The 72,089-nt window shown below is 42.9% G+C and overlaps 1 pseudogene; it reads left to right on the forward strand.

Moving 5' to 3' along the window:
- Nucleotides 1-18,566: 18,566 nt before the first annotated feature.
- LOC145537729 (MYND-type zinc finger-containing chromatin reader ZMYND8-like) lies at nucleotides 18,567-45,157 on the forward strand (annotated as a pseudogene).
- The last annotated feature ends 26,932 nt before the right edge of the window (nucleotides 45,158-72,089 follow it).

Consider the following 72,089-nt stretch of genomic DNA (forward strand, 5'->3'; position numbering starts at 1 on the left):
ATCTGACACAGCTTTCCCATTTCCCCTTTCTATTTGCCATGAAGTGATGGAAACGGATATTGTGATCTGCGTTTTTATACTGAGTTTTATGCCTGATTTTGCACTGTCCTCCTTCACCCTCATCAAAAGATTCTTTAGTCCCTCTTCATTTTCTATCATTAGAGTGGTATGCATATGCATATCGTAGATGGTTGACGTTTCTCCCAGCAATCATGATTCCAGGTGTAACTCATCCAGCCTGGCATTTCTCATGATGTGCTATGTGCTTAAGTTAAATAAACAAGGTGACAATCACCAGCTTTGTCATCCTTTCTCAATCCTGAACCAGTCATTTTTTCCATACGTGGTTCTAATGCTTGGTTCTTGACCTGCCCACAGGTCTCTCAGGATCCAGGTAAAAGATGGTCCTGTATTCCCATCTCTTTAAGGGTTTCTCACAATTTGTTATGATCCACACAATCAAAGACTGTGTAGAGTCGTCAGTGAAAAAGAAGTAGAGGTTTTTCTGGAATTAACTTGCTATTTCTCTCATCCAGCAAATGGTGACAACTTGAGCTCTGGCTCCTCTGCTGTTTCTAAAGCTACCTGAAGATCTGGAATTTCTCACTTCACGTAATGCTGAAGCCTAGCATGAAGGATCTTGAGCATAAATTTTTAGCATGAGAGGCAAGCACAATTATATGGTGGTTTGAACGTTCTTTAGTCCTACTCTTCTTGGGAATTGGGAAAAGGATTTACTTTTTCCAGACCTATGGCCATTGTTAGGTTTCTGAGATTTGCTGACATCTTGAGTGCAGCACTGGTCATAGCAAAAACCCTCCTCCAACAACACAAGAGAAGACTGTACACATGGAGATCACCAGATGGTCAACACCGACATCAGATTGATTATATTCTTTGCAGCCAAAGATGGAGGAGCTCTATACATTCAGCAAAACAAAGAAACAAACAAAATAATGGGAGCAGACTGTGGCTCAGATCATGAACTCCTTATTGACAAATTTAGACTTAAATTGAAGAAAGTAGGGAAAACCACTAGACCATTCATATATGACTTAAATCAAATCCCTTATAATTATACAGTGGAAGTGACAAATAGATTAAGGGACTAGATTTGATAGACAGAGTGCCTGATGAACTATGGACAGAGGTACGTGACGCTGTACAGGAGACAGGGATCAAGACCATCCCCACTGAAAAGAAGTGCACAAAAGCAAAATAGCTTTCTGAGGAGGCCTGAAAAATATCTGGGGAAAGAAGAGAAGCAAAATGCAAAGGAGAAAAAGAAAGATTCCCATCTGAATGCAGAGTTCCAAACAAGAGCAAGGTGATATAAGAAAGCCTTCCTCAGTGATCAATGCAAAGACACAGAGGAAAACATCAGAATGGGAAAGATTAGCAATCTGTTCAAGAAAATTAGAGATACCAAGGGAACTTTTCATGCAAAGATGGGCTCGATAAAGGACAAAAATGGTATGAACCTGACAGAAGCAGAAGATATTAAGTAAAGGTGGCAAGAATACACAGAAAAACTGTACAAGAAAGATCTTCACGCCCCAGATGATCACAATGGTGCAATCACTCACTACAACCAAACATCCTGGAATGTGAAGTCAAGTGGGCCTTAAAAGCCTCACTACGTATAAAGCTAGTGGAGGTGATAGAATTCCAGTTGAGCTATTGCAAATCCTCAGAGATGATGCTGTGAAAGTGCTGCACTTGTTATGCTAGCAAATCTGAAAAATTTAGCAGTGGCTACAGGATTGGGAATGGTCAGTTTTCATTCCCATGTCACAGAAATGCAATGCTAAAGAATGCTTAAAAACCATATAATTGCACCCATTTCACGCACTAGTAAAGTAATGCTCAAAATTCTCCAAGCCAGGCTTCAGCAATACGTGAACTGTGAACTTCCAGAGGTTCATGCTGGTTTTAGAAAAGGCGGAGGAACCAGAGATCAAATTGCCAACATCCGCTGGATCATCGAAAATGCAAGAGAGTTCCAGAAAAACATCTATCTGCTCTATTGACTATGTCAAAGCTTTTGACTGTGTGGATCAAAATAAACTGTGGACATTTCTGAAAGAGATGGGAATGCAAGACCATCTGAAGTTTCTCTTGAGAAACCTGTATGCAAGTCAGGAAGCAAGAGTTAGAACTGGACATGGAACAACTGACTGCTTCCAAAAAGGAAAAGGAGAACATCAAGGCTGTATATTGTCACCCTGCTTATCTAACTTATATGCAGAGTACATCATGAGAAATGTTGGGCTGGAAGAAACTCAAACTGGAATCAAGATTGCCATGAGAAATAGTGATAATCTCAGATACACAGACCACACCACACTTGGCAGAAAGTGAAAAAGAACTCAAGAGCCTCTTGATGAAAGTGAAAGAGGAGAGTGAAAAAGCTGGGTTAAAGCTCAACGTTCAGACAACTAAGATCATACAACTGCTCCCATCTCTTCATGGGAAATAGATGGGGAAACAGTGGAAACAGTGAAAGACTTTAATTTTGGGGGCTCCAAAATCACTGCTGATGGTGATTTCAGCCATGACATTAAAAGGCACTTGTTCTTTGGAAGGAAGGTTATGATCAACTTAGATAGCATATTTAGAAGCAGAGACATTACTTTGCCAACAAAGGCCCATCTCGTCAAGGTTATGGTTTTTCCAGTGGTCATATATGGATGTGAGAGTTGAATGGTGAAGAAAGCTGAGCACTGAGGAATTGATACTTTTGAACTGTGGTGTTGGAGAAGACTCTTGAGAGTCCCTTGGACTGCAAGGAGATCTAACCTGTCCATCCTAAAGGAGATCAGTCCCGGGTGTTCATTGGAAGAACTGATGTTCAAGCTGAAACTCCAGTACTTAGGCCACCTCATGTGAAGAGTTGATTCATTGGAAAATACCCCAATGCTGGGAAGGATTGGGGGCAGGAGGAGAAGGGGATGACAGAGGCTGAGGTGGTTGGATGGCATCACCGACTCAATCAACATAGGTTTGGGTGAACCTCGGCAGTTGGTGATGGACAGGGAGGCCTGGCGTGCTGCGATTCATGGGGCTGCAAAGAGTCGGACATGACTGAGCGACTGAACTCAACTGAATTGATCTGAGTGCAGCACCTTGATAGCATCGTCTTTTAGGACTCTAAGTAGCTCTGCTGGAACTCCATCACCTCACTTGATTTCACCTTCCTGAATGGCGGGCTCTAGGTGAATGGTCACACCATCGTGCTTATCTGAGTCGTTTAGGCCTGTTTTTCTACACTTCTGTAGATTCTTTCCATCTCATCTTGACCTCTTCTACTTATTTTCGGTCTTTGCTGTTGCTGTCCTTTATCATGCCCATCTTTGGATGAAATGTTCTTTTGATATCTCCAATTTTCTTGAAGAGATCTCTAGTCTTTCCTTTCTATTGTTTTCTTCTATTTCTTTGCATTGTTTATTGAAGAAGCCCTGTTTGTCTCTCTTTGTTATTTTCTGGAACTCTGCACTCAGTTGGGATACCTTTGCCTTTTCCACATGTTTTTTGCTTCTCTCCTTTCCACAGCAACTTGTAAACCCTCCTCAGACAGTCACTGTGCCTTCATGCTTTTATTTTTCGTCAGGATGGTTTGCTCACTGTACAATATTTTGGACCTCCTACCACAGTACTTGAGACACTCGGTTTACTAGATATAAACACTTGAAACTATTTGTTACCTCCACTGCATATTCAGAGGGGATTTGATTCAAGTTGTACCTGGCTGGCCTAGTCGTTCTGCCCTCTGCACCCCACCCCAACTCCTCCCCATTTAGTTTAAGCCTGCATTTTGCCATGAGAAGATGATGATCTGATGACGATCCACAGGTCTTGTTTTTGCTGACGGTATGCAGCTTCTCCCACTTGATTGCTACCAAGAAGATAATCAATCTGATATCGGCAGAGACCATTTGATGACATCCTTCTGTAAGGTCGTCTCTTCTGTTGTTGTAAAAGGATGATTGCTATGACCAGTGCATCTCATGACAGAATTTGATTAGTCCATGTCTTGCTTCATTTTTCACTCCAAGGTCAAACTTGCCTGTCACTCCAGGTACCTCTTGACTTCCTACTTTTGAAATCCAACCCCCTATAATGATAAGGATATCTTTCATTTGATGTTAGCTCTACAAGATCTTGTAAGTCTTCATAAGAACTGATTATTTCAGCTTCTTCAGCATCTGCATTTGTGGGATAGACTTTTATATTTCACGTAAAAAAAACAATCTTGGCAGAGACCTAATCCATAAGATAATGAACTTTTTGTATTTCATTTAGGAAAATCTGGGTCACAATTTTCCTACATGAGATATGCAGTTCTCTATATTTCATGAATGAAAATCTAGGCACTGATTTTCCTACATGAAATATGGATTTCTCTACTTTCGCATTTGAAACTCAAGGCACAGAGCACTTTCCCCTGAAATATGAAATTCTTGTATTTCACATGGAATTGGCAATAAATAAGGTCACATTTTGTAACATGAAATATGGAACTTTTCATATTTCTCATCTGAAAACCTGTGTACTGACTTTACTTCATGAACTACAGAATACTGTATATTTAACAATTGAAACACTTGGCATCGATTTTCCTAAAGAAATATAGAAATTTCTGTTTCATTCATAAAGTGATTTTCATGCTTGAGGTGTGAAACTCTCTGTATTTCACCCAAGAAAACTTGCATGAAGCTCTTCAGTATGAAATATGGAATTCTGTATATTTTGCATTTGCAAATCTGGGGACAGATTTTCTCATGTGAGATACAAAATGTCAGTTATTCACATGTGAATATTTGTGTCAGATTTTGACATACAAAATATGGGATTTTCCGTGATTCGGAAATTAACATCTGGGCCAGACAGTCAAATATAGAATGAGCTATATTTCATATATGAAAATCTGGTCACAGATTTCCCTATTGAAGTTTGGAATTCTCTGGATTTCATTTCTGAAAATCTGGGTGAAGGCTGCCGTGCATGATATATGGAATAATCCATATTTCACACATGAAAATCTGGGTGCCAATATTTCTACATGAATTGCATAAATCTCTGAAGTAACAGTTGTATTTCTAGGTTTTGATTTTCCCATATGAAAAGTGTGCATCTGTATATGTCACATATGAGACTGTGAGAGCAATTTTTTGGGGGCATGATATATGAAATACTCTATTTTATTTATGAACATCTATATTAAATATGAATTTCTCAAATTTTCCAACATCTACATCACAGCACAGTTTTCATTACATAAAATATGGACTTATTTATATTTCACATCTGAAAATCAGGGTGCAGATTTTCCTGCATGAATGATGGCATTATCTCTGTTTCTCATGTGAAAATCTGGACACCAATTTCCTTTTTGCTGTTTGTTTGGTTGGTTTTTGCTAACAATAAATATTTTAATAGAAACAGATATATTGTTTCAATCAATAAAAATGTGAAAGATTATGTCTAAGTAGATGTAAAGACTGGAAGGAAATCTACTCCATCTTTTTCAGTAGTCAAAAAACAAACAAACAAACAAACACACAAAAAAACCTGATGACTAGCCCAGACTGAAGGGACAGAATGGGACGAACGAAGTTCAGTTCACAGGACTTGTTAGCTCTAGAGCATTCTTTTTTTTTTTTCTTTTTTACGAAAATGTAATTAGTTTATTTTCAGATAACTTTTATTTTGTATTATAAATTTATTTATTTTAATTGGGCGCTAATTACTTTACAATATCTAAGTGGTTTTTCCACATATTGACATGAATCCACCACAGGTGTACATATGTTCCACATCCTGAAGTCCCTTCACACCTCCCTCCCCATCCCATCCATCTGGGTCCTCCCAGTGCACCAGCCCCGAACACCCTGTCTCATGCATCGAATCTGGTCTGTCATATGATACGATATGGCATATGATCTTGTTTGACATATGATAATATACATGTTTCAATGTCATTCTCCCAAATCATTCCACCCCTGCAATCTCCCACAGAGTCCAAAAGACTGTTCTATACATCTGTGTTTATTTTGCTGTCCCGCATATAGGGTTATCGTTAGCATCTTTCTAAGTTCCATATATATTTGTTAGTATACTGTATTGGTGTTTTGCTTTCTGACTTACTTCACTCTGTATAATAGGCACCAGTTTAATCCACCTCGTTAGAAGGGATTCAAATGCATTTATTTTAATAGCTGAGTAATGTTCCATTGTGTATATGTATCACAGCTTTCTTATCCATTCGTCTGCTGATGGCCATTTAGGTTGCTTCCGTGCCCTGGCTATTATAAACAGGCCTTCAATGAATATTGGGGTACACGTGTCTCTTTCAGTTCTGGCTTCCTCGGTGTATATGCGCAGCAGTGGGTTTGCTGGGTTGTATGGCAGAACCTCCACACTGTTCTCCATAGTGCCTGTACTAGTTTGCATTCCCACCGAGAGTGTAAGAGGGTTCCTTTTCCTCCGTACCCTCTCGAGCATTTATTATTTGTAGATTATTGGATGGCAGGCATTCTGACCAGTGTGAGATGGTACCTCGTTGTGGTTTTGATTTGCATTTCTCTGCTAATGAGTGATGTTGAGCATCTTTTCATGTGTTGGTTAGCCATCTGTATGTCTTCTTTGGAGAAATGTCTGTTTAGTTCTTTGGCCCAATTTTTGATTGGTTCACTTATTTTTCTGGACTTGAGCTGCAGGTGTTGCTTGTATACTTTTGAGATTAACTCTTTGTCAGTTGCTTCATTTGCTATTAGTTTCTCCCATTCTGAAGGTAGGCTTTTCCCCTTGCTTCTAGTCTCCGTTGTTGTACAAAAGCTTTTAAGTTTCATTAGGTCCCATTTGTTTATTTTTGCTTTTATTTTCATTACTCTGGGAGGTGGGTCATAGAGCATTCTGCTGTGATTTGTGTCAGATAGTGTTTTGTCTATGTTTTCCTCTAGGGCTTTTATAGTTTGTGGTCTTATGTTCAGATCTTCAATCCATTTTGAGTTTATTTTTGTGTACGGTGTTAGAAAGTGTTCTAGTTTCATTCTTTTACAAGTGGTTGACCAGTTTTCCCAGCTCTACGTGTTAAAGAAATTGTCTTTTCTCCATTTTATATTCTTGCCTCCTTTGCCAAAGATAAGGTGTCCATAGGTGCATGAATTTACCTCTGGGCTTGCTATTGTGTTCCATTGATCTATGTTTCTGTCTACACGCCAGTACCATGCTGTCTTGATGACTGTTGCTTTGTAGTATAAGCCTGAAGTCAGGCAGGTTGATTACTCCTATTCCATTCTTCTTTCTCAAGATTTCTTTGGCTATTTGAGGTTTTATATATTTCCATACAAATTGTGAAATTATTTTTTCCAGCTCTGAAAAATACCGCTGGTAGCTTGATAGGGATTGCATTAAATCTATAGATTGCTTTGGGTAGTATACTCGTTTTCACTATATTGATTCTTCTGATCCATAAACAAGGTATATTTCTCCATCTATTTGTGTCTTGTTTGATTTCTTTCATCAGTGTTTTATAGTTTTCTATATGTAGCTCCTTTGTCTCTTTAGGTAGATTGAGGTTTTTAAAGGCATAAGCCACACTTCTTGCATGTCTCTGCAATAAAAGATACTCTGCTTTAAACTCTAATATTTTGATATTGGTTGGCCCAAGGTTGCTGGGTACAGGGGTATTTAGTTACAGTAACACCTTATCTCTCAAGTCTGTGGAGGTCAACAGAATCTCTTGAGAGAATGTCTCATTTCAAAACCACATACACTCATAAAAGGATGAGCAGTTTTTTATTGTGTGTGAAGCAAGTTAACAGACACTGAGAGCTCTCCTAGTTACCAGGTGAATTTAGGACAAAGTGTGACAAAGGTTTTCATCAGGTCTTACTTGAGGACTACTCATTATTTTGGAAACTTTGTCATGAACTGATTTGCTAGGATATATAGAGAGAGTATATATCTTTTATCTTTTCTATCATTTAGTAGTTTGCTTCTCATGTGTGCCACATTATGTTTTAATATGTGCATACATTTTCATACTGTAAAATATAGGGAATTTCATTCTCAATTTGGAAAGTTTGTGGTGAGATATTCACAGGTGAAATGCAGAGAATTCTGTATTTCATTCAGGAAATCTACATGCATGTATTCAGATGTGAAATACCAAGTTCCATGCTTCACGTAGAACACTTTTGCCCTCATGTCAACATGTGATACAGACATGGAATTCTCTCTGTTGAGAGAAATTTATACAGAGATGCTAAGGATAGTGCCCCACCAAGGGCCACGGCTCTCCATTATCAGAGGAATTGAAGTCTGCCCATTTATTGTACAGAGGCCTTTTCACAGTGGTTCTGTTCTCACCCAGCCTCCAGGTGAGAACACAGCCCAGCCTACCCCATCAGCCTAGGCCTGTAGGACTAGGAGGGGTAAGAGGATCAACCCAAGACACCCTTTTAAGGAGTGATGTTTCAAACTGACAAACTCTGCATGTAGCAGGTGCTTGTGCTACAGTGCTACCAGTCTCCCAAACCTTACAGAAAAGGGCAAGCTGTGCTCAGATGCCTGATCATGTCGAGGATAGAATGGTCCTGCACTTGAGAAGGACAGAAAACCTTTTGTAGCTGGGTGTCCTAGGGGCTGTGCATAGCCCCTCTTCTGTGCCTGGGAATCTGATCCACTTCATTTTTCTGCTCCTTTGTATCCTCCCTGACTGTGCCCAGGTGCTTTGTTCCTGCCTCTCCTTTCTGATCAGGCATCCATGTTTACATTTACATGCTTGTTTACACTTCCAGCTTGCTCTGTCGGTGAGACCCCTGGGCTTTTTTCCGTGGTGTCAGTGCTTCTGCTGCTCTATGATCTTTCTACCTTACACAAGCTCTTTCACGTTTTCAGTGTCCATTCTTCCATTCCCCAGCCAGACCAGCTCAGACAGCTCACACACACATTTGTGTCAGCACATGTGTGTGCATGCTCTCCCACCCACCTACGCCCCCACACACAAACAATCCTGAAAAGAAACTTGCACAGATGTGCAGCTAATTGTTTACTTGTCCAGTATAATGGAATTTGGTAAGCACCCCTCTTTTTTTGGCCCGGTTATTAGTAATTTTTTCACTCACTAGTTGATCAAATCAGCGTCCTCTTCTACTTCTATGATACATCCTGGAAGGTGAATGGGATTTGCTCATGAGGGGGCTGACTTACAAAGAGGTTGGCAGGGTTGGAAGTCCTCACTGTGGATGGTTGAGTGACGTGTGCCTGTGTTCTCTACTCCCATCACAACAGACTGGTTCACAGTGCCAATCACAGTGGCATGATTCCATTCCCTTTGCTTTCCTTCCAGAAAAAGCACAGAAATAGCAAGGGGCTTTGAACTTGAAATTGATCATGCACCCCCTTTGCCCAGGCTATTGAAGGTCACTGAGGACAAGAATTCTTTAACAAATTCCTATTCACAGAAAGGCAAGTCCCAACTCTTACTGCCTGAGTGATGCTTCACTTAAAATCATGAAGAAATTCTGCATGGGTAATGTCAGGTTAATGATTACTGCAAGAAGTGGTAATAGTCAATGTCCTTCTTTCCTGCAGCAGTGTTTATAGAACACTTAACAAGTCAACCCCGAATCTCTCCTGATAGATCAAAAATTTTCTGACAGATGCATTTCTCCAACATCTTTGCCCTTTGTGATACTAATTAATATTCTCATTTCAACGAGTGATATTCTTGCTCCACGGGCATTTCTGTAAGTGTGTGGGTATTGCTGTTTCCAAACGGGGGTCACTGTTAACTATTCCTGCGATAAAGCATTTCTTGCTGTTCACAAATATCGTGTATCTCTTAAAAAAAAAGTCACTTTTGGATAGCAGCCATTCTGACTGGTGTGAAATGATACCTCATTGTGGTTTTGATTTGCATTTCTCTAATAATGAGTGATGTTGAGCATCTTTTCATGTGTTTGTTAGCCATCTGTATGTCTTCTTTGGAGAAATGTCTGTTTAGTTCTTTGGCCCATTTTTTGATTGGGTCGTTTATTTTTCGGGAATTCAGCTGCAGAAGTTGCTTGTATATTTTTGAGATTAATTGTTTGTCTGTTGCTTCATTTGCTATTATTTTCTCCCATTCTGAAGGCTGTCTTTTCACCTTGTTTATAGTTTCCTTTGTTGTGCAAAAGCTTTTAATTTTAATTAGGTCCCATTTGTTTATTTTTGCTTTTATTTCCAATATTCTGGGAGGTCGGTCATGGAGGATCCTGCTGTGATTTATGTCGGAGAGTGTTTTGCCTATGTTTTCCTCTAGGAGTTTTATAGTTTCTGGTCTTACGTTTAGATCTTTAATCCATTTTGAGTTTATTTTTGTGTACGGTGTTAGGACGTGTTCTAGTTTCATTCTTTTACAAGTGGTTGACCAGTTTTCCCAGCACCACTTGTTAAAGAGATTGTCTTTTCTCCATTGTATATTCTTGCCTCCTTTGTCGAAGATAAGGTGTCCATATGTGCGTGGGTTTATCTCTGGGCTTTCTCTTTTGTTCCATTGATCTATATTTCTATCTTTGTGCCAGTACCATACTGTCTTGATGACTGTGGCTTTGTAGTAGAGCCTGAAGTCAGGCAGGTTGATTCCTCCAGTTCCATTCTTCTTCCTCAAGATTGCTTTGGCTATTCGAGGTTTCTTATATTTCCATACAAATTGTGAGATGATTTGTTCTAGTTCTGTGAAAAATACCATTGGTAGCTTGATAGGGATTGCATTGAATCTATAGATTGCTTTGGGTAGTATACTCATTTTCACTATATTAATTCTTCCAATCCATGAACACGGTATATTTCTCCATCTGTTGGAGAGGGTGTGGAGAAAAGGGAACCCTCTTACACTGTTGGTGGGAATGCAAACTAGTACAGCCACTATGGAGAACAGTGTGGAGATTCCTTAAAAAACTGGGAATAGAACTGCCATATGACCCAGCAATCCCACTGCTGGGCATATGCACCGAGGAAACCAGAATTGAAAGAGACGCGTGTACCCCAATGTTCATCGCAGCACTGTTTACAATAGCCAGGACATGGAAGCAACCTAGATGTCCATCAGCAGACGAATGGATAAGGAAGCTGTGGTACATATACACAATGGAATATTACTCAGCCATTAAAAAAAATACATTTGAATCGGTTCTACTGAGATGGATGAAACTGGAGCCCATTATACAGAGTGAAGTAAGCCAGAAAGAAAAACAATACAGTATACTAATGCATATATATGGAATTTGAAAGATGGTAACGATAACCCTATATGCGAGACAGAATAAGAGACACAGATGCATGGAACAATTTTATGGACTCTGAGGGAGAAGGTGAGGGTGGGACGTTCTGGGAGAATAGCATTGAAACATGTATATTATCATATGTGAAACAGAACACCATTCCATGTTCGATGCATGTGACAAGGGCTCAGGGCCGGGGCAATGGGAGGATCCAGACGGATGGGATGGGGAGGGAGGTGGGTGGGGAGTCCAGGAAGGGGAACACAGGTAAACCCATGGCTGATTCATGTCAATGTATGGCAAAAACTATTACAATATTGTAAAGTAATTAGCCCCCAACTAAAATAAATAAATTTATAAAAAAAAAAAAAGTCACAAGTCAAGATGTTGGAAACATTTGATCCAGGAATGAAAGAAATCATCCAATTCACACACAGTCTGACAAAGACACACAAACTTAAAAAACAAAAGTGAATACAAGCAACACAATTCATGTATGTTGAATAGGGCTGTGCAAGAACTGACACAGTTATTGCAGCAGAGCTGTGTATAATGGCACAGGCATGGGTGTCATATCAAAGAAGACAGGAGGCATAGGCAGACCCACAGGAAGAAACATCAACTGACATTCATGGGCAGGCACAACAGAGACACCCAATCTTCATTCTAAACAGAGGAAAACATGAACACATCCAGGGAACAGAAAACAAATGCAGCTTAGGGTGATTGAGCCAGAATGCTCAAGAAATCATCAGTAACCCGGCAAGTCTCACACAGATTGATATTCTGTGGAAGAAAACCTTACACAACATGTCCAAGTGTGCAGTCAAATCTAATAGCGCCTAGACCTTAGGGCCCAAGTGAAAGCCCGAAAGACACTGGGACACATGTCATGGCAAGTTTCCAGAGAATGACCATCAAGTCAACGACGCACAGTTCAGTTTTACTAACCGATCCATGACTATCTCGGCACTCTTCACTTCAGGACAGGTTAGAGCTAAAGCCACTCCTGGTACTGAAGCACTGGTACTGAAGACAGGCAATATTAGGCATTGGGGCACCCTGTCCTTAACTCTTTTTGTCTTTAAGTTCTTTGCAGTGCCTTACTAAAACTTCTGAATGTGGATAACTAGAATGAGCCCAGTCTAAGGTCCCCCAAAACATGCACCAATATGCCATCCCACACCCACAGCAGAGTTATTACACATTAGTTTCTGCTTTGCATTGTTTTGTTTTGAACTGGTACTGAGAAAGACAGGTACCAGCCTGCCGGAGCCCCAAGGATTCTTTGAAGATTACAGATTAAGAAAGTAAGAAGACATGTTTCCATTGTTTGCTGGGCTGCTTGTACAGAAAGCACCCAGAGAAGGCCAAGCCTTGCCTTCTAGAACTGTAGGTGCTCCTCTGCAGAAGGGGCATAGTAGGGTGCAGATAGTCAAATGCAAAAGTTGGCCCTGAGCAGGAGATCTTATTCAGTGCACCTTGAAGGGGGCATCCATGAACCCATGAACTTTGACGTTCATTCTTTACCCTTTGCCCTCAAAAGAGATGCTGCTGTTGGGAGACAATTTTTGGAGTGAGAACTCCATGTGAGACAGAAATATCACCCTCAGGCAAGCCCACGTTGGAGCCATTGTATCTGGGGCGAGTGGACAAACGTTGAACTCTCCCTACTCCCTTTGTGCCAGTCTGTCCTTTGCCCAATCCAGAGGTGGACGTGATTCTGAAAAGCAGCCATCTACTTGGAAAGGGCCACCCTAAGTTCTGACCAGTCCCTCAGTGAGCTCTGTATTCTCCAGGTGTTCCCATTGGCCCTTGGCCCGCAGAGTAGCGACAAAGCCCCAGAAGAATGTCCCTTGTGGTTTTATACAGTCTGTGCTGAGCCATTCAGCAAGGAAGAGACACTCACCAGAGGGTTCGTGAGAAAAATTTTATTTCTACACCTAGTCCTGACAGAGGGCCTTGGGCACAGAGCTTAAGCCTTCCTGGAAAAAAGGATATTAACTGCTGAGCCATCATGGGACACAGAGTGCACGGCTGGGTAGGCTGGACCTTGCCTGTTTAACATCCCCATTCCCCTGACTTCTGCCCCTGCAGACTTTGTACCTAAACTGAGTTCCTGGAAAAAAGAACAGAGTTCACATGAGCTCAAACATATATGATGGGATCTGGTTTTGTTTGTCTGTCTGTTTCCTGGCGATTTATCTTTTCCCCTGGTCACTTTTGCCAGAAACTAATATCCTGACTGCCTTCCCACCCCCTCACTTTCGTCCTGGACCACAGCCCCTCCATATACTTTATGCCCCCATCCCCTAAGATGTTACCTGGAACCCTAGCTCTGGGAAGCTGACTCTCAGCAAAGCTGAACCGTGCAGTCATATACACAAGGAGGCTATGTGGTTCATAGTGAGTTGAATGTTAAGGCTTTTTCCTTGTCCTGTACTCTTAAAATGCCTGATGATATCCAACAGTGATGATACCTGGGATACCACCTTCCAATAAAGTTGTGTTCCATTATTTCAATCTCTGGCCCTTGTCCACCAGACCCTTTCCATGAACATCCACATTTCCCTTGTGAAGTTGCCAGACCCACAGTTAATGGCTCCTCCTCTTCCTTCTCCTTCCTCCCCAACCCCGCCCCACAGGAAGAACTGTGTCCCCTGACACAACCCCAACATATGACTTAACCCCGTCTACAACTCTCCATGGTCTGGTAATTCCCACACATTAAACTGAGAACCCTACATGGAGTTGAAGTATTTTCCCTGAGGAGCTGGCCAAACAATACACAGACACATACGGTTGATGCTTTCTATTTATCCTTTGGAATTATTTCATGTTTACTTGTTTTTCCCTCTCGATCTGTTTCACCACCAGACCACTCTTCATTACTTTCCTGTCCTAGAGGACTAGCTGGCCATTGATCTTCATGTGAAGCACCTTCTTAGATTTTCTATTTTAGGTAAAGGGGGACACTCCATCATAAGCTTCACAAAATCGGGGTTTTCCTTTCAAAACAGACAGAGACACAGACACAGATATGTCAACCTATCCTCTCTGAACAACACTAAAGACAGCTTTAATCTTTCAAGTCAGTTCCCAGGAGAGAGAGTCTGTGAACTTTTACATTCCCTCTCTCAGTTCAGTTCAGTTGCACAGTCGTGTCTGACTATTTGCGACCCCATGAATTGCAGCACACCAGGCCTCTCTGTCCACCACCAACTCCAGGAGTCTACTCAAACCAATGTCCATCAAGTCAGCGATGCCATCCAACCACCTCATCCTCGGTTGTCCCCTTCTCCTCCTGCCGCCAATCCTACCCAGCATTAGGGTCTTTTCCAATGAGTCAACTCTTCACATGAAGTGGCCAAAGTATTGGAGTTTCAGCTTCAACATCAATCCTTCCAACGAACACCCAGGACTGATTTCCTGTAGGATGGATTGATTGGATCTCCTTGCAGTCCAAGGGACTCTCAAGAGTCTTCTCCAACAACACACTTCAAAAGCATCAACTCTTCGGCGCTCAGCTTTCTTCACCGTCCAACTCTCATATCCATACATGACCATTGAAAAAACCATAGCCTTGACTAGATGGACTTTTGTTGGCAAAGTAATGTCTCTGCTTTTAAATATGCTATCTAGGTTGGCCATAACCTTCCTTCCAAGGAGTAAGTGTCTTTTAATTTCATGGCTGCAGTCATCATCAGCAGAGATTTTGGACCCCCCAAAAATAAAGTCTGACACTGTTTCCACTGTTTCCCCATCTATTTCCCATGAAGTGATGGGGCCAGATGCCATGATCTTAGTTTTCTGAACGTTGAGCTTTTTTTTTTTTTAATAAATTCATTTATTTTAGTTGGGGCTAATTACTTTACAATATTGTAATAGTTTTTGCCATATATTGACATGAATCAGCCATGGGTTTACATGTGTTCCCCTTCCTGGATCCCCCACCCACTTCCCTCCCCATCCCATCCCTCTGGTCATCCCATTGCCCCGGCCCTGAGCCCTTGTCTCATGCTGAACGTTGAGCTTTAAGTCAACTTTTTCACTCTCCCCTTTCACTTTCATCAAGAGGCTCTTTAGTTCTTCTTCACTTTCTGCCATAAGGGTGGTGTCATCTGCATATCTGAGGTTATTGATATTTCCTGCGGCAATCTTGCTTCCAGCTTGTGTTTCTTCCAGCCCAGCGTTTCTCATGATGTACTCTGTGTATAGAGTTAAATAGGCAGGGTGACAACATACAGCCTTGACGTACTCCTTTTCCTATTTGGAACCAGTCTGTTGTTCCATGTCCAGTTCGAACTGTTGCTTCCTGATCTGCATACAGGTTTTTAAGCCACGTACCCCAATCTTCACCGTACAACTATTTACAAGAACTAGGACATGCAAGCAACCTATATGTCCATCGGCAGATGAAGGATTAAGGGAGTTGGGGTACATATACACAATGGTATGTTACTCAGCTCTTAAAAGAAATGCATTGAACTCAGTCCTAATGAGTTGGAATGAATATGGAGCCTATTAAACAGAGTGAAGTAAGTCAGAAAGAAAAAACAAATACTGCATGTTAACACAAATATATGGAGTTTAGGACCACGTAGATCGTACTGGACATCCAACATGCAGGACAGCAAATAATACACAGACATATAAGAACAGACTTTGGACTCTGTGGTGGAACGTGAGGCTGGGTTAATTTGAGAAAATAGCCCTGAAACATTTATATTACCTTATGCAAAATAGATGACCAGGGCAAATTTGATGTGTGAAGCAAGGCAACCAAGGTCATGTTGTGGGACAACCCAGAAAGACATGTAGGGGAGGGCAGTGGGTGGTGGGTTCAGCATTTGGGGGGACACGTGTATATCTATGGGTGATTCGTGTTGGCCAATGTATGGCAAAAACCGTCATGGTTTTATAAAGTAATCATCCTCCAGGTAAAATAAATAAGTTAAAAGACTATTTTCCATAATCCTGCACAGTGGTCAGTATTCTCAGAATGAGAGTGGCAGGTGAAAAAGATGTGAAAGAAAACAAAAACAGAAACATGTGTGATGATCAAAACGGAATCAAATGATGGTCAGTGGGGAAGAGCCTAGCAGAAAGGAGGCTCACAGACCTTTGTAGAAAGGGGACTTCAATAGTAGGTGGGCCCCAATTTAAGAGGAGCCTGAGGGTAGCCTTGTTGGCCATGGAATGCCAGTTCAGAGATGTGCAGCTGAGTCAGATATAAATTAGGGTGACATTGCCCTGACCAGGACACTTCATCTACCTCAAGCTTCTCTACTTAGAACCTGTTTTTCACTACAGTTGTCTACTCCTGCTGTCTCTTGCCGATTCCCTCGTTCCTTGGTGTTACACTGCAGTCCACCGACTCTCACTTACTCCACAAGTGAAATAAATGACCCAAGTTTCTGGAAAACACTTATGCCAGTGCCCGATCCCTGGGCTCCTCACCTCTCGTCCTCCCAGTACCTCTCGTGGCAGAGCCTTCCTCCTCATATAGTACCGCACGGGATTGGGCCACAGATCCTTTATGACGATCTGTCAGGGCAATGAGGGAGGTCAGCACAGGGCTGGCCAGACCCTGAGCCCTTCCATGCACCTCCAAGTACCCCAACATACATCACCAGTTCTGGCCCAGTGGCCGCGTGGGGCCCTATCTCAGCAATCCGGTCAGATCCTGTGAAATCGTGGTTAAAAAACCAGTTGAAAAAGTTAACGCTGCTGTCGTGGTGCCTGCGGCTGTATGCCTTACGTTCAAATCCCTGGTTCCAGTGAATTAGGGTGGAATGAGATGCTCGATATCCTGCAGGAAAAGGAGTATGGGAGAAAGACCTAAACCACTTTCCAATTCAACCTACACTTTTCTGCCCCCACTCCCCAAATCCAAGGAGCTGCCTCTTACCAGTGACATTAATGAGATAGTCCTTAACAATCACTTCATTCTGGAAATACCTATTCTTCCAGAAGGACAATGTGATGTTGCAGTGATGAGTGGGATTCCTGAGTTCTTCCACCTGCCAGGACAAAGTGTGGGGAGTGGTGTAGGGCTGGGTGGGTATGACACATCTTTACAGAAGAGCTGTCCTTTCCTGTTTCCAGGGGTAAATCATGTCCTCTCCCCTCCCCAGTCACCTTCCCTCCACAATTATCAGTGTCTCCTGCATGACCTTCAAGTTGGTGATGAAGTGAAGCATGTCTTCATCTTGGTCAGCCATCATAGCTGACATTTGGGGGTGGTTCATAAACTGCTTTAGGTCAAGGAGCCTCTAGATGCTAGAGGAAAAAAGTGCTGGAAGGACAAATCTAGCCTAAAGAGTAAAATGGCACTATCTGACTTCAACTTGCGACGAGTTAACTCCTCACATTTCTGTTAATGTAGACTGTATGAAGGCATGACAAGCCCCAAGGCTGTACCTATGAGTGCACTACGAGAGGAGGTTCTGTTCCTAACAGGAAAGGCCCTAAGCTCCATCTCAGCCTCCTAAAACTTAGCTTACTTCTGGAAAACAGGCACTCCTACGTACAGGCACTCCTATGTACATGAGCATTTACACATCCGAACCTCACCCCCAAATTCACTCAGTAGATTTTCAAACATGAAGTACGTATTTCCTATTTCACGTAGAAAAATCTGCACCCATGTTCTCACATGTGAGATAGAGAAAATTACATATTTCGTACAGAAAAATCATCTTTCGGATTTTCCTCAGCACGAAGCAGGGAATGCAAAGCAGTGCTCTGGAACAACCCAGAAAAATAGCGTAGGAGGGGATGTGGGAGAGGGTCCAGGATGGGCGGGATCCCGATATACTTATGGCTTATTAATGTTGATGCATGGCAGAAACCATCACGATATTGTATAGTAATTAACCTCCAGTTAACATTTAAGAAAATGTTACAGTTTGAGAAAAGTGAAAGAACAAGGGGACTTGACTCTGCTCTGTGGTGACCTAAATGGGAAGGAAATGCAAAAATGAGGGGATATATGTACACTTAAAATGGATTCACTTGGACATACGTACTCAGAAACTAAAGCAACATTGTAATGCAACTATAGCCTGATGATAATTGTTTCAATCATATTACATGTCAAGTATAATTCCAGCAGTGAATAAATAAATGGTAGCCTCGTTTGCAATATATATCCATGGGGACACTATTCTAAGTTAAATATTTCAGTTAGAGGAAGATGAAATCTTTTATATCACATGACATTGTGAAGTTGAAATCCCTGCATTATAGAAACAGAGTAGAATGTGGTCCTCGGGCTACTGGAAATGGCCCGTGATGGTCCAAGGTACCAACTTTTAGTCCCAAGTTGAATAAGCTCATCAAGGAAGATACTGTAATAGAGGCAGGATGGAAAACGGTGCTGCTAGGCCTCAGCCCAAGACCTTCAGTGGAATTAGAAACCCCAACACCACCCACAGAAAGCCTCTAAACAGAGTGTAGTGAGATATATTACAGCCTTCCCACAGAGCCTTCTAGGACCTTAGGCCTTGGGATGGGGAGTGAACTGTGGAGCTTGGGAACAGGCTGTGTCTTGCAGAGTCCCAGAGCCTTTGCTGAAGCCACTGACTGGTCTGGCCCAGGTTTCAAAGCAATGGCCAACGTGTTCCATCCCCATCTCCATGACCAATGGTTGTGGCAATCTGCATGGGTCACAGTCTACAGGACCCAGCTCTCCAACTGGGTAGACTGAGGAGGCTGAGGGTCAGCTACATAGTGGGTACCTGGCTCCCTCATTGAAGGTGGCTGGACAGTGTATGGGGGCCTTGGAAAGAGGAGGGCACAGAGAACTGAGAACTGCCTCTTCCACCTAGGACTGGGCACTGCTGGAAGTAACAAGAGTGGGTGCTAGATGAATGCTCCATGACTAGGATAACCGGCCTGCACAGGGAACCCCCACATCCCAACCAGTACTGTGGAGGGTGAATGCCAAGATTGGGACCTATCCTTTCGGGAAATAGGGAATAGGGAATAATATTTGCTTCCCTCAAGGATTACAGGAACACAGTTAGCTGACCACCACTTACTTCAAGAACACAAGATTTGACACCAAGAAGTTTGCAAGAGCTAATCACATCCATTCCTCACCTTTCCTATACATAGCCTTTGCTGAACGCTTTGAGGGAGTTTTTTTTTTCTTTTTTCCATTGCCTTAGGCTTTTATTCTTTTTTAATATAAGCATTTAAAATTATGAACACTTCTAGACATGCATCTCATGAATTCTGATACACTGTGTTTTCATTATCACTGAGTTAAAATATTTTCTAATTTTTCTTTTTTTAATTTTTTTATTTTATTATTTTTTATTATTTTTACGGTCTTTTTTTAAATAAATTTATTTATTTTAGTTGGGGGCTAATTACTTTACATACATTGACATGAATCAGCCATGGGTTTACATGTGTTCCCCTTCCTGGACCCCCCTCCCACCTCCCTCCGCATCCCATCCCTCTGGGTCATCCTAATTTTTCTTTTTATTTTTTACCTCTTTTTTTAAAATTTATATCAATTGGAGGCTAATTGCTTTACAATATTGTAGTGGCTTTTGCCATGCATTCATGTGTAACAGCCCTGGGTGTACATGCGTTCCCCATCCCGACCCTCCCACCTCCCTCCCCATCCAATCCCTCAGAGTCATTCACCCCAGTGCACCAGCCCTGACACCCTGTCTCATGCATCGAATCTGGACTGCCGATCTATTTCACATACTATACATGTTTCAATGTTATTCTCTCAAATCATCCCACCCTCACCTTTTCCCACAGAGTCCAGCAGTCTGTTCTTTACATATGTGTCTCTTTTGCTGTCTAACATATAGGGTCATCATTACCATCTTTCTAAATTTCATATATTTGCATTAATATACTGTGTTGGTGTTTTATCTTTCTGGCTTACTTTGCTCTGTATAATAGGCTCCAGTTTCATCCACCTCATTAGAACTGATTCCAATGCATTCTTTTTAATGGCTGAGTAAAATTCCATTGTGTGTATGGATCAGAGCCTTCTTCTGCATTTGTCTGCCAATGGACATCTAGGTTGTTTCCATGTGCTAGCTATTGTAAACACTTCTGTGAATAACATTGGGGTACATGAGTCTCTTTCGGTTCTGGTTTCCTCCATGTGTATGTCCAGCAGTGGGATTTCTGGGTCATATGGCCATTCTATTTACAGTTTTTTAAGGAATCTTCAGGTTTCCTTTTCACTGGGGGCTCTGGACCTTCGGGTGAGAAAGGAGCTGTAGTTGGGTGTCACCTAGGCTGTCTAACCAAATCACTCGTTGCAGGGTTGCCCATTTGGTTAGGTCATTGAGTGACGTGGATGAACTATGCAGTCCATACCTTTCTTGGGTTCTTCCAGGCAGCTAGTCTAGCTCCTCGATTTGTTATTGTCAATAAGGATTTATGGAGGACTTCCTATCCCCCCTGCACTGTGCAAAGATTGCCTTGGAAGGTTGAAAGTGTTATCAAACCCATTGTCCAGGGGAAGAAACTGAGGCTCAGAGAGGTAGTTCACCCATTCAGGGTCACACAACTAATAGAAGCAGAGGAGTAGGATCTGAATTCACCTCCTTTGGGCTCCAGTATCCAAGCAAATGTGGTCATGCTTGTCATTCTTGGGTCCGACCTTTAGTTGCCAACTGCACCAGCCCTGAGATCCAGAAATCAAACCAGATTTGGTTTTTAGATTCTTTCCCTTTGAGCCCTGGTGGAGGTGGATATAGTTCACTCCTGATCCTGCTGGGCTGTTTGTGGCTCTTACTCTTTTACGATTTTCTCTTCCATGATCCCACTCATGGTAACCATTGCTCTAGAATGAAGACAATACAGAGTTGATGGGGATTTCCTCTTTTCAAACTAGTAGGGTAACGGATTATTTACCTACAGATGGATGACGCTCACTACTGGGAGTAGGAAACATAAACAGGTTAAATGAAATTATTGTTAGAAATAGACTTTTCCCCAGTTTTGCTTGTATATGTAGGAAACTCCTGTTGTTTGATCGGTTTTCCTATTGTTTGAGACATGGAAATGGGTGCCTTTCCTCTGGACTCAGTTACAAGTAGAAAAACAGTAGAAGCACAATGGTGGTTGACTCTGCTTCAGGGCAGGGAGCCAGATGGGGGCTGGGCAGCTGGGTGACCTGGAGACGGTGCTCCCCCAACTGAAATGGGCCAGTAGTTCTCAGCCTCAGCCAGCCTTGAAGCCCTGTGACCCAGAAGGGCCAGGTCTTCTGCTCTTTCAGGCAAGCCTAAAATCTTAATTTCTGTGTGAAACTTCCGGATTTCTGAATTGGCAAGCGCATTCTAAGTTAAAAGCGACAAATAACGAAAGACTGGAAAGCATTGGGTCAAATCATTGCTTCCTAAATAACACGTCTGCTTGCCCCACGTGCCTCTTGGGCTGTGAGTTTGCAATCCCTGCTTTAAGGCTTGGCTTATTTCTTTGAGTCATGGACAGAAAGAGTAAAAGACTTAATGCTTTGGGAATATGTGGGAAGAGCCCAAGTGGTGACTCAAGAATCCTAGTCTCTGGCCTCGCCTCTCTGTCTTGGTTTTCTTTGTGTCCCAGGACAAGGGATTTCTCAGGCCCTCTTTTATTTCTAATCTGTAAAATGCAAGCACCAGCTGGAATCAAGATGGCTGGGAGAAATATCAATAACCTCAGATATGCAGATGACACCACCCTTATGCCAGAAAGTGAGGAAGAACTAAAAAGCCTCTTGATGAAAGTGAAAGAGGAGAGTGAAAATGTTGGCTTAAAGCTTAACATTCAGAAAACTAAGATCATGGTATCCGGTCACGTCACTTCATGGCAAATAAATGAGGAAACAGTGGCTGACTTTATATTTCTGGGCTCCAAAATCACTGCAAATGCTGACTGCAGCCATGTCATTAAAAGACACTTACTCCTTGGAAGGGAAGTTATGACGAAGCTAGACAGCATATTTAAAAGCAGAGACATTACTTTGTCACCAAAGGTCTGTCTAGTCAAGGTTATTGCTTTTCCAGTTGTCATGTGTGAATGTGAGAGTTGGAGTATAAAGAAAGCTGAGAGCTGGAGAATTGATGCTTTTGAACTGTGGTGTTGGAGAAGACTCTTGAGAGTCCCTTGGACTGCAAGGAGATCCAAACAGTCCATTCTAAAGGAGATCAGTCCTGGGTGTTCATTGGAAGGACTGCTGTTGTAGCTGAAACTCTAATACTTTGGCCACCTGATGCGAAGAGCTGACTCATTAGAAAAGACCCTGCTGCTGGGAAAGATTGAGGGCAGGAGGAGAAGGGGACAACAGAGAATGAGGTGGTTGGATGGCATCACTGACTCAACGGAGATGAGTTTGGGTGGACTCCGGGAGATGGTGGTGGACAGGGAGGCCTTGTGTGCTGCCATTCATGTGGTCGCAAAGAGTCAGACAAGACTGAGCGACTGAACTCTACTGAACTGAAAATTGATCAGTTTTAACAAATCCTGTGTAGTGTTCCCTTCCATCCCTCCCATTCTATGTTTCCCAGTAGTTACCTATGCTGCCAAGATTGAGGTCTGTATAAATTAGAAATTCACGCGGTTTGGTCCGATGTCATTTTTGAATGTTAGTAACTGAAACACTCTCCAGGCAAGCTTGACCTGTCACCTCTATTCACCTGCAAGTTAAGTCTACTGCTAACACCACCAGGCCAGTGTGACGCAATGTGATTTTTTTTTTTTTCAGCATTGAGCATGTTAAATATTTGTGGATTTCTGGTCGTGCTCCTTTTTCTGTGAGTATGCTGCATCTTGTTTTCTTTCTTTTTTTTAAATGTAGGCATAAATGAAATCTCAGAAGATGTTTATATGACTGTTGATCCCAGCGATTCCAGGGATACTGAGAAGTCAGATAGTAGCAGAAGTGACCCTATCAGTGAAGAGGAATAGAGGAGCAAGAATGAGCCAGAAGATGCTGAAAACACAGAGTTGTCTCAGATGGAAAAAGAGCCATCTGCTGTCAAAAAAAAAGAAAAGTCCAAATTGTCGAATCCAGTAGAGATGGAAGAGGAGCTGAAAGCACGTCACTAGCCAGTGAGAAAGTGGACTCAAGATCAGTCAAGGAGAAGATGAGGTATCAGCTTGAGAAGGACTTTTCAGACAAAGCAAAACCCTTTCCTCATCCCACAAAGGATAATCTGAAGGGAAAAGGTGAGACTGACTCCCCAAGAGTGCATTTGGGCCTGGATTCTGATTCAGAGAGTGCATTTGTCATAGATTTAAGAGAAGACCTTTCTGTGCTGGAGGGTCAAAAACCTAGGAAGGAACCCAAAGAAACAACTCCCAAACAGGAGGGTGAGTGACTGTATCAGTTTCTGGTTTCTTGATTTGGTTTTTGAATGTCACATTGCCATTTATAGCATCACATGTCATGTCACATGATGCTCAGACATCATGAAGTGTGCACAACAAAGCTTAGGTTAGCTCCAAGTCATCTAGGTAGTTACTAAGCAGGACAAGGACTTGAGCTGGGCCTGCCTACCTTTAACCTTCTTGATACCCAATGTGGTTGATTTTGAGCACAGGAGAAGAAGTCTCTTAGAAAGTAATAGTTGCTTCCAGCAGTCAGGTCATTTTGAACCTAAGCAGTTTCCTTTCCAATATGTTCACTTACATGTCTCAAGTGGTTATCGATGCTAAGACATTGGACAGGTCTGAAATTGATAAAAGCGTTCAGGTCAAAGACCTTGATAAGTTTATTCTCCCTTACCTCCCCTCACACTGCCCAGGCATCTCAAAATACATTTTCTTACTAGAGTATAAGGCTTTCTGGGTGAGCGGCACCAGACTGCTGTGTTCTTCTTTAGGTCTGTAGAAATCCAAGGGGCATTGTATGATGTGCACGTGAGCCCGTTTTCTGCCATAGTTGCATTTAGCTGACATAGGCCCCAGGCCTCTCAACCTTGGCGCTATTGACATTTTATGCTGGACAGTTCTTTGTCCTGTTTATTCAAGGATGCTTAGCAGTATCCCTGGCCTTTACAAACTGGATGTCAGTAGCATCTACCCAGTGGAGGACTTCAAAAGTGTCTTGACAAAGCTAAATCTCACCTAGTTGTGAACTGCTGCCTGAGTCTTAGCAGTTCTCCCTTTACTGCTGTTAGGGACTGAACCAGCAGTGGCTTCTTTCAAACTTGCCACACCCCAGGCATGTTGGCAAAGCCTGCAGTGGAACATCAGTTCAGTTCAGTTCAGTCACTCATTAGAGTCTGACTCTTCATGACCCCATGAATTGCAGTACGCCAGGCCTCTCTGTCCATCATCAACTCCCGGAGTCTATCCAAACCCATGTCCATCGAGTCGGTAATGCCATCCAACCATCTCGTCCTCTGTCGTCCCCTTCTCCTCCCGCCCCCAACCCTACCCAGCATTAGGGTCTTTTCTAATGAGTCAACCCTTCGCACGAGGTGCCCAAAGTATTGGAGTTTCAGCTTCCACATCAGACCTTCCAATGAACACCCAGGGTTGATGTCTTTTAGGATGGATTGATTGGATCTCCTTGCAGTCCAAGAGAATCTCAAGAGTCTTCTCCAACACCACAGTTCAAAAGCATCAATTCTTTGGTGCTCAGCTTTCTTGTCCGTTCAACTCTCACATCCATATATCACCACTGGAAAAACCATAGCCTTAACTAGATGGACTTTTGTAGGCAAAGTAATGTCTCTGTTTTTAAATATGCTATCTCGGTTGGCAATAACCTTCCTTCCAATGAGTAAGCGTCTTTTAATTGTATGGCTGCAATCACCATCAGCAGTGATTTTGGAGCCCCCCAAAATAAAGTCTGACACTGTTTCCCCATCTATTTCCCATGAAGTGATGAGACCAGATGCCATGATCCTGCTTTTCTGAACTTTGAGCTTTAAGCCAACTTTTTCACTCTCCTCTTTCACCTTCATCAAGAGGCTCTTTAGTTCTTCTTCACTTTCTGCCTTAAGGGTGGTGTCATCCACATATCTGAGGTTATTGATATTTCTCCCGGCAGTCTTGATTCCAGCTTGTGTTTCTTCCAGCCCAGCGTTTCTCATGATGTACTCTGCATATAAGTTAAATAAGCAGGGTGACAATATATAGCCTTGACGTAATCCTGTTCCTATTTGGAACCAGTCTCTTGTTCCATGTCCAGTTCTAACTGTCGCTTCCTGACCTGCATGCAGGTTTCCCAAGAGACAGGTCAGATGGTCTGGTATTGCCATCTCTTTCAGAATTTTCCACAGTTTATTGTAATCCACACAGTCAAAGGCTTTGGCATAGTCAATAAAGCAGAAGTAGATGTTTTTTCTGGAAATCTCTTGCTTTTTTGATGATGCAGCGGATATTGGCAATTTGATCTCTGGTTCCTCTGTCTTTTCTAAAACCATCTTGAACATCTGGAAGTTCACGGTTCACGTATAGCTGAAGTCTGGCTTGAAGAATTTTGAGCATTACTTCACTAGCATGTGAGATGACTGCAATTGTGCAGTAGTTTGAGCATTCTTTGGCATTGCCTTTCTTTGGGATTGGAACGAAAACTGACCCTTCCAGTCCTGTGGCCACTGCTGAGTTTTCCAAATTTGCTGGCATATCGAGTGCAGCACTTTCACAGCATCAACTTTGGGGGTTTGAAATAGCTCAACGGGAATTCCATCACCTCCACTAGCTTTGTTTCTAGTGATGCTTTCTAAGGCCCACCTGACTTCACATTCCAGGATGTCTGGTTCTAGGTGAGTGATCACACCATCGTGATTATCTGTGTCATGAAGATCTTTTTTGTACAGTTCTTCTGTGTATTCTTGCCACCTCTTCTTAATATCTTCTGCTTCTGTTAGGTCCATACCAGTGAATCATAGGAATGATTTAAAAGATATTTAGCCCATTGGTGAAGCAGTCAGTGAATTTCTCAGCTGGCTTGGCAAGTGGGTGTTGATATGCCCAAGAAAGATAAGAATTAATTAAGGGCCCAGGAGACACGTGGCCTAAGAACAAATTGGAGATTGTAGCCATAAAACCTCTTGTACTTTGTGAGTTACGTACACGGACAGCCAGGTTTAATTATGTAGCTCAGTGGTAAGGAATCTGCCTGCCAATGCAAGAGACGCAAATTTGATCCTTGGATTGGGAAGATCCCCAGGGGAAGGAAATGACAACCTACTCCAGTAGTCTTCCCTGGAGAATTCCATGGACAGAGGAGTGTTGTGGTCTATATAGTCCATTGGGATCACAAAAGAGCTGGACATGACTTAGTGACAAAACAGACAATGGGCTGCTTCTGACAGGACCCATCTTCTCAGTTCTGTGTCCCCTGGGGTTTTCTTCGTCTCACTGCTTAAAGCAGGAAGAGGGATGGGTTTTGAGCTTTTATTCTCTGTCTTTGTATCATTGTGAACTGTTCCTGAACAGTTCACAATGAACTGAGGTTCCTGAACCTCAATTCCTGGAATTCATTGAAAGAGGATGGAATATCTCTCGGTGATATGGGGCAGGAGGAGAGAGAGCAGTTGAGTCAGTCAGGAAGGATGGATCACCACCTCATCCCTTAAAATTATGAGTGGCATCTGAAACATCCAATTCTGTGTGGATTGGGGTTTGAGGGAGCACTTCTGATGCTGCAGAAAGCAATGGGAGTAGCATTTTTTCAATAAAGTTTGTGGAATTGTTGGGTCCCAGATGGCAGTGTTCCTATGAGTGATAGATTTATACTATTCCTCTCTTTCTGAAGTAAATTGTGTGTTTAGTTGTGGGTTTTTTCACTGCTTCCAGAAAGGATTTCAGATATACTGATAAAATGGAAATCAAGACACCGAGAAAAATGAACATGAAATAGTGAGAGATGTAGGGAAAGTTTGTATACAGAAATAACTATGTCAGCCTTCAGAATTAGCAAAGTCACTCTTCCTTTTTGACCCTGAGCTTCCTGCAGTTGAAGTGAAAAGGGAAAAAAAAAACATATGAGTGCTTTAAAAGATCTCATGTTCCCCCCCTAAATAGAAAGCACTCCAGGTGATAAAATGAAGCTGAGCTGTTCCTCTCACTGGTGTCAGAAGGAAGTTTCTCTAGGATCCTCTGAACGTGGTGGGAATTTTACACAAAGGATGATTCTGAAACAATAAGTCAGTTAGAGGAACTTCACAGAAGTTGAAATCCAGAGCCACCTGAGGATGATTTCGGTCTTGAAGAATTGGCTTCATGTCAGAATCTGCAGTTGAGCATCTTTTCAAAGGTGTGCTTTCACTTACGTGTTTATTAAGTGACTGGTGTTTTGAAGAGTGCTTGGTGATCTCCAAGTGATCTTCAGTTAGGAGTGCAGCTTATACAGAGAAACTGAATCCTCAGATCGAAAGATGGCTTTTCTAGCTAGAGATCCCAGAGCAGAGGCTAAGGGAGCTCACTTCAGGACCTTGACTCCACTTACAGGTGTCATATCAGTCGTTTCCAGCCTTCTCTTAAAAAGTCCTTTTTTAATATACAAGACTGTGACCTAGGTCTGATATAAGTAGGCTAGTTGAGTGGGGTCGCCATTGGAGTGTTGACCTTTAAGAAATTCACTTCTTTTCATGTGTTTGTTAGCCATCTGTATGTCTTCTTTGGAGAAATGTCTGTTTAGTTCTTTGGCCCATTTTTTGATTGGGTCATTTATTTTTCGGGAATTCAGCTGCAGAAGTTGCTTGTATATTTTTGAGATTAATTGTTTGTCTGTTGCTTCATTTGCTATTATTTTCTCCCATTCTGAAGGCTGTCTTTTCACCTTGTTTATAGTTTCCTTTGTTGTGCAAAAGCTTTTAATTTTAATTAGGTCCCATTTGTTTATTTTTGCTTTTATTTCCAATATTCTGGGAGGTGGGTCATGGAGGATCCTGCTGTGATTTATGTCGGAGAGTGTTTTGCCTATGTTTTCCTCTAGGAGTTTTATTGTTTCTGGTCTTACGTTTAGATCTTTAATCCATTTTGAGTTTATTTTTGTGTACGGTGTTAGGAAGTGTTCTAGTTTCATTCTTTTACAAGTGGTTGACCAGTTTTCCCAGCACCACTTGTTAAAGAGGTTGTCTTTTCTCCATTGTATATTCTTGCCTCCTTTGTCGAAGATAAGGTGTCCATAAGTGCGTGGGTTTATCTCTGGGCTTTCTATTTTGTTCCATTGATCTATATTTCTATCTTTGTGCCAGTACCATACTGTCAACATCACTCATTATTAGAGAAATGCAAATCAAAACCACAATGAGGTATCATTTCACACCAGTCAGAATGGCTGCTATCCAAAAGTCTACAAGCAATAAATGCTGGAGAGGGTGTGGAGAAAAGGGAACCCTCTTACACTGTTGGTGGGAATGCAAACTAGTACAGCCACTATGGAGAACAGTGTGGAGATTCCTTAAAAAACTGGGAATAGAACTGCCATATGACCCAGCAATCCCACTGCTGGGCATATACACCGAGGAAACCAGAATTGAAAGAGACGCGTGTACCCCAATGTTCATCGCAGCACTGTTTACAATAGCCAGGACATGGAAGCAACCTAGATGTCCATCAGCAGATGAATGGATAAGGAAGCTGTGGTACATATACACAATGGAATATTACTCAGCCATTAAAAAAAATACATTTGAACCGGTTCTACTGAGATGGATGAAACTGGAGCCCATTATACAGAGTGAAGTAAGCCAGAAAGAAAAACAACAATACAGTATACTAATGCATATATATGGAATCTGAAAGATGGTAACGATAACCCTATATGCGGGACAGAATGAGAGACACAGATGCATGGAACAATTTTATGGACTCTGAGGGAGAAGGTGAGGGTGGGTCGTTCTGGGAGAATGGCATTGAGACATGTGTATTGTCATATGTGAAACAGAGCACCATTCCATGTTCGATGCATGTGACAAGGGCTCGGGGCCGGGGCAGTGGGATGATCCAGAGGGATGGGAGGGGGAGGGAGGTGGGTGGGGGTTCGGGAAGGGGAACACATGTAAACCCATGGCTGATTCTTGTCAATGTATGGCAAAAACTATTACAATATTGTAAAGTAATTAGCCCCCAAGTAAAATAAATAAATTTATAAAAAAAAAAAAAAAAAAGAAATTCACTTCTTTTTGAGACAGCAGGTGAGTATATACTCCCAAAGTTTTAGGACAAATGCAATTTTCCATGGCCTTTCCTCTCCCTCCCCACCGCCCCAGTAAACCTTCCATATCCTTTAGAAATTAAAGCGTTTTAGTGTATAGATGAAAACTCCCCAAAAGTGTGTCAAGCCTGGAAAGTTTTCAGATTGCATACTCCTGCTTTGTTGTTGTTTGTTTGTTTGTTTTTTAATTTGGAAAAGAGCTCGAATGGGACTCTTTCAGAGCAGTTACCACTCTGCTCAAAGCCAGTTGTTTGCTTTTGCAAGATGAGAGAGAGAAATGACCTTTTTGTGGTTGCCCTTTGCTCAAGGAGGTATCAGGCTAGCTAATCCACAAGGACAGTATATTTTTTAATCACATGGCAGAAAAGAGAGGCACAAATGTTGCTTTTGCTTTTGCAAGTTAGAAGCCTTGCCTGTGGGATCTCTACCTTTTACAAGGGGCAAGCTCAAAGCCACTTCTTCCCCTGCAAGTGGAAGGGGTAGAGGCTGTGACTGATATCTGAAATGTTGTCCTGGGAAAGGATGGGGGCAACCTCACTCTAGGTAGAGCTCTTCTCCCAGCCCCACCCTGTGTTCTGGCCCAGGACTTTGGTTGAATTCTTCCCTGGAGGAGCAAGAGGGGCAGTCAGTTGTGTAACCACCAAGACCCCCTCCCCCCTCGGGTGGAAAAGTCAACCTGTCAGCATATTTTTCCTTTCACACTCCTTGATTTTCCTAGAATGACAGCTAACTGAAAATGTCCCCTAGAATAATCAAGAATTCATGTCTTTTCTGGGTGACAGAAATCTAAAAATGACAGGCATGGGGTCATGCAGTGGAAGCATGCTGAGCCCCTCAAAAAAGGTGTTGTCATTAAGGGCTTCCTTGGTGGCTCAGATAATAAAGAATCTGCATGCAATCCTGGAGGCCCAGGTTTCTTTCCCTGGGTTGGTTAGATCCCTTGGGGAAGGAAATAGCAACCCACTCCAGTATTCTTGCCTGGGAAATCCCATGGACAGAGGAGCCTGGAGGGCTACAGTCCATGAGGTTGCAAAAGAGTTGGACACGACTGAGCGACCTCACTTTCAGTCTTTATTAAACCCAGTTTGAGGTCCAGGCACATTGTGTGAGATCAAGGATGCTGACTTGCATCAGTGTTTTTTTGTGTGAACCCGAGGGAATCCTCTCTGGGGATGCATGTTCATCTCTCCAGTGCCTGGGGCCCCTGCAGTCATAACAGACTCCTTCCCCTTACAGATAAATACTCATGTGGTCACCCCCGGGCCAGCCCTTCTCACTGCCTGACCTCACCCACCAAAATTCTGCCTATTCCTGGGCATGTCTTGGCTAAAACTGTTCTCTTCCAAATTTTCCCTGCTGTCTGTTGAAATGCTGCCCTCCACTCTCATAGCTCATTTTCTCCCAGAAGATGCACTCCAAAAGGCAGCATTTTTCAAACTCAGTCACTCGTAGTCATTATTTTTGTCATACCCAAAACCTGCTTCTTCACTTATTGCCTTAGTATATTTTCTTATCTGAAGCAGCAGCTGTTTAAAAAAATGAACTCAACTTTGAACTTAAACTTAACTACCACACAGTAGGGAAAACAGTATTTTGTGCTGTGCATAAAAGATGCAAAATGGAGAACTGCAGTCAAAACGAAAGCAAGGCTTCTAAATTCTCCATAAATACCACTGTGCTGGGGATGGTTCTGTCCTTGGTGTGGAGTTCCCTTGAGTGATAGGTGTCAAGACTGCCAGGACCACACTGAGACTTCTCGCGAAGGAATTAGAAGAGATGAAAGGGAATATTCTTCGTTCTGGGTGATTCATTGGTATTCAGTGCTTTGGCCACTGGGAGGCTGTCTGGTTCCTTGGGGTACATGCTCTGTAGGTTTCCTGTCCAAGCAAAGGATTCCTGTTAATGACCAGAGGGACTTTGGCTAAGTCTTTCTCAAAGTGCTTACTGAACTCTAACTTTGTAAAACAAGGTACTTGCAACGATTCTGTTCAGCCAGTGGGTCATCGACTAGCAGGTGGGCAATTCCAGGCCAAGCGCTGGGTCATGTTGGCCTCAGTCCCTCAGAGGCCTTGACAAGTTTCTCAAATATGAGCAAGCCCACATTTGAGTATCCCAAGGAGCCTGATATTTGAAGCTAGCACACACTGAAGAAGTTGCCTAAGCATATAAAGCAAGAATGTGCCTATTCACACGGAGGCCCTTGGCATGGCAGCCTGGGATGGTCACCTAGAACTCACTGGCCTGGAGACCCTGCAGGTCAGCCTGAGTCCCGTCTACTTTCTGTTTTGTTTTTTCATGTGTTGGCTTCCATCATAGGTGAAGCTTCATCATCCACAACAGCGGGCAGCCGGTCTCCCCCTGAAATGCTGGTCCTCACCCACTCATCTTCCCAAACTCCCATGGCTGGGGTCACGGCCACCAACAGCACCATCTGCATGGTCATGGCCCAGCCACCACCACCACCGCCACCAGCAGCATGAGAAACCCAGTGAAAAAGCAGAGGCCAGTTTTACTAAAGGAGACTGCCCTGGCCATGTAACAGGTTGTGCGGACCTCATCAAGTAAGTTTCAAACGTCCTCCCAAAAGAGGCATATGCAGAAGATGCAGCACCAGCAGAAGCTGCACCAGCAGCAGCAGCCTCAGTCTTCCAAGAGGACGAGATATCAGAACAGACAGGCTGTGAAATATACCGAGCCTCCCTACTCTGCACTCCATGGTACCAGCTCTTTTTTTTGCCACATGGACAGGAGAAAAATAGTCCTTGTTTTATTTGTTTAGTTCCCCTTGGTTGCCTGGCCACTGTATCCTAGAGGCCTGACACGTTCCATTTGGCATTATTTTTAAAAATTAATTTGCAGCTTGCTGTTTTACTTTTCTCTTTTCTTTTCTCATTTTACAGACAGTGCATACATGTCTTCTTAGAACGAAGTGAAATGGATACCTAGACACACAAAAATCTATTGTCTTGATTGAATTCATATTTCATTCTCCACCCTTTCTCAGAGGTATTGTTAACCATAAGATCTTTTTCTAATATTTATGTGTATGTATTTCCGTATAAGTTGGCTCAAAGCTCAACATTCATAAAACTAAGATCATGGCATCCGGTCGCATCACTTCACGGCAAATGGATGGGGAAAGAGTGGAAACAGTGGCTGACTCAAATTTTCTGAGCTCCAAAATCACTGCAGATGCTGACTGCAGCCATGAAATTTAAAGATGCTTACTCCTTGAAAGGAAAGTTATGACCAAGCTTGACAGCATATTAAAAAGCAGAGACATCACTTTGTCAGCAGAGGTCAGTCTAGTCAAGGCTATGGTTTCTCCAGTGGACATGTATGGATGTGAGAATTGGGATATCAAGAGGGCTGAGAACAGAAGAATTTAAGCTTTTGAGCTGTAGTGTTGGAGAAGACACTTAAGAGGCCCTTGGACTGCAGGAGATCTGACCAGTCCATCCTACAGAAGATGAGTCCTGGGCGTACGTTGGAAGGACTGATGCTGAAGCTGAAAGTCCCATACTCTGGCCACTGGATGCAAAGAGCTGACTCATTTGCAAAGACCCTGGTGCTGGGAAGGATTGAAGGCAGGAGGAGAAGGGGAAGGCAGAGGATGAGATGGTTGGATGGCATCACCGACTCAACAGACATGGGTTTGGGTGGACTTCGGGAGTTGGTGATGGACAGGAAGGCCTGGTGTCCTGCAGTTCATGGAGTCGCAGAGCGTTGGACATGACTGAGGGGCTGAATAGAACTGAAGTCTCTTATGTGTGAACCTTCAAGTTGAGAATTTTGAAAGACGTGAATGTTTGCATGTTTAATCCTGTAAGTTAGTTCACCTCCCTGGCATACATTGTCACCCGCACACATCCTCTACAAGTCGTTGTGCTTTGTGTGCTTTACTGTACAGAGCGCAGTATTACAGTATCTTTATTTCAAGCCCAGGATGTCCATAAGCAAGCATAAAAGCAGCAGTGATGTACCTGGCATTGTACTATCTAGCTGATTATGTTAGTTGGTTGCTTAGGCTAACTTTGTTGAACTTCTACAAAGAAATTGCACTTATGACCATGCTCTAGGAATGGAACTTGTTCATAGGTAGGTCACTCACTGTCCTATTTATTTTGAAAATCTGGTCTTTTTCATTTTAAATGACTTTTACTGCAGCATCTCTTAGAAAAGATGGACTACTTGTATTTGTTTTTTTGTTTTTTTATTTGTTTGTTTGTTTAAGCAGAATTTCTCATGAATTTGAATTAACCCACTGACAACCATCTGGGGGAGGCCAGCAGAGACCAGGCTTCCCACTCTTTGACTCAGCAGATGACATTAACCGTATCGTGATTCTGGAGCTTCCAAGCCCTATTGACAGCAAACACCCAGATGCACTTTATAAGTCTTTCTGTCTCCATACATATCTGCAGGCTGAGGATTGAGATACAAAGGGGAAACCAGAATTGAAAGAGACACGTATACCCCAGTGTTCATTGCAGCCCTGTTCATAATAGCCAGGATAGGGAAGCAACCTAGATGTCAATGAGCAGACGAATGGATAGGAAAGCCGTGGTACAAATACACAATGGAATATTACTCAGCCATTAAAAAGAATACATTTAAATCAGGTCTAATGAGGTGGATGAAACTGGAGCCTATTATACAGAGTAAAGTAAGCCAGGAATAAAAACACAAATACAGCATACTAATGCATATATATATATATATATAATTCAGAAAGATGGTAATTATAACCCTAAATGCGAGACAGACAGAGAAAGAGACACAAAGGTATAGAACAGGATTTTACACTCTGGGAGAGGACAAGTATGGGATGATTAGGGAGAATGGAATTGAAACATGTATATTATCGCATGGAAAATTAATCGCCAGTCCATTTTTCATGCATGAGACAGGGTGCTCGGGGCTGGTGCACTGGGATGACCCAGAGGGATGGGATGGGAAGTGAGGTGTGGGTAGGGTTCAGGATGGGGAACACATGTACACCCGTGGCAGGTTCATGTGTATGTGTGGCAAAACCACTAAAATATTGCAAAGTAATTAGCATCCAAATAAAATAAATAAATTTATATTTAAAAAATTAAAAAAATAATAATGTAGAATTTGAACAAGGAATAAATATATAACTGTATGGGCAGGGAATCTCCAGTGGCTGCAACAACAGGAGCTCTCGGGCATGAAATACAACTTGGGTAAGTGCTGCTGACCTGGCCTCCACTGACAAAGGTTCTGGATAGGAACTTCTTGGCATGTCTAGAGTTAGGCCCAAATGTGCACTGAGTCAAAAGTAGGCCAGGCCGCCTTACCACTTTTAGGGAGAACACAGCAGCCTAGGGAGTCTAACCTGGAGAAACCAGGTATGAAGCAGGAGCTGGCAGAAACCCGTTTTCCTCTCTTCCAAATACCAACGTCAGCAACAAATTCATCACAACAGCTGTGGTAGCTTCTCCTGCTTGTGAGCTCTGACCTGTTGTAAAATTGCGAGAAGTCTCAGTAGCCTGAGCAGTTGGATAATTGTCCTGTCAGCCCAGTGATCAGTCCTGATGCCCTGTCTGGAAGATTAGATCTGCTGCCACTAAACACATCAAAAAGGAAATATACCCAAGTTGTAGCCCCAGCTCTGCTCATGTTAGCTGTGTGCCTCAGTTTCCTCATCTGTGAAATGGGTATTATAGGAGTATACACCTCCTTAAGGTTGGAGTAAGGATTAAAAGAGTTCATATTTATAAAGTCTTTACAACAGTGCCTACAGATCATAGATACTCTGTATTTGATAGAGAAACAAGCTTATACAAATGATAAATTTCAAAGTGAATTGAGTGGACATTTTTCAGAGGTTTTATGTGAGTACTTCCTGCAGAATCACCGCAGGGCCCCATTTTCAGTATCCTCAGGACCTGACGTTCATGATCATGCTGACATTCATGGTCAGCATGGTGGATGCCCATTCTACAGATAAAGACGTTGGAGCTCAGGGAAGCTGGGAGAGTCTCTGAACGGGCTCATATGACCAGGACATCCCCGACCCAAGGATTCACACCTGATAGGATTCACCTTTGGACCTGGTGTGAATGAGCCCATGGCTTGGGATGGGCGATGAAGTCGGTATCCTCTTGCCTCCCCTCCTCTGGCAGATCTGACCAAGGCAGAGATGCGGCAGAGCCTAGAAATGGAGCACGACCAGCTCATTGCTGAGGTGAAGAAGCAACTGGAGCTGGAGAAGCAGCAGACAGTGGCTGAGACCAAGAGGAAGCTGTGGTGTACCAACTGCAAGAAGGAGGCCGTTTTCTACTGCTTCGGAATACCAGCTACTCTGACTACCCCTGCCAGAAGGCCCACTGGCCTGAGCACATGAAGTGTTGCACCCGGTCAGGTGGGACTTAGGAGTGTCCCCTGGCCCCGACTGTGGTGGACGGGCCCTTGGCTCCTCCTGGATCACAGGGCACTTGCCACACTCACTCACCACAAGTGACTCCTACATACACGAGAGTAGCAGACATACACATAGCCAAGTCTCCAGGCACCATTGTCTCCACCCTCCAGTTTACTTGGCAGCATTCACTTGTGTGAATGGAGCTTGTAATGACAGCCCAGATGACTTTAGCTTCATGTGGTTTGCTGTGGTTCTCTGCTGGGGGCAATATTTGTCTCTGCCCAAAGCAATGTGGGCATCCCTGGTAGCTAAGATGGTAAAGAAACTGCCTGCAATGCAGGAGACCTGGGTTCATTTCTTGGGTCGAGAAGATCCCTTGAAGAAGGAAATGGCAACACACTCCAGTATTTTTGCCTGGAGAAGGCCACAGACAGAGGAGCCTGGCAGGCTACATTTCATGGGGTTGCAAAGCGCCGGACATGACTGAGTGGCTAAGCAGACACACACACACACACACACACACACACACACACACACACACACACACACACAAATCAAACGTATCTTCTACCCCTTTCTACAATGCACAAGCAGCATTATACAAGCCAGCCCCCACCATGGAGCCCATCTTGGACTCAAGGCTATAACAATCATTAGTTCTTACATGAAGGACAAAGTGCTGCTTTGGAACTAATCTGTCTTTTAAATCTCTTTCCAAAGCACGGCAAGCAGATCCCAGGCCAGGAAACTCTAGCTGGAGACTCCGCCTAGTAAGACTTGATTAATAATATGTATTAGTAATATTTTATACTTAGTGCTCATTTATAGCCAATACTAGATTTCTGTATTTAGAAGTAGAAGTCTCCACTTCAAAGAATATATTTAAGTACAAATAACATAAATAATGTAACAAGGAAATGTGTCAGTGGATTGCTAAATTTTTCAAGGGTGGTAGATAAATGACCCAAGTTTGAGAAGCTCTAGGCAGGGGTTCGTAAGCTTTTTTTATGAAGGTCTAGAGAATAAACATTTTACGATTTGTGGTCCATGTGGTCTGTGAAAACCTCTCAACTATGCTGTAACAGGGTGACAGCAAGTGCATGGGGGTGTACACTCGTCTAAAATAGGAAATTATGAAATTGGAAGAGTCGTACTGTTTGCTTCACGAACATGCTTATATCTCCAGAATGATTTAATAAAACTTAAATCAGTTCAGTTCAGTTCAGTCACTCTGTCATGTCCGACTCTTTGTGACCCCTAGAACCACAACACGCCAGGCCTCCCTGTCGTTCAGCAACTCCCAGAGTTTACCCAAACTCCGCTGGATGGCGGTGATGCCATCCAGCCACCTCATCTCCTGTTGTCCCCTTGTGCTCCTGCTCCCAATTATTCCAGCATTAGGGTCTTTTCTGGTGAGTCAATCGTTCATATCAGGTGGCCAAAAGAATTGGAGTTTCAGCTACAACATCAGTACTTTCAGTGAACACCCAGGGCTGATCTTTAGGATGGACTGGTTGGATCTCCTTGCAGTCCAAGGGACTCTCAAGAGCCTTCTCCAACACCACAGTTCTAAAGCATCAATTCTTCGGGACTCAGGTTTCTTCACAGTCCAACTCCCCCATTCATTCATGACTACTGGAAAAACCATAGCCTTGACTAGATGGACTTTGGTTGGCAAAGTAATGTCTCTGCTTTTTAATATGCTATCTAGGTTCATCATAAGCTTCCTTCCAAGGAATAAGGGTCTTTTAATTTCATGGCTGCAATCACCATCTTCAGTGATTTTGTAGCCCCGCAAAAAAGAAGTCTGACACTTTCCCCATCCATTTCTTTTGAAGTGATGGGACCAGTTGCCGTGATCTTAGTTTTCTGAATGTTGAGATTTCAGCCAACCTTTTCACTCTTCTCTCTCTCTCACTCTTAAAAATGAACATATTTTCACACACAGTCTAGAATTCCTGTGTCTGGGAAGGCTTTGATCCAGCTATTCAGGGCCCACACTGTAACCTGGGTGGAGCTGGTTGGTATGTCTTAACACATGGTGGTTTGCACAGAGCAGGGTTCCCCACAGTCCTAGGAACTACTATGCTCGGTGTATATGTGACTTCTGTCCCATTCTGCACTCAACTACCACCCCTCAGCAGGAAGTAGACCCCGAGGTGAACACGGAAACATTAGATAAGTTATCCCAGGGCACCTCCTCCGAAACTCAGGCAGCCCCCCTGGAAACCAGTGCCTTGAACGCGAAGAGGACGCTAGCTGAGAAATGCAAGGACAGTGGCTCGGTGAGTATCCATTGCACACACCTAGGGCCAAGCAGAATCTCAGAGGAGCCCACTCCCAATGCCATGGTGATTCCCGTGATGTGGGAAGTTGTCTGTCTTCAGGCTGCATGTAGAGGTGACAGTCTCTGCAGGGCTTCTTCTCCCCAGGTGTGTGTTGAGGGCAAGTGTTGTCTAGAAGAACCTTCTGTGATGATGGGGATGTTCTACATCCCCTCTGCCCATTGCGAGAACCTCCGACCAGCCTCATGTGGCACTTGAACTATGAGCACTTGAACTGGGGATAGTGTGACCAAAACTTGGATTTCAGGTTAATTTAATTAAATCAATTTAATGATAATTAATGTAGATAAAATAGCCATGGGTGGCTGGTGATTGTCATGTTGGACACAGACATCAAATTTCTTATTTTCCCAGGGGGTGCCATATGGATTGCATGCAGACTTATTTTAGAGGACACACTGGTCATTTTTTACATTTGTAGTCATTATGATTTTAATTCATGTGTATCAGGGAAAAACATCAATTCATCCCAGAAGTCAAACCTCTTTGAATTCATTGATATCATTGCCTAGGAAGAGGTTATTGTGGAATAAAAGTGAATTGATATACTATGATTTAATATATAGGCAGCCTTCTCTATCCATGGATTTCTCACGTGTACATGCAACCAACCAAAATTCCATCTCTGTTTGGTTGAATACGTGAATGTGAAACCTTTGGATACAAAGGCATAGCTGTATTTATCCTTCTAGGGCATTTTATATAAGGAACTTGCACGTCCTTGGATTTTAGTATCCTTGGGAGGTCCTGGTACCATTCCACCTTGGGTCCTAGGGGATGGCTGTACATCCTTTGGGGATAGGGTAGAAATCCAGAGAGTGGAATAGGTCAGAGAGGGGGGAGTTGACAAACAGTGTTCTTGAACCTGAGGCTCTAGCATTGAGTAAGGGACCTCCCTAGTTCTGTGTCCAGGGAGATGGAGCAGAAAAGGGCACAGGGCTTAGGCCACACTGACTGGTCTGGCCTTCCATCCCTGAGCATGCCAGGCAGAGGGCGTGAAGTTGTTGTCGGGGCCATGATGAGCACCCGCATGGATCCCCGGGCTTCCCTGGGGTGGGGTAAGGGGGAGGCCCTGTTTAACACAGTGCCTTGGCTCCATCTGTCTCTTTCTGTGTTTCTAGATCCTTGACCTCTCTGGGTCCACGGAAATACCCTCTCCTTTCTCTTATGCTCCAAGATAGACTCTGGTACATGGCCCCCTGATGGTTGTATGTACTCTCATGTTCCACAGGGGCAGAGGGGAGCCATCTCCTCCAGGGGAGCCTGAAGGGTTCAGGGAAGTGGTTTGCAAACTGTGGTTCCTTAGTGATCTTTGAGGGAACCCTGGGCTGGTCAGTAGAGGTGAGGGATAGCTGAGCAAGCAGCTTTGAGGCATTTCTCCAAGTCGAGAATTTACCTTTTTTGTGTGAGTTGTTTTTTTTTTTTTTTTTTTCCTGTGTTGTGTTTGTTTTTTTCAGTTCTGAATCAAAGACAGAGAGAGCTTCTATTGTTGAACTGGGGTGGGGTAGAAAATACATTTGGTTTGGACAGTTCTTCTGCCCTCAGAAATGACCATAGTAAATTAAACTGTGTGAACCTGTCCCTGAGGTACCAGCACCCACATTCCATGGAGGCCTTCAGAGGAGAAAAGCATTTCTACGGAAGTGATCTTTCTGTAGAAATTTTTCCTCTCGAGGAATAAGCTGGCAGGCTGTTTTGGGTAGATTATCTGGCACTAACTTTTCTAGTTCTCTTCTGTGGAATTTGAGCTGTGTTCTTTAGGCTTTCCCCTGCACCCTCTCAAATAAGTTTTAGGGCATTCTAAAATGGTTCATTCTCAGTGAGAAAAGTTCTGTTTCTTTCAGGGTCCTTCAGCTCCAGGGTCTTTCTCTCTCCCAGATTATTCTCTTCAGCGGAAACCCAAATTTTCTTTGTTAGTTAGTTACTGCATATCGAGTACTTAGAGTAAGAAACGATGTATCTTGTTAGGGTGGCTGGAGGTTTCCCAGTGGCACTGGAAGTGGGGTTTAGGTCCAGGAGACAAGATGGGAGAGTGGCATGAGCTGATTATAGGGGGAATACGAACATGTATAGGCATGGAAGTATGGCTGAACCGCCTGTCAATTCCCTTCTCACTCTCACTAGGGTCTTGTGACTGCATCTGGAGGACACGTTGAGTTTGGAGCTAAGTGTCTTCCTCATCCCTTCCTCTAGCTTCTCTTTTTAACAATGACAGAGCAGACTTGAGACTTCAACAGCAGTGCAGCACCCACCTCGAGTTTTCTGCTACAGTTGGGTGTTCATTATGTTGATTTGTGGAGTTGCCGTCTGTGTAGTGCAGGTATTCTGATTTCCTGCTTTTGGTGTTGATCGAAGAGTTTCTGTTTGACTTAAGTGGAATGTGAGTTTAAGAACACCAGCTGAGCCATAAGTAGGGGGACTTTGGATGTGTCAAAGCCGTGGAGGTGGTTGGCCGGGGGAAGGGTTCAAGTTGGGAAAACACTGCTGCAGGCAGGGAGCCCTGCTGGGGATTTGGAGCAGCCAAGTGGTGTCATCCACATGGGAAGATGAGGATTGGTGATGCTGTGGGGTACAGAATCTGGTGTGACAAGGAGGCTTGCATGTACAAACGTGGTTGGGAGATACAGCACCTCCCAGTTGTGAGGTGGATGAGGTGTTTCTTGGCCCAGGGGTTGTTGGACCACCAGTCTTTATCAGAACTGCCGTTGTCACATGAAAGCAGCCAGAGATGGCACATAAAGAGATGTTCCTGTGCGGCAGTGAACTTGCACTTGGGAAAGCAGGCATTGGGCTGGATTTGGCCTGTGGACCATCATTAGTTGACCCCCCGACCTGAAGCACCCTAGTGTGTGAGAGGATACAAAGGGAGGATGGAGAGAGGAAGTAAGAGTCTAGAGATGCTGGTGAGTTGGTTCAGAGGCTGGAGTGGGGAGAAGAACATCTCTGGGAGTCTGATGGCTATGGGGGAGGGAGGGAAGGAACCCAAATTGTCAGCATTTATTAGGGAGGGTTTCAGGATTATTCTAGAGTGTGAGCTGAGCTGGAGGTTCCTGGAGGACTCATCAGGACTGTGAGCTCATGCCTGTTCGTTTCCCCCTGTTTGCACTCCACAGCCATCTGGCTGAAGGCTTATGTCAAAGTAGACAGACCAGCTCATTTTCTCATTCCTCATATGCCTCCGGACTTCTGTTTGTGCTCACTGCTTGCTGACAGTGTAGGTGGAAGTGGGAGGAAAGCTGAGCGTTACAAACATGGAGGTTCCTGTGCTCTTTATCAGCTTCTGGAACCAGGCTGGTTAAGATGAGGGTCTAGTTGAGAGAAAGAAAGGTTAAATAGGAGATAGGAACTTCCTTGGGGTGTCCATATGCCTTTCCTGTTCACTTGTCTCTTCAGCTTAAGATTTTAAAGTGATGCATGTATATCGAGTTGACCCTTGAACAACATGGGTTTGGACTGTGCAGGTCCAAGTCTGAGTGGATTTATTTTCCTGTAATGAATACATTTCTACACAATCTGTAGCTGGTTGAATCTGTGGATGTGGATATGGAGGGCTGACCGTGAGATTGAGTTTCCATGGAATCTGGTGTCCATGGTGGGTCGTGGAATGAATCCCCTGTACCATCCCTGATACGAAGGGATATGTGTAGTCAGAGAAAATAAAATCATACAGGGAAAAACAATTCCTCGTCCCAGTCTTCATGGCTATTTTTTGCACCCTGTACTTATTTATAGATAACTTGTTTCCTCATATTTCTCTTTCTTGACTTTATCTAGACATTGCATGTTGACTTCTGACTTAGAAGATGAGAATCGGGGTCACTTACCACCTCTCTTCTCCCCTCTCTCCAAGACCACTCTGTCATTGTTTGACGTGCTCTATGGGCTTCCTTGCTCCAATACAACACTTATTCCTTAGTTCATGTTCTCCAGCTGGAGGAAACTGTCTCTGGACCCCTCTCTTGGTGCACAGTTCCTCCCTCACCTCTCCTCCACTGTCATTTTCAGACTTTTCCATCTTTCTGCTCTGATTTCCAATCACCAAGGTGGAGAGAACTTGTGCATTCTATTCTATAACTGTAGTTGGTCCGTCTCAGTTCTGGCTGTTGTCTGAGTTATAAATGTTGCCAGATGACCATCTGTGTGTCCATCATTATGGTCGTGCTGTTTGTCTCAGAGTCAACTAGTGCACTGTGATTACATTTCCATCTCTGTACAGCCTTACTTTTCCCTGCATGTTTCTTCTCCCCGCTCACTGCTCTCATATCTTCAACCATTTCCCTGCCAAATTCTTTGCCATAACAGTTGTTTTCTTGAGACACTTTTCATGTCACACATTTTGGGCTCTTCCATTTCAAATAAGTATGTGTCTGTGTCCTACCGTCATGGCTGAGGTGTGGTCCACTGAAATCTCACCTGTGGCTCCTTCCTCAACTCTTCTCACTCCATGCACCTCCATAATACTCTTTCCTGATCTGTCATTAGCCTTGGCAGTAGATTCATGATTATATTTACCCTAAATAATCTAGGTTCCTTTGATGGAGCCTTGCCACCTAAGTGTGGTGGAGCCAGGGCCTCCGGTTTCCCTGGATGAACTAAGCTGTTGGCAGAGTGGTTCTGAAGGAAATTTGCTTTCAAACTTCTGGGAATGCATGGCTTTTACATCATGGTATGCCTTATTTCCACCTGTAATCTCGTGCAGCGTCCAGAGATCTTAGTTCATGGTTTAATATACATTTGTAAAAGCCTTAGTCTTCTATGAATGCCTCAAGTTGGAAAATGGCAACAATGACCCAGCAGTTCTCCAGTGCTAAGATCAGTAGCCTGTTGGACAGCAGGATAGAGAGCTGGTGGGGTTGTACGGGCTCGAGCTCTCTTCCATACTCTAGTCCTCCGCCAGTCTCTGAGGTTGCCTTGCTGTCTCTTCAGTTAGCAACAGGTGTGACAAATCACCTGCCTCTGCCCCCAAACATCACAGAGCACCAGCCTCACCCAAACTACCCAGCGCAGAAGTGGAAGTATGAACCAACTTCATGGCAGCCAACGGGGATCTTTTCCCAGCAGGCAGTGTGCTCGTCCTTTGAGTGAGTGTGTGTGTGTGTGTTTTCTTTGTGAGCATGCCTTTTCCTGAGTGATGGGTCTTGGCTTTGCCTGGTTTCTTCCTCGCTGTGCTCCTGATGGCCATTGGAAGCAGCAGTAGGAAATGAGAGAGCGAGGATGGATGGTCTGGCCTCTGTCTCTGTCTCTGTCTCTCTCTCTCCTGTTTTTATTTTATTTATTTATTTTTTGACCATGCTAAGCAGCTCATGAGATCTTAGTTCCCCATGTAGGCATTAAATCTGCACCCTTGGCAGTGAAAGCACCAGGTCCTAACCACTGAACTGCCAGGGAATTCCCGATCTGGCTTCTTGAAGGGGCTTCATCCTTGCTCTTTTCATGATGAGTCCTGGATTAACACCCATTTCCTCTGCAATGACTGGCTGAATCAGCCAGCGTGCCCTGTCCTGTCCACAGGAGAGGTCAGGCTCTGCACTTACTCAGGTGGCCTGGCTCCGGGATGTGGCTTCTGTGCTAAGTAAGCTAAGCCCTGCTGCCTAGCTGGTCTCCACCTTCAGCAGAGCTGGGGAGATTCGATGTGACTTGAGTATATTGTTGTCAGTTTCCGTGTCGTGATGACCAGCTCCATCACCGACCTTCCAGAGGACTAACAATGTAGGTGTCACAAGTAGAGAAGAATGTTTAAGAAGGGGTGGATTTGGATTCAAGAACCCTAAGAGAACTCCACCCTGGACCCCAGCTCTGTCCACCACAGTAGCACTCTCTTTGGGCCATAGATGTAAGTGATGAGGATGTGTTCTCTCCTGAGTGAATATGTGATTTGGGAGATCCTTATCACTGTCTTTGCTGCTTCTCTTTCAGAACCAGAGCTCAGAACCAAACACAACCTGCCTATCACTAGGCAATAATAAGAGTACTTTCTCTTCTAGGTGATGATCTGGTCCCTTGTTCCCCCACTCTGATTCTGTCTCTAAGTTTGACAGTCGACTTCTTGTGTTCAAATATTATCATCCCACCTCAAGAAGTTAAAAAAAAAAAAAAAAAAGTTTTGTCCCAATGTGTCTGAACTTGGTAAATGATCTAACATATGATGAGATCTTAGTGATGTGCTGGCAGGTCTCTCAGAGTCGGCCATCCCACTGAGTCTGCAGACTGGGTGTCTCCCCACTGGACAGACACCTCATTTGGCTCTTCCTTCAGTGTCCTCACATCTTACTCATCCACAATGTAGCTCCTTATGGTGCACATGTCCTTGAAACTCCCTTAGCCCTTACTGTGAGTCTTTCATCCTTCTGTTGACCCATTAGCTTGTCCATACTCGGAGCCAGGTGGGGTTAACCATTCTTGTCCTCACTTCTTTTCCTTTGGCTGGTTGAGGTATAATTCTGCTTTCAAGTTGCCTATACAGTGATGAAACAAACTCCATTAACAGAATTAAGTAGATTGAACACCAAATCTCAGTGCCTTTCTTGGTGCCCAAGGTTAAATATAACAAGAGCCTGGGGTTCTTTGTGTCTACACATGCAGTAAGAGTGCCTGGTCCCAATTACTGCATAAGAAACCTTCTCGATACGTTAGTACGTTTCCCCACTCATCTTTATTTTCTCCGAGCATGAAGCCCTTCTGTTTTTCCAACCAGCTCTTGTTAAATCCTTAAAGACCCAAAAATTCAGGTCAGTAAATGATGGCAGGATTTTTCCCCTGTGTGTTGGAGAGTTGCGAGGGGAAGGTGGCTTCCTGGGGAAGCAGGTGCAGATCAAGTAGAAGGGGATGTGCAGGAATGCCAAATCTCCTTGTCCCCTTGACTTTCCCCCTCCCAGACCATTCTCAGAGCAGTAAATCCACCTGCTGGAGTGGCAGTGAGCAGAAGCAAGGCTCCACCTGCTCTGAGCAGAACACTGGTACCAGTTCAAAGAGCCTCATCCTGAAAGAGTCCCACCTGGACACGTTCTGTACCTAGGGACATGCTAGGACACAAGCCACCCACTCCATAGAGGGAAACAACTCAGGCACCTGGGAAATCTGAAACGGCAAAGAAACATGAGACGGAGGACTGCCACCCTCTGACTTGGCCTCTGCAACTGGCATGGAGGGCAGGGCACATTATTTCATGTCTTGCATTATCCTTGACTGAGGACTCTTCCACCCACATGAAATCTTTGCTTTAGATGTAAATAATATACAATTTGTGACTGTCATCAAGCCTAGAGTACCTTCCCCTTTTCACACTTGTACTAACTTTAACTTATTTAAAAAAAAAAAAAACAGAGAGAGAGATAAAGAGAAAGAGCAAAACAAAACAAAAGACACACCCAACAATAAAAAGAATGTTTGGATGCTGGAGAAAGGATGGTCACCCAGCCAGTCTGTCACAGGGGTACAGAGAGGGCACAGGAGTTGCTTTACGGTGCACAGCTCCTCCTCTGTGACACCCTGTGAGCTGTTTCCATTTGTACATCTGTACACAGCACATTGGGATCAAGAATTTCCAGCACAGAATTTAGTGCTGCTATGGACACATCACATGCACCCACTGGCCCCTTTCAAGTACTATGTTACCATGTTTTAAATGGGAAGCTCTCTGGACCAGAAGGGCGCATAGATGTGCTCATTAATCTGATGTGATTTCCATGATGACTCTACTCCAATAAAAGGGACAAACGAAAAAAATCCATATCTTTGTTTACAGATGATTAACTAGAAACAACCCTGCTCACCTCAGTTTGCAGAAGAGAAGACCGTAGAAACCATTCAAGTCCGAAGCTCCAAAACAGAGATTTTCTTTACTTTGTGGTTCCTTTAAAGATACTCAAACCTTCTTGGTAAGAGATGGCCATGCCTCATAGAAGTGAAAAGTCAAAGGCAAGACACACGTGGAGGACATTTGAGCCTGAGATGAAGCATGTATGTGATATTTATACAATGGAATTTTAGGTTTCTATGTCAGTATGAAATGAAGGCAGTTTGAGGGGAAGCAGGACACCACTCTGCCGTTACACTCCGTATGCTGTAGTACCATTTTGTATGTATGTTCAAGAAGCATTGAACAAAGCAAAAAGGTGATGTATGTATAGGATAAAAATTAATTGTACGATATCATTCCAGTACATTCTGTTGTACTTTTAGTCTTGTTTTCTTTCTTTTCATTATTGATAAGAGGATGCGAACTGTACAGTTTCCAGCTAGTTACTCATAATAGAAAATAAATAAAAAAAGAGAGTACTAGAAGAAAACAAGAAAGAACATTTGTCAATTGTAGTTGTCAAAAGATACAAAAACCTAGCCTTATTTGTGAAGCATAATTGCTTTTCACATACGGAAGTATTTTTTTCACAATTTTTTTTGCATAACATTTGTATTAAACTTAAATATCTCGTCTGATGAGGGTGTTTCTTTGTGACTGAACCAGTGGATTCATGAGGTATGTTCTTATGGGTTCTCCCTACCCCCTATTTTTTTCAGAATCTTCACCTTTTTAATTTTTCTATTTTATTTTATTTTTTTAAATAAATTTATTTATTTTCAGTTCAGTTCAGTTGCTCAGACGTCTCCGACTCTCTGCGACCCCATGAATTGCAGCACGCCAGGCCTCTCTGTCCATCACCAACTCCCGGAGTCTACCCAAACCCATGTTCATCGAGTCGGTGATGCCATCCAACCATCTCATCCTCTGTCGTCCCCTTCTCTTCCCGCCCCCAATCCTACGCAGCATTAGGGTCTTTTCCAATGAGTCAACTCTTTGCATGAGGTGGCCAAAGTATTGGAGTTTCAGCTTCAACATCAGACCTTCCAATGAACACCCAGGATTGATCTCTTTTAGGATGGATTGATTGGATCTCCTTGCAGTCCAAGAAACTCTCAAGAGTCTTCTCCAACACCACAGTTCAAAAGCATCAATTCTGCGGTGCTCAGCTTTCTTCACCGTCCAACTCTCACATCCATACATGACCACTGGAAAAACCATAGTCTTGACTAGACGGACTTTTGTTGGCAAAGTAATGTCTCTGCTTTTAAACATGCTATCTAGGTTGGCCATAAGCTTCCTTCCAAGTAGTAAGCGTCTTTTAATTTCATGGCTGCAGTCACCATCAGCAGTGATTCTGGAGCCCAAAAAAGTAAAGTCTGACACTGTTTCCCCATCTATTTCCCATGGAGTGATGGGACGAGATGCCATGATCTTAGTTTTCTGAATGTTGAGCTTTAAGCCAACTTTTTCACTCTCCTCCTTCACATTCATCAAGAGCCTCTTCAGTTCTTCTTCACTTTCTGCCATAAGGGTTGTGTCATCCGCATATCTGAGGTTATTGATATTTCTCCCGGCAATCTTGATTCCAGCTTGTGTTTCTTCCAGCCCAGCGTTTCTCATGATGTACTCTGCATATAAGTTAAATAAGCAGGGTGACAATATACAGCCTTGACGTACTCCTTTTCCTATTTGGAACCAGTCTGTTGTTCCATGTCCAGTTCTAACTGTTGCTTCCTGACCTGCATACACCTTTCTCAAGAGACAGGTCAGATGGTCTGGTATTCCCATCTCTTTCAGAATTTTCCACAGTTTATTGTGATCCACACAGTCAAAGGCTTTGGCATAGTCAATAAAGCAGAAATAGATGTTTTTCTGGAACTCGCTTGCTTTTTCGATGATACAGCGGATATTGGCAATTTGATCTCTGGTTCCTCTGCCTTTTCTAAAACCAGCTTGAACATCTGGAAGTTCACGGTTCATGTATTGCTGAAGCCTGCCTTGGAGAATTTTGAGCATTACTTTACTAGCATGTGAGATGAGTGCCATTGTGCGGTAGTTTGAGCATTCTTTGGCATTGCCTTTCTTTGGGATTGGAACGAAGACTGACCTCTTCCAGTCCTGTGGCCACTGCTGAGTTGTCCAAATTTGCTGGCTTATCGAGTGCAGCACTTTCACAGCATCACCTTTGAGGATTTGAAATAGCTCAACTGGAATTCCATCACCTCCACTAGCTTTGTTCGTAGTGATGCTTTCTAAGGCCCACTTGACTTCACATTCCAGGATGTCTGGCTCTAGGTGAGTGATCACACCATCGTGATTATCTGTGTCGTGAAGATCTTTTTTGTACAGTTCTTCTGTGTATTCTTGCCACCTCTTCTTAGTATCTTCTGCTTCTGTTAGGTCCATACCATTTCTGTCCTTTATCGAGCCTATCTTTGTGTGAAATGTTCCTTGGTATCTCTAATTTTCTTGAAGAGGTCTCTACTCTTTCCCAATCTGTTGTTTTCCTCTATTTTTTTGCACTGATCGCTGAGGAAGGCTTTCTTATCTCTCCTCGCTATTCTTTGGAACTCTGCATTCAGATGAGAATATCTTTCCTTTTCTCCTTTGCTTTTCGCTTCTCTTCTCTTCCCAGCGATCTGTAAGGCCTCCTCAGACAGCCATTTTCCTTTTTTGCATTTCTTTTCCATGGGGATTTTCTTGATCCCTGTCTCCTGTACAATGTCACGAACCTCTGTCCATAGTTCATCAGGCATTCTGTCTATCAGGTCTAGTCCCTTAAATCTATTTTTCACTTCCACTGTATACTCATAAGGGATTTGATCTAGGTCATACCTGAATGGTCTAGTGGTTTTCCGTACTTTCTTCAATTTAAGTCTGAATTTGGCAATAAGCAGTTTATGATCTGAGCCACAGTCTGCTCCCAGTGTTGTTTTTGCTGACGGTATAGAGCTTCTCCATCTTTGGCTGCAAAGAATATAATCAATCTGATTTCGGTGTTGACCATCTGGTGATGTCCACGTGTAGAGTCTTCTCTTGTGTTGTTGGAATAGGGTGTTTGCTATTACCAGTGTGTTCTCGTGGCAAAACTCTATTAGCCTTTGCCCTGCTTCATTCTGTACTCCAAGGCCAAACCTGCCTGTTACGCCAGGTGTTTCTTGACTTCCTACTTTTGCATTCCAGTCCCCTATAATGAAAAGGACATCTTTTTTGGGTGTTAGTTCTTGAAGGTCTTGTAGGTCTTCATAGAATCGTTCAACTTCAGCTTCTTCGGCGTTACTGGTCAGGGCATAGACTTGGATTACCGTGATATTGAATGGTTTGCCTTGGAAGCGAACAGAGATCATTCTGTCGTTTTTGAGATTGCATACAAGTACTGCATTTTGGACTCTTTTGTTGACCATGATGGCTACTCCATTTCTTCTAAGGGATTCTTGCCCACAGTAGTAGATATAATGGTCATCTGAGTTAAATTCACCCATTCCAGTCCAGTCCAGTCCAGTTCGCTGATTCCTAGAATGTCAACGTTCACTCTTGACATCTCCTGTTTGACCACTTCCAGTTTGCCTTGATTAATGGACCTAACATTCCAGGTTCCTATGCAATATTGCTCTTTACAGCATCGGACTTTGCGTCTATCACCAGTCACATCCACAGTTGGGTATTGTTTTTTCTTTGGCTCCATCCCATCATTCTTTCTGGAGTTATTTCTCCACTGATCTCCATTAGCATATTGGGCACCTACTGACCTGGGGAGTTCATCTTTCAGTGTCCTATCCTTTTGCCTTTTCATACTGTTCATGGGGTTCTCAAGGCAAGAATACTGAAGTGGTTTGCCATGCCCTTCTCCAGTGGACCACAATCTGTCAGACCTCTCCACCATGACCCATCCGTCTTGGGTGGCCCCACACGGCATGGCTTAGTTTCATTGAGATAGACAAGGCTGCGGCCCGTGTGATCAGATTAGCTAGTTTTCTGTAGTTTTAGTTCTAGTGTGTCTGCCCTCTGATGCCGTCTCGCAACACTTACGTCTTACTTGGGTTTCTCTTACCTTGGGCCTTGGATAATTCCTCTTGCCGCCGCCACTGCTGCCGCCGGCCCCAGCCCCCGGCCTGGCCTAGCCCCTCTCGACTGCCGCCCCCGGCCCTTGGCCCCCAGCCCCCGGCCCGGCCTAGGCCCTGTCAGCCGCTGCCCCTAGCCCCCAGCCCAGCCTAGCCACTGTCGGCTGCCATCCCCGGCCCCCGAGCCGGCCTAGGCTCTGTCGGCCACCACCCCCGGCCCCTGGCCCGGCCTAGCTCCTCTGGGCCACGCTTCTGCGCCGAGCCGTCGCAGCCGCCTAGCTTCTGCGCCGAACCGTCGCAGCCGCCTCGCTTAGTTGGGGGCTAATTACTTTACAATATTGTAGTAGTTTTTGCCCTACATTGACATGAATCAGCCATGGGTTTCTATGTGCTCCCCTTCCTGGACCCCCCCTCCCACCTCCTTCCCCATCCCATCCCTCTGGGTTTATCCCATTGCCCCAGCCCTGAGCATTTGTCTCATGCATCAAACATGGAATGGTGGTCTGTTTCACATATGATATTATACATGTTTCAATGCTATTCTCCCAGAACGTCCCACCCTCACCTTCTCCCTCAGAGTCCACAGGACTGTTCTATGCATCTGTGTCTCTTATTCTGTCTCACATATAGGGTTATCATTACCATCTTTCAAATTCCACATGTATGCATTAGTATACTGTATTGGTGTTTTTCTTTCTGGCTTCATTCACTCTGTATAATGGGCTCCAGTTTCATCCATCTCAATAGAACCAATTCAAATGTATTTTTTTAATGACTGAGTAATATTCCATTGTGTATATGTACCCCGGCTTCCTTATCCATTCATCTGCTGATGGACATCTAGGTTGCTTCCATGTCCTGGCTATTGTAAACACTGCTGCGATGAACACTGGGGTACACGCGTCTCTTTCAATTCTGATTTCCTCGGTGTGTATGCCCAGCAGTGGGATTGCTGGATCATATGGCAGTTCTATTCCCAGTTTTTTAAGGAATCTCCACACTGTTCTCCTTAGTGGCTGTACTAGTTTGCATTCCCACCAACAGTGTAAGAGGGTTCCCTTTTCTCCATACCCTCTCCAGCATTTATTGCTTGTAGACTTTTGGATAGCAGCCATTCTGACTGGTGTGAAATGGTACCTCATTGTGGTTTTGATTTGCATTTCTCAAATAATGAGTGATGTTGAGCATCTTTTCATGCGTTTGTTAGCCATCTGTATGTCTTCTTTGGAGAAATATCTGTTTAGTTCTTTGGCCTATTTTTTGATTGGGTCGTTATTTTTCTGGAATTCAGCTGCAGGAGGTGCTTGTATATTTTTGAGATTAATTGTTTGTCTGTTTCTTCATTTGCTATGATTTTCTCCCATTCTGAAGGCTGTCTTTTCACCTTGCTTATAGTTTCCTTTGTTGTGCAAAAGCTTTTCATTTTAATTAGATCCCATTTGTTTATTTTTTGCTTTTATTTACAATATTCTGGGAGGTGGGTCATGGAGGATCCTGCTGTGATTTATATCAGAGAGTGTTTTGCCTATGTTTTCCTCTAGGAGTTTTATAGTTTCGTGTCTTACGTTTAGATCTTTAATCCATTTTGAGTTTATTTTTGTGTATGGGGTTAGGAAGTGTTCTAGTTTCAATCTTTTACAAGGGGTTGACCAGTTTTCCGAGCACCACTTGTTAAAGAGGTTGTCTTTTCTCCATTGTACATTCTTGCCTCCTTTGTCGAAGATAAGGTGTCCATAGGTGTGTGGGTTTATCCTTGGTCTTTCTATTTTGTTCCATTGATCTATATTTCTGTCTTTGTGCCAGTACCATACTGCCTTGATGACTGTGGCTTTGTAGTAGAGCCTGAAGTCAGGCAGGTTGATTCCTCCAGTTCCATTCTTCTTTCACAAGATTGCTTTGGCTATTCGAGGTTTCTTATATTTCCATACAAATTGTGAAATGATTTGTTCTAGTTCTGTGAAAAATACCATTGGTAGCTTGATAGGAATTGCATTGAATCTATAGATTGCTTTGGGTAGTATACTCTTTTTCACTATTTTAATTCTTCCAATCCATGAACATGGTATATTTCTCCATCTGTTTGTGTCCTCTTTCTTTTCTTTCATCAGTGTTGTATAGTGTTCTATATATAAGTCTTTTGTTTCTTTAGGTAGATATATTCCTAAGTATTTTATTCTTTTTGTTGCAATGGTGAACGGTATTGTTTCCTTAATTTCTCTTTCTGTTTTCTCATTATTGGAGTATAGGAGTGCAAGGGATTTCTGTGTGTTAATTTTATATCCTGCAAATTTACTATATTCATTCATTAGCTCTAGTAATTTTCTGGTAGAATCTTTAGGGTTTTCTATGTAGAGGATCATGTCATCTGCAAACAGTGAGAGTTTTATTTCTTCTTTTCCTATCTGTATTCATTTTATTTCTTTTTCCGCTCTGATTGCTGTGGCCAAAACTTCGAAAACTATGTTGAATAGTAGTGGTGAAAGTGGGCATCCTTGCCTTGTTCCTGACTTTAGGGGAAATGCTTTCAATTTTTCACCATTGAGGATAATGTTTGCTGTGGGTTTGTCATATATAGCTGTTATTATGTTGAGGTATGTTCCTTCTATTCCTGCTTTCTGGAGGGATTTTATTATAAATGGATGTGGAATTTTGTCAAAGGCTTTTTCTGCATCTATTGAGATAATCATATGGTTTTTATCTTTCAATTTGTTAATGTGGTGTATTACATTGTTTGATTTGCGGAAGTTAAAGAAACCTTGCATCCCTGGGATACAGCCCACTTGGTCATGATGTATGATCTTTTTAATACGATGTTGGATTCTGTTTGCTAGAATGTTATTAAGGATTTTTGCATCTATGTTCATCAGTGATATTGGCCTGTAGTTTTCTTTTTTTGTGGCATCTTTGTCTGGTTTTGGAATTAGGGTGATGGTGGCCTCATAGAATGAGTTTGGAAGTTTACCATCTTCTGCAATTTTCTGGAAGAATTTGAGTAGGATAGGTGTTAGCTCTTGTCTAAATTTTTGGTAGAATTCCGCTGTGAAGCCATCTGGTCGTGGGCTTTTGTTTGCTGGAAGATTTCTGATTACAGTTTTGATTTCCGTGCTTGTGATGGGTCTGTTAAGATCTTCTATTTCTTCCTGGTTCAGTTTTGGAAAGTTATACTTTTCAAGATTTTGTCCATTTCTTCCAAGTTGTCCATTTTGTTGGCATATAGCTGTTGGTAGTAGTTGCTTATGATCCTTTGTATTTCTGTGGAGTCTGTTGTGATCTGTCCATTTTCATTTCTAATTTTGTTGATCTGATTCTTCTCCCTTTGTTTCTTGATGAGTCTGGCTAATGGCTTGTCAATTTTGTTTATCTTCTCAAAAAACCAGCTTTTAGTTTTGTTGATTTTTGCTATGGTCTCTTTTATTTCTTTTGCATTTATTTCTGCCCTAATTTTTAAGATTTCTTTCCTTCTACTGACCCTGGGGTTCTTTATTTCTTCCTTCTCTAGTTGCTTCAGGTGTAGAGTTAGTTTATTTGTTTGATTTTTTCCTTGTTTCTTGAGGTACGCCTGTATTGCTATGAACCTTCCCCTTAGCATTACAATTATAGTGTCCCATAGGTTTTCGGTTGTTGTGTTTACATTCTCATTTGTTTCTATGCATAATTAGATTTCTTTTTTGATTTCTTCTGTGATTTGTTGGTTATTCAGAAGCGTTTTGTTTAGCCTACATATGTTGGAATTTTTAATAGTTTTTTTTTCCCTGTAATTGAGGTCTAATCTTACTGCATTGTGGTCAGAGAAGACGGCTGGGATGATTTCAATTTTTTGGAATTTACCAAGACTAGATTTATGACCCAGGATGTGATCTATCCTGGAGAAAGTTCGGTGTGCACTTGAGAAAAAGGTAAAATTGATTGTTTGGGGTGAAAAGTCCTGTAAATATCAATTAAATCTAATTTGTCTATTGTATGATTTAAAGTTTGTGTTTCCTTGTTAAATTTCAGTTTAGTTGATCTATCTATATGTGTGAGTGGAGTATTAAAGTCTCCCACTATTATTGTGTTATTGTTAATTTCCCCATTCATACTTGTTAGTATTTGCCTTATATATTGTGGTGCTCCTATGTTGGGTGCATATGTATTTATAATTGTTATATCTTCTTCTTGGATTGATCCTTTGATTATTATGTAGTGTCCTTCTTTGCACCTTTTCACAGCCTTTATTTTAAAGTCTATTTCATCTGAAATGAGTATTTCGACTCCTGTTTTCTTTTGGTCTACGTTTGCATGAAGTATGCTTTTTCCATCCCTTCATTTTCAGTCTGTATGTGTCCCTAGTTTTGAGGTGGGTCTCTTGTAGACAGCATATATAGGGGTCTTGTTTTTGTATCCATTCAGCCAGCCTTTGTCTTTTGGTTGGGGCATTCAACCCATTTACATTTAAGGTAATTATTTGTAAGTATGATCCCGTTGCCATTTACTTTGTTGTTTTGAGTTCGTGTTTAAACATCCTTTCTGTGTTTCCTGTTTAGAGGAGATCCTTCAGCATTTGTTGGAGATCTGGTTTGGTGGTGCTGAATTCCCTCAGCTCTTGCTTGTCTGTAAAGCTTTTGAATTCTCCTTCATATCTGAATGAGATCCTTGCTGGGTACAGTACTCTGGGTTATAGATTATTCTCTTTTGTTACTTTAAGTATGTCCTGCCATTCCCTTCTAGCCTGAAGAGTTTCTATTGAAAGATCAGCTGTTATCCTTATGGGGGTCCCCTTGTATGTTATTTGTTGTTTTCCCCTTGCTGCTTTTAATATTTGTTCTTTGTGTTTGATCTTTGTTAATTTGATTAATATGTGTCTTGGGGTGTTTCGCCTTGGCTTTATCCTGTTTGGGACTCTCTGGGTTTCTTGGACTTCTGTGACTATTTCCTTCCTCATTTTAGGGAAATTTTCAACTATTATCGCCTCGAGTATTTTTTCATGGCCTTTCCTTTTATCTTCTTCTTCTGGGACTCCTATGATTCGAATGTTGGGGCATTTCATATTGTCCCAGAGGTTTTCCTCATTTTTTTTGGATTCTTTTTTCTTTTTTCCTCTCTGCTTCTTTTATTTCCATCATTCTATCTTCTACCTCTCTTATCCTATCTTCTGCCTCCGTTATTCTACTGTTGGTTCCCTCCAGAGTGTCTTTTATCTCCTTTATTTCATTATTCATTTTATAATGACTCCTTTTTATTTCTTCTAGGTCCTTGATAAACATTTCTTGCATCTTTTCAATCCTTGTCTCCAGGCTATTTATCTGTAACTCCATTTTGTTTTCAAGATTTTGGTTCATTTTTATTATCATTATTCTAAATTCTTTTTCAGGTAGATTCCCTATCTCCTCTTTTGTTTGATTTAGTGGGCATTTCTCATTTTCCTTTACTTGCTGAGTATTTCTCTGCCTTTTCGTCTTGTTTAGCTTGCTGTGTTAGGCATGGCCTTTCTGTATTCTGGTAGTTTGAGGTTCCTCTTTATTGTGGAGGTTCCTCACTGTGGGTGGGGTTGAACGGGTGGCTTGTCAAGGCTTCCTGGATGGGGGGACTTGTGTTGGTGTTCTGGTGGATAGAGCTGGATTTCTTCTCTCTAGAGTGCAATGGATTGTCCAGTATTGAGTTTTGAGATGTCTATGGATTTGGTGTGCCTCTGGACAGCCTGTATATGGACGCTCAGTGCTATGTTCCTGCATTGCTGGGGAATTTGCGTGGTATGTCTTGCTCTGGAACTTACTGGCTCTTGGGTGGAGCTTGGTTTCAGTGTATATGTGGAGGCTATTGGATTATCTCTTATTAATTAATGTTTCCACAGGCTTTCAGTCTTATTCTTGTAGTAGCCTCAAGACTTCTCCATCCATACAGCATCAATAATAAAACTTTTAGGTTAATGGTGAAAAGATTCTCCACAGTGAGGGATACCCAGAAAGGTTCACTGAGTTACATGGAGATGTGAAGGGGGGGGTTGAGGTGACCAGGAGGGTAAGAGGGGGACTCCAACATGGAGAGAGCAGTCTAGCCAGTAAGCATTTCCCTCTGTGCTCTCCACAGTCTGGAACCCTCAGAACGGTTCACAGAGATACATAGAGAGGGGGGAGGAATGTAATAGAGGTGAGCATAAGTAGAAAGGGAGGAAGCAGGAGGGGAGAGAGAGATCTGGGCAGTATTCTGTTCCTGACGTGTTCTGCAGTACCCAGAACACCCTCAGAAATTCACAGAATTGGGTTGAGAAGAGAAGGAGGAGAGTGGGAGATAGAGGTTCCCTGGGGAAGAAGAATGAGCGTCAATAGGGGGAGAGAGTATTGAAGCCAGTAATCACACTCCTGAGTAAAAATGAGTCCTAAAGGTTGGGTTCTAAAATGTGCAAAATTGATATCAAATATGTAAAACAAAGATTACAAATCTAGAGTAGAGGTTAGCCTCTTATAAAACATAAAATATAAAAAAAGAAATAAAGGAAACAGTGTAAAAAGAAAAAAAAACAATAAAACAGTAAAACAGTCAAAAAAAAAAAAGAAACAGTAAAAAAAGTAAAACAGGAAAAAAAAAAAACGGTAACAAAAAAAAAAAAGAAACCACTAAAGGTATAAGATGTATGTATGCAGTTTGCTTTAAAAATAGTTTGGTTTTTTTTTTTTTGCAAGGTAATAGTGGTTTATGACACTGAAAGTTAAAGGTGTAATACAGGACTTCAAGAAAAAAGAAAGAAAAAGAAAAAAATTAAAAAATAATAATGATAATAATAAAAATATATATCCCGGTCTTTCTCTGGAGCTGTTGTGATCAGTGTGGGGTCTGTTCAGTTTCAGATAGATCCTTGTTCCTGCTTATACTTTTCAAGATCTATAGGCCCCTTTCAATGCAGTCGGTGGTAACTACAGGGATTTTAATCTGTTGGCCTGTCACTTCCAAAGCGCTTCCCTCTGTTTATTTGGCTTCTGTTTGCAGGTCTCTTCAGTATCTAATTTCTGCCCTGCCACAAAGCGGCAGAGGTGGTCTCTTTAGGTTCGCTTGTCCAGTCAAGCTGTGGGGAGGGAGGAACACTGCAAACCTATATCACTGGCATGTGTGTGGTGAGCTCGCAGTGTCTCGGTCTCACTGGGTTCGCCCTCGCTCATGGCGTGTGTGCTTTCCCCGTCTACCCTGCTCAGGCTTCAGGTTACTCGGTCGGGGAGTGCGCCCTGAGATGTGTGCACTTCCTAGGTCTAAGCCACTCAGGTTCAGGCTCCCGGTTACTCCACAAAGGCGCAGACTCGGTTGCGCCCGTGGGTTGTGCTGTTCCCGATCGGAGCAGCTCAGGCAGCCAGGAGTTTGGCGAGCGCACTCTCCCCTGTTGGGGGTGGTGCGGCTTATCACCTCCCTGGTCCCCGCCTCGGTTTACGGGCGCGCCCGGCTCCGGTGTGTTTTGTGTCGGTTCTGGGGAGCTGGTTTCTGGTTGCGACCCTCCCGGCCGCTGTTGACCCTCTGGCACCTCAGGCAGTCTTTGCTTAGAAACTGGGAGCCTGTTTGCAGTTTGGTAGTGAGTGCCCTCTCTCGGGCCGAGTTTGCCACTTTCCGGCTCTGGCTGGCCCCGCCTGCCCACTGTGTCCGGCGGGGGATGGGGCGGTCCGCAGCCGGCTAGCTCTCCTCTGGTATCGCTCAGTCCTTTGTTCTGTGAGCCGGCCGGCAGTGCCTTAGATTTGGGCTTTTCACGGGATAGTTCTCTCTCTCTGGCTGTCCCACAGTTTAGGTTACTATCTCACGTTAGCTCCCTCAGATTGCCCTCAGGGCGTTCGGGCCCAGTCCTTACCCTAGGCAGTGCCGCCCGCTCCTCTCCGTTCAGCCCCCACTTGCTGGTGGCGGCTGCAAGCGTCTGGGGTTCTTTGCTCGGAGTTTCCTTTAGGCACGTAATCTGTGGGTTTTATTTATTTTTTCTCCCAGTTACGTTGCCCTCCGAGATTCGAAATCTTCCCCCAAACCCACCGATGAGAGGGTTTCCTGGTGCTTGGAAATTTCTCCTCTTTACAACTCCCTCCCCGGGATGGGTCTCCGTCCCTAACTCTTTTGTCTCACTTTTTATCATTTATAATTTCTCCTATCTCTTTTTGAAGATAATGTGCCATCTTTGTGGATGCCTGACGACTTCTGCCAGCGTTCAGATGTAGTTTTGTGAAGTTTGCTCAGCGTTCAGATGTTCTTTCGATAAATTTGTGGAGGAGAAAGTGGTCTCCCCATCTTATTCTTCCACCATCTTAGCCCCGCTCCTCCTTCACCTTTTTAAAATAAAGCTGTTTTGGGAAAAAAAAAATGCCTTGTTCTTCCTCGAAATAGCTGTTTTCCATTTGGTCAGGATGGATGCATCAGGTTTGGGCCAAAGACGGAGATGTGGCCACATGAGGTCAGGAAGGTTTCTCTCCACATTATAAATAAATGTCCCCAATGGGAGCTTTCCTGGGAAGTCCAGTTCTAGAGAATATACTGACAGAGACAGAGACAGAAGGGAAATCCGGGGTCACTCTCAGAAGAACACTGGGAGGGAATGAATTAGTCTTTCAGTGGCTAAGATGGCAACCTGAGCTACAAGGAGCTTTGTGGGCAACGTGTGACCTTGACTCTGCCGAGGCACATCCTGGTCATTTCATCTTCATGGGTCACATAAGTATTTCTCTTTCCATCATTTAAACATGTGAACACTCCTCAGCTCCATGGCTGGACAAAAGTAGGGCATGGTTTGGCCCCTCAAGCCATCCCTGGCTGGTGCTGTGAAAGGAATGGAATGGGACTGGTTTAGAGAGGACCTTACAAGAGCTTCCTTGTTCTTCTTTCTGGGTATGGGAGCCTGCCATGTGGAAGGTGACAGTGTGTGTCACAACTCCCAGTTGATGGATATTCAGGTGGTCTGCTGACATCAGCCATGGCCAGCAGACCAGCCTTGTGTGCAAGTCATGAGCTAGGTGAGGAAGCTATGGAATTCATCTCAGGAGGTTACATCCAGGGCTCAGGGACTGGCCAGGACTTGGAGGTTCCAGACAGGGCAGCAGGAACTTCTGCCTCTGATTTTAGTCTGAATGAGCTGTTCTCAGGGCTCAGTGGCTCAGAATCTAGAAATGAGGAGGAGAGGGAGGCCACCAGCTGTCTGCCGTGGGCCTTGCTCCTGGCTCTGAGCAATGGCTAAGTGCAGGGCAGGATGGCCACCACCACCTACCCCCTTCTACCACTTCCCCGACCTGCACAGCTGGCCTGGTAGGTCTCCTGCTGCTGCTAAGTCCCTTCAGTTGTGCCCGAGTCTGTGGGACTTCATTGATGGCAGCCCACCAGGCTCCCCTGTCCCTGGGATTCTCCAGGCAAGAACACTGAAGTGGGTTGCCATTTCCTTCTCCAATGCAGGAAAGAGAAACGTGAAAGTGAAGTTGCTCAGTCGTGTCTGACTCTTCACGACTCCATGGACTGCAGCCTACCAGGCTCCTCCATCCATGGGATCTTCCAGGCAAGAGTACTGGATTGGGTTGCCATTGCCTTCTCCACTGGTGGGTCTAGAGATGACCTTTAATGCAGCCAGGCATTATCGCCACCTAGTGGTCGTCTTGGAGAGCTGCAGCCCTTAGAGCTGGAGCTAGACCCTGGAGGGCACCGGTGGAGGGTCATTCATGAAAGAGCTGTGTGCTGAACATCTGTGGTGAACCAGGCACTGAGGACACAGGCTCTGCCTTCATCCATCTGACATTCTCACTGGGAAGCAGATCTGTATATGATAGAATCCTAGGTGGGATAGAATCAAATATGTAGAGTATGGAAGGGAAGTAGTTGGTGTGATTGGGGACGGCCTCTTGTAGAACTGGCCTTTGAACTGAAACCTTTATGCGGGAATTGAGCATGATATCTTTGGCAGTGATCTCGTAGTGCTGGCTGAATGTCAGAAGCGCCTGGCAAGTATTAAAACAACAATAAATGTTCAGGTGCCACCCTCTTTCCCCAAGTAACGATATCTGACTCTCTCAGGTGGGGTTGGGGCATCCATAAGTTCTTCAGGTGATTCTGCTGGGCAGCTAGATCTCAGAGCCTGTAATCTGATTGGAAAAATGCCCATGGTAGAAGGGGAAGCAAATAGAAAAACCTGAGGGGGCTTCTGGATCTTCTCAGAATAGGAGGAAAGTGAGGGAGGCCAGAATGAGGGAATGAGCATTGGAAATGGAACTGATGAGATCAGTGAATGAAGAGAAATCAAGGGGTATGGGGGCTGAATTATGATAAGAAGGAACTGGGAAGCCAAGGTGGTTGGCATTTTAAAAAGGCTTTATTGAGATAGCATTTAAAGTGTATAATTGCTTTGGGTATTTTACAATTTTTTTTTTAAACGTGGTAAATGAGATGTAACAAAATTTGTCCTTTTAATCATTTTTTAAGTGTGTTAATCAAGGTCGGGGTTTAAACATGTAAATCAGCAGGTAAAGGAACATGATAAATGTGCACCAAACCAAACAAAAGAGGAAGAGATAGAGAGTCTTCTGGAAAAAGAATTCAGAATACGGAAGTTAAAAATGATGCAAAATCTGGAAAACAAAACGAAGTTACACATAAATAGCCTGCAGACAAGGATTGAGAAGATGGAAGAATCATTGAACAGGAACCTAGAAGAAATAAAAAAGAGTCAATCAATAATGGATAATGCAATATATGAGATCAAAAACTCTCTGAAGGGAAAGAAAAGTAGAATAACAGAGGCAGAAGATAGGATAACTGAGGTAGAATTGAATGGTAGAAATAAATGAAGCAGAGAGGGAAAAAAATAGAATTAACAGAATAGAGGACAACCTCAGAAAACTCTGGGACAATGTTAAAGGCCCCAACATTCAAATCAGAGGCGTCCCAGAAGAAGAAGAGAAAAAGAAATGCCATGAGAAAATACTTGAGGAGATAATAGTTGAAAAATTCCCTAAAAAGAGAAAGGAAATAGTCACCCACATGCAAGAAACCCAGAGAGTCCCAGGCTGGATAAACATAAGGTGAAACACCACAAAACACATATTAATCAAATTCACAAAGATGAAACGCAAAGAACAAATATTAAAAGCAGCAAGGGAAAAACAACAAATTACACACAAAGGGATTCTCATAAGAATAACAGCTGATGTTTCAACAGAAACTCTTCAGGCCAAAAGGGAATGGCAGGACATACTTAAAGTGATGAAGGAGAAAATGTTTCAACCCAGATTACTTTACCCAGCAAGGATCAAATTCAAATCTGAAGGAGAAATCAAAACTTTACAGACAAGCAAAAACTGAGAGAATTCAGCACCACCAAACCTGCTCTTCAACAAATGCTAAAGATCTTCTCTAGGCAGGAAACACAGAAAGGTTGCATAAACCTGAACCCAAAAAGTAAAGCAAATGGCAACAGGATCATACCTGTCAATAATTAACCTCACATGTAAATGGGTTGAATGCCACAATCAAAAGACAAAGACTAGCTGAAGGGATACAAAAACAAGACCTCTAATTATGTTGTCTACAAATGACCCACCTCAAAACAAGGGACACATACAGACTGAAAATGAGGGGCTGGAAAAAGAAACCAGAAGAAAGCAGAGGTAGTAATACTCATATCATATAAAATACACTTTAAAATAAAGTCTGTGAAAGAGACAAAGAAATACCCTATATAATAATCAAAGCATCAAACTGAGAAGAAAATGTAACAATTAAAAATACATAAACATCAAACATGGGAGGACAGCAATATGCTCGGAAAATGCTATCAAGCATCAAAGGGGAGATTAACAATAACACTATAATAGTGGAAGACTTTAATACCCCACTCACACTTATGGATGGGTCAAGTAAACCGAAAATCAACAAAGAAATACAAACTTTCAGTGATACAGTAGAACAGAGAAACCTAATTGATATCTATACCAATTTCACCCCAAAACAATGAATTTCACATTTTTTCTCAAGTATACATAGAAAGTTCTCCAGGAGAGATCATATCCTTGGCCATAAGTCCATCCTTGGTAAATTCAAAAAACCTTGAAATCATTCCAAGCATATTTTCTGACCACAATGCAGTAAGACTGGAGGTCAACTGCAGGAGAAAAACTATTAAAAATTCAAACATATGGAGGCTGAATTCCACGCTGGTAAATAACCAACACATCACAGAGGAAATCAACATATGCATAGAAACAACTGAAAATGAAAACACAACAACCCAAAACCTATGGGACTCTGTAAAATCAGTCCTAAGGTGAAGATTTATAGCCAAACAGTCTTACCTCAAGAAACAAGAACAAAGTCAAACAAATAACCTAACCCTATGCCTAAAGCAACTAGAAAATGAAGAAATTAAGAACCCCAGGGTTAATAGAAGGAAAGAAATCATAAAATAGGGCACAAATAAATGTAAAAGAAACAAAAAAGACCAGAGCAAAAATCAACAAAGCTAAAAGCTGATTCTTTGAGAAGATAAATAAAATTGACAAACCATTAGCTGGATTCATCAAGAGACAAAGGGAGAAGAATCTAATCAACAACTTAAAAATGAAAATGGAGAGATCACAACAGACAACACAGAAATACAAATGATTATAAGAGACTACTATCAGCAACTATATCCCGATAAAATGGACAACTTGGAAGAAGACACATGCTTAGAAAAGTACAACTTTCGAAAACTGAGCCAGAAAGAAACAGAAAATCTTTACAGACCCATCACAAGCATGGACATTGAAAGTGTAATCAGTAATCTTCCAGCAAACAGAAGCCCAGGACCAGACAGCTTCACAGCTGGATTCTACCAAAAATTGAGAAAAGAGCTAATATCGATACTACTCAAACTATTCCAGAAAACTGCAGAAGAATGGAGACTTCTAAACTCATTCTATGAAGCCACCATTACCCTAATACCAACACCAGACAAAGATGCCACAAAAAAAGATAACTACAGGCCAATATCACTGATGAACATAGATGCAAAATCCTTAACAAAATTCTAGCAAGCAGAACCCAACAACATATGAAAACAATCATATATCATGACCAAGTGGGCTTTATCCCAGGGATGCAAGGGTTCTTCAATATCTACAAATCAATCAACATAATCCACCACATTAGCAAATTGAAAGATTAAAAAAAAAAACATATGCTTATCTCAATAGTTGCAGAGAAAGTCTTGAACAAAATTCAACATCCATTAATCATCAAAACACCTCAGAAAGCAGGCATAGAAGGAACATACCTAAACATAATAAAATCTATATATGACAAACCCACAGCAAACATTATCCTCAATAGTGAAAAATTGAAAGCACTGCCCTTAAAGTCAGGATCAGGTTAAGGGTGCGCACTCTCAGCATTACTATTCAACATAGTTTTGGAAGTTTTGGCCAGAGGGATCAGAGCAGAAAAACAAATACAAGGAATCCGGATTGGAAAAGAAGAAGTAAAATTCTCACTGTTTACAGATGCCGTGATCCTCTACATAGAAAACCCTAAACACTCCACCAGAAAATTACTAGAACTAATCAATGAATATAGTAAAGTTGCAGGATACAAAATGAACACGCAGAAATCCCTTGCATTTCTGTACACTAACAAGGAGAAAACTGAAAGAAATATTAAAGAAACAATTCTATTAACCACTGCACCGATAAGAATAAAATAGTGAGGAATATATCTACCTAAAGAAACAAAAGTCCTATATATAGGAAACTATAAGATGCTGGTGAAAGAAATGAAACTGGACACAAATAAATGGAGAAATATACCATGTACATGGATTGAAAGAATCAATATAGTGAAAATAGGTATGCTACTCAAAGCAATCTATACATTCAATGCAATCCCTATCAAGCTACCAACAGTATTTTTCAGGGGACTAGAAGAAATAATTTCACAATTTGTATGGAATTACAAAAAAACCTCGAATATTCAAAGCAATCTTGAGAAAGAAGAATGGACCTGGAGGAAATGTCCTGCCTGATTTCATGCTATACTACAAAGCTACAGTCATCCAGACAGTGTGGTCCTGGCACACACACACACACAAAAGATATATAGATGAATGTATCGAAATCGCAAGCCCAGAGATACATCCACGCACCTATGGATACTTTAACTTTGACAGAGGAGGCAAGAATATACAATGAAGACAAGACAATCTCTTTAACAAGCAGTGCTGGGAAAACAGGTCAAGCACTTGTAAAAGAATAAAACTAGAACACTTTCTAACACCGTACACAAAAATAAATTCAAAATGGATTAAAGATCTAAACGTAAGACCACAAACTAAAAAACTCCTAGAGGAAAACACAGGCAAAACACTTTCTGACAGAAATCACAACAGGATCCTCTATGACCCATATCCCAGACTAATGGAAATAGAAGCAAAAATACACAAATGGGACCTCATTAAACTTACAAGCTTTTGCACAACTAAGGAAACTCTAAGTAAGGGAACAAGACGGCCTTCACAATGGGCGAAAATAATAGCAAACGAAGCCACTGACAATGAATTAATCTCAAAACTATACAAGTAATGCCTGCAGCTCAATTCCAGAAAAATAAATGACTCAATCAAAAAATGGGCCAAAGAACTAAACAGACATTTCTCCAAAAAAGACATACAGATGGCTAACGAACACATGAAAAGATGCTCAAATCACTCATTATCAGGGAAATGCAAATCAAAACCATAATGTGGTACCATCTCACACCAGGCAGAAAGGCTGCTATCCAAACGTCTACAAACAATAAATCCTGGAGAGGGTGTGGAGAAAATGGAACCCTCTTACACTGTGGGTGGGAATACAAACTAGTAGAGCTACTATGGAGAACAGTGTGGACATTCCTTAAAAAACCTGGAAATGGAACTGCCATATGTATCAGCAGTCCTACTGCTGGGTGTAAAACCCAAGGAAACCAGAACTGAAAGATACACATGTGCCCCAATGTTCATCGCAGCAGTGTTTATAATAGCCAGGACACGGAAGCAACCCAGATGTCCATCATCAGAAGAATGGATAAGAAATCTGTGGTGCATATACACAATGGAAATATATTATATATTATATTATATTATATAAATATATTACTCATATATTCAAAAGAATGCATTTGAATCAGTTTTAACGAGGTGGATGAAACTGGACCCTATTGTACAGAGTGAAGTAAGCCAGAAAGAAAAGCACCAACAATACACACACGCACACACACACACATACACACACACACACACACACACACATACACATGCCATATGTGTGTATATATATATGGGCTTCAGAAAGATGGTAATGATAACCCTATATGCAAGACAGGAAAAGAGACACAGATGTATAGAAAAGTCTTTTGGACTCTGCGAGAGAAGGAAAGTGTGGGGTGGATTCAGAGAATAGTGTTGAAACATGTATATTTCCATATGTGAAACAGACCTCCAGTCCAGGTCCCATGCATGAGACAGAGTGTTCAGGGCTGTGGCAATGGGGTGACCCAGAGTGATAGGATTGGGCGAGTGAGGGGTTCAGGATGGGAAACACATGTACAACCGTGGCTGACTCAGGTCAACGTATGACAAAACCACTACAATATTGTAGTGTAATTAGCCTCCAATTAAAATAAATACATTAAAGAAAGAAAGAAAACTAAAAAATTCAAAACGAAAAACATGTAACTGTTTTCTAAACTGCAGCGTTCACAGACCATCTTCATCTTGGACTACATGAGGACACCACCTATATTATTACTATTTTTTTTTTTAATTCAGCAAAAGAAAGGTCACTCTCATTCCTTCTAGCATCACTGGTGTGGGTGTATCCCACGTGCTGAGCTGTATGCTTGAGAGATTGCTCCGAAGAGGAATCTTTTGGTCTCCATGACAACCCGAGGAGGCAAGTACTAATCACAGTCCATTCTCGAGATGAGGAAAGTGATATGCTCAATGTCACATGACAGGTCAGTCAGCACCACAGCCTGGATTCAGATGGGTCTACCCGACGCACAACCCAGGTCAGTGACCCCCTCAGATGGACACTGGCCCAGAGTCTGTGGCACTATAATAATTTGACAAGATGCCTCTCCCTGACTCCACTGCCGATGGGGTTGGACATTGTTCCTTACTTAGTCTAGTTTTGCAAAGAGGCTTGATGGTTAAATGAAGTTAGAGGGGTGTCAGCTTTCTACTTGAAAAGAATAAAATCCATTACAGGTAACTTTGAGCAGGAAAGAAACTTATTAAGAATATTAAGTGACTCAGATTTCTGGGAGGGAAGGCTGGAGAGGCAGCCATGGACAATATAGAAATTAATTGCAGGATCTTCTGTCACTCATTGGAAAAGACCCTGATGTAGGGAAAGATTGAGGGCAGGAGAAGAAGGGGATGGCAGAGGATGAGAAGGTGGGATGGCGTCGCCAACTCAATGGACATGGGTTTGGATGGACTTTGGGAGTTGGTGACGGACAAGGAGGCCTGGTATGCTGCAGTTCATGGGATCGCAGACAGTCGGACTCGACTGAGTGACTGAACTGAACTGAAATGTCACTACCACTGGCTCCAGACACAGCGGCTGTCACTAGTGTCATGGCTTATGTCTCTTCCACCTCTGCTAGATTGAATTCTATGCATCAGAATCCACTTGCCTTGCTTTCACCTATAGGTATAGCCATTGGATAAGCCTGCATTCCATGTGGCTGTAGTAATTGAGTCTTAAGTGCCATCTGGATGTATTTGATTGGCTAAGCCTGGGTACCATCTGGGTGCATCTAATTGATTGAGCCTAGGTCACATGGTTACGTTCTGACTGCAAAAGAGGTGGCAAAACTGAGATTCAGACTGTTTCTAGTGCAGATTCGTAAGATGGAAAATTAAAGCATTGACTAAAAAGTCTCCTCCCTGCAGACTTTTCCAAAGTCTCTGTTTCAGTCAGGTCAGCTTTTCAAAGCTCAATTCACCCTACTAAGTAAAGCAGGAGGGTTTAGTAAGTGAAGTGATCTGTGCTCTGCTGTGTTAATTTGCCTAGGCTGGGGCTACGTTTCCTAGAATCCCTTTCTTTGATTTTGAGTTCAGTCAGTCTGTTCGGCGGCTTAGTTGTGTCCATTTCTTTGTGAGCCCATGGACTGCTGCAATTCAGGCCTCCCTGTCCATCATCAACACCCCAGAGTTTACTCAAACTCATGTCCATTGAGTCGGTGATGCCATCCAACCAACTCGTCTTCTGTTGTCCCCTTCTCCTCCCACCTTCGATCTTTCCCAGCATCAGGGTCTTTCAAATCAGTCAGTCCTTTTTGTCAGATGGCCAAAGTATTGGAGTTTCAGCTCAGCATCAGTCCTTCCAATGAATATTCAGGACTGATGTCTTTTAGGGCGAACTGGTTGAATCTCCTTGCAGTCCAAGGGATTCTCGAGAGTCTTCTCCAACACCACAGTTTCACAGCATGAATTCTTTTGGTGCTCAACTTTCTACTCCAGCTCTGACATCCATACAGGACTACTGGAAAAACCATAGTTTCGACTAGGGGATTCCTCTGCCTTTTGTAAAACCAGCTTGAACATCTGGAAGTTCACAGTTCACATATTGCTGGAGCATAGCTTGGAGAATTTTGAGCATTAATTTACTAGTGTGGGAGATGAGTGCAATTGTGCGGTAGTTTGAGCATTCTTTGGCACTGCCTTTCTTTGGGATTGGAATGTAAACTGAACTTTTCCAGCCCTGTGGCCACTGTGGAGTTCTCCAAATTTGTTGCCATATTGAGTGCAGCACGTTCACAGCATCATCTTTCAGGATTTCAAAATAGCTCAACTGGAATTCCAGCACTTCCACTAGCTTTGTTCCTAGTGATGCTTTGTAAGGCCCACTTGACTTCATATTCTAGGATGTCTGGTTCTAGACGAGTGATCGCACCATTGTGATTATCTACATTGTGAACATCTTTTTGTACAGTTATTCTGTGTATCCTTGCCACCTCTTCTTAATATCTTCTGGTCTAGAAGCAGACAGATACCCTCTGTGCCTGCACAGTAGCTTCCTACTGGAGACATCAGTGCTCAGACCACTGGGTGGGAAGTGATCTGAAGCTATTCCTCCACAGCCTCTTTAAAAAGAAAAAAAAGCCACGGAACAGAGGTTGAAAGAAATTAAATTAAAAAAACAAAATCATGTTGTAAGATGAGAACCTTGACAGTGGAGAAGGAGGAGCATGTGGCAAAAAGCATAGTTTCTTGGGAAATAGGATTCTCCTTAGTAACAACATTTGCATTTCAAAATTTGGAACATGGCCTCTTATAATATATCTTCCTAGGGACATGGTCCTTGTATTGTAATTTATCAAAATCCACTGACTTTCATAAAAAGTATGAATTTTTACAACATATGCAAAAAATTCTAGTCAAATCTCACTCGTTAGGTTAGTCATATCCATGGTTTTAAATACTACTTCAAAATGGAAAAAATTAAATTTCAGGAAAATGTGTTTTAATATTTTTTATAAAGCAACACAAAATATCCAAAATATTTTCTCTTACTGTATCAATGGATAAAAACATAAGATTTCCTTTACTTGATAAAATAATGATTTAAAAATGAAAAAAAAAATCCAGAGTAGAGGCCTTGTAGTTGTCTCTATACAACAAGCTATGCAATGATTTCCATTTTACGTTAGTCATAGTGGTGGTCACTCTAATGAGAAGTAACCTTGTATTTATCGAAATACCCAAATAAATCAAAATTCTCAGGTGGAAAAAAAAATCATGGGTTCTGGAAAAGAGGAGCTCTGATGGGATGACGTCACATAGACCCTTTCTCATAAACTTAAGAATGTGCTCAAAAAGTGACCAGCACAGTGTGTAATCCTTACTAAATGGTTCTCTGTCTTTCTGATTAGATGTTGTCTGCTCCCTTTCAGTAGTTGGGGAGTATTTTCTTTCTCTTTAGCCCCAGATTACTGCCACCCAATGGAGGGGCTGAGAAAAAAGTGACAGCAACACCTCTGTGTAATAAGCCCACTGGCATCTTTCGTGGGAAAGAAGAAGGATTCCATAATTTCACTTGCTAGTACTCAGGGGAGATGGTGCCCGCATATGCAGAGCTTCCTGGCCAGCATCCACTGCATCAGATCCATGGTGGAGGCTCCCTTGTAGTGCATGGATGGTGGGGAGGAGAGTCTGTGCACACAGAACAGCAGTAGGCGTGTTAACCCAAGTGCTTCTGGGAGACACAGGCAGTCAGCTCTGGGAACAGAGTCATACAAGCAAGTTATTAGAACAGCCACATCTTATCTCCATGCAGAAAATATTTTTTAGTAATCTTCTCAAGATCTCAGAAGTTAGGATGTTAAATTTCATGATATCAAGCTAGTGGTTGATCAAGTTAATTGCACACAAATTTTATTTGATTTATTCGGTTTGTTTGTTTTTTTTTTTTGATCTGCTACAGAGCTTATGGGCTCCTCATACCCTGACCAGAGATTGAACCCACAGCCTCAGCAGGGAAAGCACGGAATCCTAACCACTGGACTGCCAGGGAATTCCTCATCTTTTTAAATCTGAGTAATTCGGTAAAGAGTAGAGCAGAGACGGTGATCACCCCTATGCCCACCAACTCCAAATCACCATTTCCTGACATTATCACTTACTTTCTTCCAATCTTGTACACACTCACAAATGTCTGTGAAAAATGACTCAAGTGAATGTGTATGTGCTTGAGTGTATGTTTACTGGGCATATTGGCAATAATTTGAAGATATCTGAAGAACAGCCTTTGTCAGCCGGTTGGTATATCTGTGATTGTCCATCCAGCCTCTCCTGGAGAGAATGCTAGAGTCTGCCACTGAGCCCTTTCAGATTAAGTCAGCGTCCTTCTGGGCTACCTGCCCCAGTGGTGAAATTTGCTTTCGAAGTTGAGGTATCACTCAAGGCATCTCTGTGGATCCTACAGGGGTTTTTCTCTCCCCGGTTTGATATTCAAGCTGAGCCTGAAGCACAGGAGAGAATGACCCTGTGCTTCCCATTTTCAAATTCGCTTTCTCTGTGGCAGCACTGGAATTAAACTGGGGATACCTTAGGTACAATTCCCAAGCATTGTTTCATTCCTAGTACATCATATCTCTACCCTTAAACTCGTCACAGAAAATTCAGAAACAGCAAAATAAGAGAAAAAGAAAAGTGTCAGCCAAATCCACCCATTAAGAGGCCCTGGTGTACCATGCTGAACTGTTCCCCACCCAGGCTTTTTCTCTCTGAAAAGTGTTTCGAAGTTTCTGGTCTACACGTTGCCTTGGGATGTCCAGTGATTTTGCAGACCTATACGAGGCTTCTGGTGAAGGGAAAGAAAATGGTGTTCCATGAGAGCTGGGATTTTCATTTTCATACTCTAGCTTCTATCGGTGACAAATTCCCCACAATTCCCCTTCTGGCTCCCAGCTGCCACTCCTGTCATTAACTTCCCATGACACTCGGTCGTGTCCCCAGAGCAGCCTTCATGCTGAAGGAGGGTAATGTATACAAAGTACTATGTACGTATGCAATTGACTCTGCCTGATTATTATTATTGTTATTATTATTATTACTTTTTTTCTTTTTTGCTTCAACACTGTGAACAGGCTTTCTCTAGTTGGGGCAAGCAGGAGCTACTCCTCATTGCAGAGTGCAGTCTTCTCATTGAGGTAGCTTCTCCTGTTGTGGAGCAAAAGCTGTAGAATATGTTGTCAGTAGTTGTGGCCTGGGGGCTTAGCTACTCTATAGCATGTGAAATCTCCTGGGGCCAGGGAATGAACCTGTGTCCCCCTGCATTGCCAAATGGATTCCCAACCACTGGACCAGCAGAGAAGTCTGACTCCGCCTAATGGAAAAGATAAAATTAACATGGGGAATGCCTATAGAAAGATACAGAGATGCTCACAGAATAGGAAGAAAGGGTTAGCAGCCAGGCCTTTCGAGGCATGTGAAGCAGGCAAATTTGGGGATCAAAGTATCAAGAGCCTACTGTATTTTCTTCTGCACCCTACTCTTGGGATGAACCAAGGCCAACCACTTTTTGGAGTTGCCTTCGAGCCTCAAAGTCCAAAGTGGGAGATAGAGAGGTTTTCTTTGGCTTGGCCATTCAGTGCATGCAGGGGACTGGATGATTGCCCCTCAAAAACCAAAGATGTTCTTTGACACCAGAAGAAAAGAGAATGGAGGCTGACTGGGCATGAGCACAGGGAGCCACTGTTGTTTGGGAAGTTAATGGAAGCTCTGATCCTGCTTCTCCCAGACGGCAGATACTCACAGCACCCTCACTCACTCGGGGACATAATGAAACACAGTCCTAAGCCCACCCATGGGTCTCCTGGTGAAAAGCTCCCACCTCCCCACAGTGACACTGTCTCTTCTCCATCTCCCTGCCCTCTTCCGTCTCCCCAGCACCTGCAACTTCTCCACTGATGGCTTCCATGGTTCTGCCCCGGGAGGCAGCCTGTGCCTGGGTTGCTGTGTGCACGATGGTGTGGACTGGATGAGAAAGCTGGCCTTCCGCGACCATTGGGTGAAGGAGATGTACAATGCCTACAGAAACAAAGTCGGCAGTGAGTGGGCCATGGAGAGGGCCATCCATGGTGGTTGAAATGTGTCGGCCAGGGCTCCAGGAGCACCGCCGGACCAAGGGAAATACATCAAGAATGGATGCTGTCACTCATATCCCACCTGCTCGGTACCAGCTTCCAGTTCAGTTCAGTTCAATCGCTCAGTCATGTCCGACTCTTTCTGACCCCATGAATCACAGCACGCCAGGCCTCTCTGTCCATCACCAACTCCCGGAGTCCACCCAAACCCATGTTCCTCGAGTCGGTGAGGCCATCCAACCATCTCATCCTCTGTCGTCCCCTTCTCCTCCCGCCCCCAATCCTACCCAGCATTAGGGTCTTCTCCAACGAGTCAACACTTTGCATGAGGTGCCCAAAGTATTGGAGTTTCAGCTTCCACATCAGACCTTCCAATGAATACCCAGGATTGATCTCTTTTAGGATGGATTGATTGGATCTCCTTGCAGTCCAAGGGACTCTCAAGAGTCTTCTCCAACACCACAGTTCAAAAGCATCAATTCTTCGGCGCTCAGCTTTCTTCA

Source organism: Giraffa tippelskirchi, chromosome Y, assembly GCF_054371585.1.
Source record: "Giraffa tippelskirchi isolate mGirTip1 chromosome Y, T2T-mGirTip1v1.2.pri, whole genome shotgun sequence".
In the NCBI taxonomy this organism is placed as follows: Eukaryota; Metazoa; Chordata; class Mammalia; order Artiodactyla; family Giraffidae; genus Giraffa; species Giraffa tippelskirchi.